The sequence below is a fragment of the Tenebrio molitor genome, chromosome 4 (assembly GCF_963966145.1).
Source record: "Tenebrio molitor chromosome 4, icTenMoli1.1, whole genome shotgun sequence".
In the NCBI taxonomy this organism is placed as follows: Eukaryota; Metazoa; Arthropoda; class Insecta; order Coleoptera; family Tenebrionidae; genus Tenebrio; species Tenebrio molitor.
The window spans coordinates 11234663-11306751 of record NC_091049.1 but is presented as its reverse complement, the minus strand read 5'-3'; the positions used below and the strand labels follow the sequence as shown (position 1 = coordinate 11306751).

At 37.9% G+C, this 72089-nt stretch overlaps 2 protein-coding genes and 5 long non-coding RNA genes across 12 annotated transcripts in view; 3 read left to right on the top strand and 4 right to left on the bottom strand.

Annotated features, from left to right (window-relative positions):
• Positions 1-25210: 25210 nt before the first annotated feature.
• Positions 25211-26433, bottom strand: LOC138128340 (uncharacterized). Its single transcript, XR_011158609.1, has 4 exons — positions 26259-26433; positions 25926-26188; positions 25660-25845; positions 25211-25608 (listed from the first exon to the last, which is right to left on the bottom strand). It is a non-coding gene; the product is annotated as an uncharacterized lncRNA (long non-coding RNA).
• A 900-nt stretch (positions 26434-27333) lies between these two features.
• On the bottom strand, positions 27334-35493 carry LOC138128339 (uncharacterized). The gene is made up of 3 exons (XR_011158608.1): positions 35300-35493; positions 35077-35222; positions 27334-27952 (listed from the first exon to the last, which is right to left on the bottom strand). It is a non-coding gene; the product is annotated as an uncharacterized lncRNA (long non-coding RNA).
• Positions 27946-30199, top strand: LOC138128338 (uncharacterized). Of its 4 annotated transcripts, none has more exons than XR_011158607.1 (3): positions 28294-28728; positions 28789-28998; positions 29054-30199. It is a non-coding gene; the product is annotated as an uncharacterized lncRNA (long non-coding RNA). The 4 variants fall into 4 exon arrangements; XR_011158606.1 differs by having other exon boundaries at positions 28294-28739; XR_011158605.1 differs by having other exon boundaries at positions 28302-28998; positions 29054-29324; positions 29401-30199.
• LOC138128337 (uncharacterized) lies at positions 30108-32519 on the bottom strand. 3 transcript variants are annotated; one of them, XM_069044544.1, is made up of 6 exons: positions 31530-32501; positions 31272-31469; positions 31142-31220; positions 30610-30746; positions 30358-30558; positions 30108-30308 (listed from the first exon to the last, which is right to left on the bottom strand). In XM_069044544.1, the coding sequence occupies exons 1-6, from the start codon at positions 31725-31727 to the stop codon at positions 30117-30119; spliced, it is 1005 nt and encodes a 334-aa protein (XP_068900645.1). In that variant the 5' UTR covers positions 31728-32501; the 3' UTR covers positions 30108-30116. The 3 variants fall into 3 exon arrangements, 1 of the variants encoding a protein (XP_068900645.1); XR_011158603.1 differs by lacking the exon at positions 30108-30308 and adding an exon at positions 30805-31064 and having other exon boundaries at positions 31530-32518; XR_011158602.1 differs by lacking the exon at positions 30108-30308 and having other exon boundaries at positions 30610-31064; positions 31530-32519.
• Positions 35494-44724: 9231 nt separating the features above from the next.
• On the top strand, positions 44725-50474 carry LOC138128840 (uncharacterized). Its single transcript, XR_011158932.1, has 2 exons — positions 44725-49682; positions 49736-50474. It is a non-coding gene; the product is annotated as an uncharacterized lncRNA (long non-coding RNA).
• Positions 50475-57468: 6994 nt separating this feature from the next.
• On the top strand, positions 57469-62577 carry LOC138129294 (putative nuclease HARBI1). The gene has a single exon (XM_069045599.1). It carries the CDS (start codon positions 59360-59362, stop codon positions 60503-60505), a length of 1146 nt encoding a protein of 381 aa, XP_068901700.1. The 5' UTR covers positions 57469-59359; the 3' UTR covers positions 60506-62577.
• A 9197-nt stretch (positions 62578-71774) lies between these two features.
• Positions 71775-72089, bottom strand: part of LOC138129296 (uncharacterized) — a 3529-nt gene continuing 3214 nt past the window's right edge. The window contains exons 2-3 of the long non-coding RNA XR_011159175.1: positions 72064-72089; positions 71775-72010 (exon numbers count right to left, since the gene is read on the bottom strand). The exon at positions 72064-72089 is cut by the window's right edge and continues 2720 nt beyond it. This is a non-coding gene — a long non-coding RNA (uncharacterized lncRNA). The remainder of the gene's footprint in view (positions 72011-72063) is intronic.

The window sequence follows — 72089 nt, the reverse complement described above, 5'->3', positions numbered from 1 at the left end:
ATTTATGCCTTAAATTCCGCTGCAAAATACTCTTGAAGATAGGAAAATACTTACTTATCCAAATCTTTTTTATTTTTGTAAGTGTTTTCAGAGGATTCAGAGGCATTGCCACTACTTTCAGTACTTTCTTTCTGTGTAAACTGATGGGCTCTAACAAGGTGATTAATTAAATTGGAAGTATTACCACTAGTTTTATATCTATTTCCACAATCACAACATATTGCGAATGGTTTATCTGCATCTTTATAGAAATGATTCCACACAAACGAGCGTTTCGATAGTTGGAGTGTCACTCGTCCCGGAGCCATGAGTCCGGGAAGGGGGTTGGTCCTGGCTCCCCGGCCAGAGGTGTCCCCTCGGGCCGGACATACTGGCGGACACGTTTCTTCGTGCGGGTTCGCTTCACCCTCCGGCGTCGGGGCCGCCGGGGACGCGTCCCTCCGGGGACGCGTCCCTCCGGGGCACGGTTGGTCTCCCTGCGGATCGGTCGTCGTTAGCGTGGGCGGAGCGGCGGGCGGGAGACACGCCTGATTCGGCAGCGCCGTGATGCCTGCTACCGTCTTTGCCGTTGGGGCAACGTATCCAGCTATATAATATGTCAATGCTTCCAAATTTACACTTTCTTTTAATTCGAAATTATCTAACAGCTCCCCAAGTGGTTGTGTATGAGCTTCTTCTAAATCACAATAATTCGGTTCAATAAAAGAGTATGTTATAACTTTTTCTTCTTCCAATTCCACTGAAACTGGCTCAGTAACAATGTTGGCAAAGAGTTCTTGTGTAACACAGAACTCAACTAGGTGTCCATCGTCAGCTGCAATACAGTCGTCTATTTTCAAAAAACATTGTTCGGTACTTTGACTGCTTGTGTTTTGATTATTGGTAAAAACTGACGTCCAATTTTTGCCTAAAATAAACCATTATAAACGATAGTGAAAATCTAAGGGCGATGGATGGTCGTTGGATCCTCCCATCCCTCGAATGTACGCAAAAAATTTTTCAAGTACGTCTTGATTTAAACAAAAAGTTAAGATATAGTCGCAGCTACATTTCTGTTGTAGATAGTCGTACATATTTGCTAAAGATCTGTTGCTTAGTAATGTACCTTTTTGGAATGGTATCAGCGATTTATGTTTACCAACTTTTAACTAAGAAATAGCAGCAGATACTTCAGATAAAAGGTTTTTTTTGGTTTTCTAAGTCTATACCAAATGCTTGCTTTCCCGGACAATTTTGACAAAATTTATTTCGTTAATTTAGTAAGTCGAGCCAATCATTCATCAGCTGGACAAAATGAAATGTTTCTTCCCAGCTATTGTTTTTGAAAAACCCTTTTTCTCCACAATAAGCGATAGCTTTTGCTACCGTATTCGAAAATAGTTGTGCAGCAGGCCTAACACGCTGCCTTTCAGAACCTCGTACATCTATATGATATTGACTTAGTTTGTGGGCAAGTGTTAATTCCGTAGTTGATGTTTGCAGGAGTTCTTCAAAATAGGTTTTGCTAATATATTTTCCACTTTTAACAAAACCTTGATCCAACAAATGATTCCTTGCAAGTTTTAGAAGGTGGGGTGCGTCTGCGAAAACATACACATTTAAAGAATCATCGACGGGATGTTGAAATGAACAATTTTTGTCAGTTTAACCGGGGACGTACATACAACGCTGAGTTAATGTGACAAATGGGCTTGTTTATCCTTAGTCAGTTTGTCTATCCGTGGTTCAATTGATGATAGTGCCACACGAAATGGGGGATGAATGTTTATATTGTTCCTATATTTTGTTTTTATCACACTCATCGTTGAAAAGCCAATTTCAAAGAGGTAATTGGTGACGAAAGAAAGAAGTTTTTTTAATGCAATATTGGCGAGATCGCGATATTCTGGTTTCGCTTTGATCTAAAAGATGCGAGTGACATATTTTGGAAGTGAACCTTCAGTCCTTCATCAGCAGCGAGCTCCAACAATTTATTTCTTATAATGACAGGTAAGTCAACTGTAATGGGGACGAATGGATTACGGACCCAAACATTTTCTTTACGCGAATCCTCTTCTTTTGGGAAATATGACTCAAAACGTTCTGTCAAGTTACTCAAGTGTTCGCTGATGATATTTCCGAGAGATGCAATATTAAGCTCTTCTCCTGTATCGTCGATGAATGCCGATAGGTTGTGAAACATATCGTAAGAACTTCTTAATACTCGACTTTTCAATGCTTCTAGTTTTCGTTTCTGTGCATCAATCTTGTCTGCAACAGCGAAACAGTAAGTCATCCTTCTCTGCATCGAGGCATTGAGATCATTGAAGATGGAAAAAATGTCAGCTAAATAGGCAAGCTTGGCCACCCAATTTATGTCGAGGAAAAGTTGCGCCCAATTTGGTTTTTTGCCTTGAAGAAACTCCACGAGTTCGTTCCGAAGCTCGAATGCTCTTGATAAGACTTTCCCCCTTGATAACCAACGTACTCCAGCATGTAATAAGAGCTTCTTATGATCAGCAAAGAGTCGCGAATTTAAAGCATTTGCCTTTACGTAGTTTACAATCTTGACCACCTCACTAAGCACATTGTTTAATTCTGGCGACATTTTTTTCGTTGCCAAATTTTCGCGGTGAATGAAGCAGTGCGTCGACTTGCATTCGGGTGCAAGCTTTTTAATCTGGGTAATCACTCCGAAAAATCGACCTGTCATTGCAGCGGCCCCATCAGAACATATACCTACACAAAATTTAAAGTCCAATCCGCATTTATCAACCACATAGTCTCTCACAGTTTTGAATATTTCCGAACTAGTAGTCTTTGTTCGTAAAGAGGCCGAAAATAAAAACTCTTCTTTTAAGTCGTTGTCCTTTTGAAATGTCACATACACCAAGAGGATTGCCTCATTAGCAACGTCTGTAGATTCATCAAGTTGCACAGCAAAATGCTTTGGTTTTTTTATTTGTTCTATCAACTGATTCTCAATATCATCAGCGATATCGTGAATTCGGCGAGCTATAGTGTCACTTGAGAGTGGCATCTGTGCAACTTTCTTTGCGGCCTGCTCGCCTAGCATTTCCAAACAAACATCTTTAATACAAGCTGACACCAGCGTTTTCCCGATTATATAAGGTTTTTAACCTTGGCAATTCTAAGAGCTACTTTATAAGAAGCTCGGAGAGCAGCAATATTAATAATATGAGATAATTGAAATATTTGCTTCTGGCGCCCCTTTAAATCAGCACGCTTTCTTTCAAAAAATTCAACTGGCTTTGAAGTTAATTCAAAGTGTTTAGTATGCAAGTGTCTTTTTAATTTCGATGGCTTCATAGCGTCATTTGCAAAACGGCAATAGAAACGACGCATTGTGGTTTGGGAACTCCTTCATCATTCAAAACTACGAAACCAAATTGAATATAAGAAGCGTCATATTGGCGCTTGAATGTCGAACGAAATCGTTTTGATGTTGAAGGTTCCTGGCTTGAACTTAAGACACTGTCATCGGAATCTGACATATTTTCATGTTGAGCAGCAATTGTTGTTGCTGTTCTCTTCACAAATAAGTCCAAGGAACCACGTTTTGCCATCTACGAACAATTAGTCTATTGCTTAGTCAATAATAAAAGTAGTTACTTACGGTGTCAAATCGTTAGGTTCACAAATATACCATAAGAACTTTCAATTTCAAACCGTCAAGTATGCAAACGTACGGAAGCTAAGCACTAGAATTTACTGTATTACTGAAATATTATTCTGTATTCATGATTTTGTGCACTCTGCTGCAGGTTCGGACAAATAAGGAACTTGCCAAATCGTGGGCAACCATAAAAAGTTACCAGACAAGGGTGGTTGTGTGAGGACTTTGTCAGTGGCGTATCGTCGACTGTAAAAGACGGAGCGCACTGGTGCATTTACTGCAACATAAAGTACATAAAAAATGCCAACATCTTGTTGCTGGCGTTAAAGGAACGCCACTGGCGCCAATGCGTGCGATACCCGATGGGCGGTTCACGGTCATAAATCTATGGTCATAAAGGGTTGCTGGAGAAGGAACGATTGGCATCACTTTCAATGCACTGACAGCATAGGGCGCCTTCCTTCCTCTCATTTTAACTTCCTTGCGAACAAGTATGGGCGAGCAAACCGCAGTGGCGCAGTGAAAGTTTTTCAGTTCAAATTGACAATACACTTCGCGGACTGGCAACATTTCGCTCACGGACCGGGATCGGTCCGCGGACCAAAACTGTGAGAAGCGCTGCTCTACAGGAACAGCAGCATATCTGGGCAACGATGCAGGTGTTACTACACTGCATGACAAGCTGGTTGACCGTGCTGAAGATTCAATGGGTGTCGCTGGTACTGATATATTTTTATCAACATGAAAGATTCTTTCGTTCTCATTTTCTACATCCCAGACTGCTAAAGCTTCATCATAATGGTGAATTAAGCTCATTATCCTTTGAATTTAGTAATTGAGAAACAAGCTTTTTAACACCATGCACTGAAGATAGGAAAGCAGGGAGGCAAATATCGGAAATGCGGCGAATTCCCAGTCCACCAAATCTAATCGGTAAAGTGGACTGACACCATTGTAAATAAAATTTGTAATTTATTCAAAATAAATAATATACAGGTGTCCCCAAAAAGGAAGACGAGTCTATAACTCCGTTATTTATCGGAAGGTTTTAAATATCTGTACACCAAATTAAATGGTTGTTAAGGCCAGGTTGATATACTAAAATCTGAGGTTAGGATTTATTCAAACTTTAAGTTTACTTCCTGCGTTTAATATCAAACTTTTATTAGGCGATTTTTTGATTAACAGTTAATACAATAGATTAAAAGTGATACTTTTTTTGACGAGCAATTTGTTTGCATAGCGAGCCACTGTAATAATTGCAAGTCAAAAAAAGTCACTTTTAATACGAATGACGTACTATTTTTTCTCCAACCAAGTAAAGGACAAATCGGGTTTGATTAATTTTTTACAAAGTTGTTCGAACTTGTACTTTTCATATTAATATTAAAAACTAGTAATTTTAGTTGGTTCATTTTATAATTTTGAAATAATTTTTAAGTCTAGTATTATAAGTACTTTGAATACTAGGAGGCAAAAGTGTTGCCTTAGTAACACATAACTTTTTTCTACAGTTACGAAAACATCAACTTTAGTGACCGAAAACGGTATTAAAAGTGACCATTTTTAAGACGGTTGGAGAAAAAATATTTATAAATTATCAAGAATTATGTAAATACAAACCATCTGGTGAAGCTCCTAAAAATCCATAATCTAGATCAACAAATAATCCCGACGGCCGTACAGACAGTTTATGTTCCAAAGAAAATTTTTGAGAGCTACCTTTTCATTTATTTGTCCTTACTCTGTACCCTTACTGTAAAAATTGGTTTCATGCAATATGGCTTTAACGTCGTTATGACATGGTGTGTATGCCTTTCTTCTAATAATTTTTCCAAAGAGAGAAGCTGTTAGTCGATTTTGACGCTCTTGCTCATATGCGAAGTTACCAAACTGACCAACAGTATCTCTTTGGATTCTATCCCTCTCCTCTTGGGTCATTTGAAAGTTTGAATATTGTTTGAAACTTCATCAGTGCATTACATGGATCTAATGGTATACCTGCATATTAGGTTTTTTTTTCCGGAGTCCTCTTTTTCTAGTTCAGGCTCCAGAGCATGAACTCCATAATCATTGTTTTTTTCATTATATTTTTTTGTTTTGTTTTTCCAAAGTGACTTTTTACATGAGGGAAAAGAACGGGCGTACGCAATAATCCTGTTTTTTTTCCTACAAACTTTTTTAGTCTTTTAGATGGTGAACGTTTCACTATTTTTCTCCACGAGTTCAAGTGCCAGTTGGGACCTTGATTATATTGCATTGCTGCCAAAGAACATCTGCTCTGGAAAGAACCTTTCATAGTCAGATTCAATCGCTTGCCTGCATTATATTTTGCAACAAGACTCATAAAGAGTTCAGCCCTATTATTCGTCTCATTGTCGAACATCATGTCAGCCTTTTTCACCAAAGTATCTGCAGCACCTGAAGGAATAAGTAAACCCCCTGAATTCCTATAATCAACGAAAAAGAACGAATTCTACCTTATATCCTTTGAAACAATCCACAAGCTTTCATTTCATCCACAACATTTGTTTCCTTCAAATTTTCGTCTGTACAGTAATAATTCCTACATCCATCGTGCTTCCCAAATATATGTAGGGGGCCATTAGCTAGATTTTGCAAGGTCTACTAACTTTTTGATTGATGTTGCAGTGAGCTATTTTTTAGGAGCTACAATTTGTTATCTTTGGTATTGCATAAATGTTTGCTGTAGTTTTTAAACAAATGATTTTTGCATTCCGTCTTCACTATCATGTTTCCATATTCCACCTTCATTTTCAAATTGGCGAATGTGCTCGAATCACCATCTGCTATGAAATATTTGTAGCGCACTCCATGCATTTTTATGCTTTGGTTAAAACCTTCAACAATGATATCTGCTTCCATGGCAGATGATGATCCATCCCAATTTCTGAAGCACCTATGCTTTGGGGGATTTTCCTTCTTATTGTGCGCTGTTGTACAAACATAGCAAAATTTATTTCTTACGCCCATAAATAATGCCTTCTTTGTGGCCTTCCCTATGATGATGTCTTAAAAGAAAAACACATTGTTGCACATTTCCTACAAGTGTTTTAACTTCTCACAGTGCCAGAGGCAGCATCATAGCTATGCCCATAGCTCCTCTTGCTCCATCCACCATCCAAATAAACAGTGATGAAAGGTATTCCATCAGGGTCGATATTGCTAGCTTCTCTAGCAATTCTGGCCTCTTCTTTACCAGCTGCAATGAATTCTTTCACCACATTGTCATGTCATGCCTAATCGCAACAACGCAAAATAATTTTGTACATGAAAAGGAAAGGCTGAGGGAAAGACAAATCAATGGGCTAATACTATTTACTACAAACACTTTTTGTTATAAGTTATAACTGGATATTTGGCATGTCATCAAACATTTCATCTGCACTAAAGCAATTATTCTACTTACATTTTCCCAGCTTTTCCTCAATTTTGTGAAATTTTTTGTAAGACATTGGAGGGATAACCATCAATGTGTAGAGTTGTTCTAGGTGACTGTGACAACCTCCTGTAGATAATGAACCCCCTACTGCTGCAGTATTTATAGGGTACTCACTCTCACAATCTCGTGGCGAATTGTGTAATATTACGGGTAGCCTCTTTGAAAGCCCAGACGAAAGAGAGCGCAACCAAGATGCCGATATCCGAGTACGCGGTTGGGAATGTGTCGTTGGACAGCGCCCCTTATGGGCCGTTTTGTTACACTCCCTCTTTGGATTCCACTAGCTGTCCTCAGGTGGGATCCAACTGGGCACGCTTGGTTTATATTTGGTCTTCTCGTGGTCGAGCAGCACCTCGACGGCCTCGACGAACTCCTCGGGTTTGGTGTGGAGGAGAGCGTGGTTGGTATGACGTTGCTTCGTCTTCCGGGCGGCCATCGGGCTGCGCCATCCGGGGGCGACCTCGTCTTCGGAGAGGTGCAACGGGTTCGGAGTGGGTCTCACCTAAGGATGTCACAAAAGGTCTCAGTGCCGAGACATGGTATTTACCTAGGGGACGGTCCGGGTCATCAACCGCAGCCACCACGTAGGCGACAGGGCCCTTCTTTTCTATGACCACGTAAGGGCGGTCACGTCGTGGTGCGAACTTGCTAGTGTACGAGTGGGAGGCTTTGCTCAAGGCGTGCACGTCGACGAGGACTCGATCACCCACTTCGAAGGGTGGACTAGGTCTTCTTCGCAGGTCGGCGTACTTCTTGACCTTGTTCTGCTGCCGCTCGGACGTTTCACGAACATTGTTCAAGGTATCAGCGATCTTCCTCAGATGCTGCAGTAGACATGCCCTCAATGCATGGGAGCTGGCATCCGTTTTCGAAATGTACGGCAAGTCTTCGATGACACTTTCCTTGACCACTCTCTGGATGTCCTCCTCAAGGAGTGTCCACCGCCGACGGGGCATCCGATACGGGCACCCTACGTTGGGCGTCAGTGTAACAAGTGTAACAATTTGAAGGCGTTTATTGTAAAAACTAATACAACATTTGATACTTTGTAGGTATGTTAAATTACAAATTACGGGTAGCCTCTTTGAAAGCCCAGACCAAAGAGAGCGCAACCAAGATGGCGATATCCGAGCAGGCGGTGGGGAATGTGTCGTTGGACAGCGTCCCCTATGGGCTGTTTTGTTAAATTTCACTATTTTCACTTCCTACCGTGCTGCAAACTTACGTAAGGGTACGCACACATAGAACGCTGGGAAGTCAGCGCTTTTTTCCTGTGCTTACAAGCGCTTATAGCACGAGATCCCACTCATGATTTCTACGTTCATCTGTTTTTTAATCAAAATACAATTTTTATAGATATGTAATTATGAGTAGAGAAATACGTTTCTGCCGGGTTGCCTATCAAAATATGGCCGCAAGTATTTTTTAATTAAAATTAAATTAATTATTTTTTCCAAACAGTTTCGTTCACTTGTTTTTAAGATAAATTATAATTCATTTCAAAGAGAGATGTGTAAAGAACTTGAAGAGTTTTGGTTGCCATTTCTCAGTTGCCAATTTCACGTCATTTTTGCTCAATTAGATAGCGTCATTTTTATTTTAACCACGCACAAGGCATCTTTATCTGATGCACGGTGTGGTGCGCTAACTCTCTTTCGCTCTTATCTCAGTTACCCCTATTTGCGGCCACTTTTCCATAAGCAACCGTATTCCATCGTGTAGAGCAAAAAATTAGCTTTAATTTGATATATAATTTATGAGGATACGTTATGAAGTTATAAATTAAACAGAGAGGTACATGTTTACACCCGGTTGCCAAGGGGTTGCGACCAACTGAGAAATGGCAACCTAAACTTTTCAAGTTCTTTACACATCTCTCTTTGAAATGAATTATAATTTATGTAAAAAACAAGTGAACGAAACTGTTTGGAAAAAATTAATCAATTTAATTTTAATTAGAAAATACTTGCGGCCATATGTTGATAGGCAACCCTGCAGAAGCATATTTCTCTATTCATAATTATCTATAGTAATGGTATTTTGATTAAAAAACAGATGAACGTAGACATCATGCAGTGGGATCTTAGACTATTAGTGTAAACACATAGAAAGCTGGAGACAAGCTCCATTTTACTAAAAACTTTTCATGGTGAATGATGTCTTCTTCAAGTGAGGACGACATGTTTTTGCTAGACAACATTTATTTAAAATCTATCTTTACCTAGAAAAAGTGTATGAGTTCATAAAATTAATCGAGAGCGGTGTAAATTTGGAGAATACCATCACCTTTTCCCACAGTTGAAAATGGACCGCGAAAGATTTTTTGATTACATGAAGATGGACTTAGATACATTTAATTATAATTTGACTAGCATAGAGGACACCATATCAAAGAAATGATGCAATTGGCATCGTCAACCAATCCTTCCAGAAGAACGTCTAGTGATAAGTTTGAGGTAATAAGGTATTATACATTATTAGATATACATTATAAATAAATTATAAATATGTATAATCACTGTCCATTGGCACATTTTGAATTGTCGATGCTGCTGAAGAAGACTGCGGAGAATGCAGCGTTTGCAACCTAAAACTGTTAGTGGAACAAGCAAACTCCTGCACCAGCTCTTGAATCCTGCCACGGAAAGCTAAAATTCTTTCGGGTTGAATTTTTTTTATGTGACGCAGTTAACTTTTGAAAAAAAGCAAATTTTCGTCCTCTTGATCATTTGCTTCCCCCTTTCTGGCTTTTTGCGTCAACAAATCTAAATTTTTTTCTCTATGACCTGATGCATATACGCAGTATAATCATCTGTCCGCACTCTTTTTATTTCCTTCACGAGAAGTTGGCTTTTTCGAACGGATGCTGTTACTTCTCACAAATGAGATATTTTCACGGTTTACTGTGCCAATAAATTTATAAAGCACGCAGTAAAATTTTATGTGGCTATTATATCTATAATTATGCGTTAAATAAATAAAAGTATAAATTAGAAAAAAAGCTGCACTTTCCGTCAATTTTCATCTCGATGCTAATTTCTTTCCAACACTTTTCCACATAATTTCGATTGGAATGTTGTTTTGCTCGCCTATCCCAAATAGCCTGTGTTTCGAAAACCAATGCGATTAACTGATCGCCCTCAATTCCGCTCATACCGTTGAATTAACTAACACAAATTTTAATAAAATATTCTAAATTATGAAAATCGATCAACCCCGAGAGTGGTGTATTTTACGAACTTAGTGTCATACAAAGCGCTTTCCATTTACATCAAATCTCAGTTAATCTCACCATTCTCACTTTATCTCAGCAAAAATGATCGTTCTATTTACCCACCGCTAACCGAGACAAAGTGAGACATTTTACTCCCCCCTTGCCCCATCCATGTTTACCAGCTAACGAAAAGAGGTTCGGTTTTAATTTTCATTTTTTAATTTATTGCTAACCGTTTACTTGTTTAACTTTTATAGATAAACATGTCTAAACATTTTGAGATTGTGTTTAATGGAACACAATGGGTAGTAGACGGTAAAGGAGATGTTCTCCTTAAGGACACTGAAACTGGGGACCATTTATGGATACCTCAAGCAGAAGTTGCTAAACTTTTCAATAATAGTATGATTAGTATGGGAGAAAAACAAGTTGAAGACGAGCTCTTAGATGATAATGAGAACAACATTTTTTTCTAGATTGGACGAAATACTTGGGGATTCCCCCACAAATTCATCACCGCATTCCATTAATGTTGGCAAATTAAGTATTGAAGTATCCTCAACTTCAGGTGCTGCCTCACCCCCCGATTCACCAGAAACATGTGAGGATCTTAGTGAAAAGTTCACCAAACCAAAGAGAAGAAAAAAAAATGCAAATTTTGAGTATATAAAAATGAAGAAACTTCACTATGAACATAAAAATGAAATGTGCAAAGGAATGGAAAAAAAAATTTGCAACATTTTTAAAAGAAACCGTTGAAGTGAAACAAGGAAAACTATCATTTTTAGAGAAGAAGTTAGCTCTCGAGGAAAGTAAAAGCATTAGAAGAATTGGCCAAGAAATAGTTATATTAGTTATAGGTACATATGTTGCGAATAGCAGCTTGAAAGTAATCTCACTTTGGATTCACAAGAAATATATTGATTTTGTTAAACAGTTTACAGATTAACTTTTCTTGATGTATTGTATATTACAAAATATGACAACTATATTATATCAACAACGGTGGTGATAGCAACATAACATGAACAAAAGGTGAGGTAAAACAAAACAAAACAGATCATGCCCATATTTTTTAACAGTATACCTAATAAGTTTATGATTTTTGGTATCTGCCAAAGTGTTGTTTTGTTTAAGTTTTTTTTTTTTTTGTTACAGAAGTTAAACTTTTTTTTATAAACATATATTTTCAAATACAGTATTATATACTATTACAAGCTCTTGTGAACATTTGTCTCAAGACTTCATCCCGTCGTGATGCATTGTTAGTAATTCCACTCACTCTCTGAACGAACTGTTCATCATGATCTTCGTCAATGTCATCACTCATGTAATCCACTTCATCATCAAAACCGATACGTATATTATGTATTACAGCGGTAGCAATTACACATTCGACAATAAAAATTAGATCTAAATTGTCAAAAACATTTAAACGTCGAAAGTGCCCTTTTAATAGTCCGAATGCATTCTCAATGACAATTCTGGTAGAGGAATGTCTATAATTAAACAGTTTCTGATTTCTGGTTAGATGACCATTATCTTCAAAGGGTGATACCAACCAAGATAAACAGGGATATGCAGAATCTCCTAAGAGAAAAATTGTTGCCAAACCAACCATCTAGTCCTTTTATGTATAACCAAGATCGTTTAAGTAGTCTGGCGTCATGCATAGATCCAGGTTCTCCACAAAAAATGTCCATACATTTTTTTTAATGATCACAGACTCCTTGAAGCAAAATACTAAATTCAGACTTTCTGTTATAAATGTTATAATATACTTACATATGCATGTTTGGAATTAGGTTTTCTTATATTAATATGACTTCCATCAATTGCCCCTAACACATTTTTTATTCCTCTTAGTGATTGAAATCCATCTGCAATTTTTTTTATCTCTTTCAGTGGTTGGCCATTTAATGTATTCTTGACTATGCAATACCAGATACCTCACGATTTTCCTTATAATACGAAAAGCTGAGCTTTTAGTAACATCAAATCGATCACTTATTTGTCTAAATGTTTCCGTATTACTCAAATATCAAATGGTAATTAATACAGCCTTCTCTGTAGTAATTTTTTTTCTGCCAAAAACATGGACAGGAAGTACATTGGCAGCTTCTATTACCCCTACAATGGAATTAATTAACAAATTTGTATTTTGTTTTAGATTTGATACCAATCAAATGATAACAGGTTTCCCTTTCTAATCTAAAATTGTTTTTGAATTGTTTGTCGTCATATTTTCGAACTGTTTCCTCCATATAGTTCAAGCATCGCGTTTCCTGTCTTCTCGGTTGCACAAAATGTTCAAATGAATATGTAGACGAATCAACTTCCATTTCAACATGATTTGCAATCACTTCTTCATCTTCACTTGAGGATTGATCTAAATCAGAGTCGCTGCTACTTTCAATTAGTTCCTAAAAATTACATTCACTCCTATTATTTTTAGCGATTATAATTATGATAAAAACTTACTTTTATATACTTAAAATCGTTTAATAGAGGCATGGTAGTATTATGACGAGGATGCCTTACACTCTTACACAAGTAGATAATTCACAAAAAATTACTAAAATGGGTAATAAACATGTGTTAAAATAGGTTAGGTTTTTAACTGACTACATCAAACCGAGTTTGTGCGTTCCTTTTGATGTTAAAAATGGAAGCGAGATTTACTGATTTTAAGTGAGCGTCTCAGTTGACATTGGCTCAGTTGAGCGGGTAAATGGAGAGCGCTTACAGCAATCTGGTATTCAGTACTAAATTTTAAACTGAATCAGCGCGCGCAACAATTGTACTGAATTTAGTGCCGAAATAAGTCTCGTCTCAAACGGCTCTTACTAATTTAGCCGACTAAGGCAAGATCCTGCCGCAGTTGTTCCGCAGCTCACCCGTCGTAGCAATTACGCTTATCATCAGAATATGAATGGTGTGGCGAGATTGGTAGGGACAAACGTCCTCCACATGATTTTACAGTGTGTAGCTAGAACCAATCACAAATGCTACCCGTTTTAAAAATATTTTAATTTCGTATTTTGTTTTACACTGCAATTGACTACAGAATTACAACAATTCTCAAATAGTAGCCCATCCTGTTAAGGCAATTTTGCAGTACATTGTCAATTGTTTGTGGCTCGATTTCACGAATAGCTCGACCAATGTTTTCCTTAAGTGCGTCAGTAGTTGGAATAACAACAGTCCACAACATTTCGCCATAAAAAAAGTCTAACGGCCTTAAACCGCAGCTGCGCGATGGCCAGTGAACGTCTCCAAAACGGCTGACAAGTTGCCAACATGATCACCGCATTAAGTGCGCAATAGATCGGTTATGTGACGTTTCGCTCCAGGCGTTTAGCCTCCACTGTTTGACCCCCGCCGTTTCGTCGCGGGATGTTTCGCCACGGTACCGTTTCACTTCCGTATCGTTTCACTCCCGTAATTTTGAAATTAATATTTATTAATAATACATGAGTATTACAAAATATTTTAAAATTCAAAGTTATGGGCAATGCCTAAAAAATAATCCATAGTATCTCTCCTACCATAACTTTCTGCAATATTTTTAATTCTTGTTGAAATGACACTATATTTTTTGTTTAAAGGTTTTGTTATGTTATACACATTCCACATTTCAATAGAAAATTGTGGACCTCACCTGAGTATTCTGTTTGTTCGTCCTATACAACAGTCGTCTCAAAAGATCAATAATGATTTGGCGGCTGGTGTGGCACGTTGCGCCATCCTCCTCGAACCAAAGCCGGTCCAAGTCCAAATCGTCCAATTGCGGCCAAACAAAATCTGTTATCATGTCTCTAGACTAGGGTTGCCACCTTATTTTGGAGGTAAAATAGTATTTTTTGTTCGACACTGTCAGAATTTGAGAATTTTCTCCTATGTGAACGGATTTTGATAAATGTCACAACTTGTCAAAACGAAACGTCAAACTAATTTTAAAGGTTTTAAGCGATTTGGAGGCTTGAAGGGGCTCGTCGAACAAAAAAACGTTGTATTCAACTCGTTCGTGTGTAAATTGGGCCTTTTTTGGCACGCGTGGGCCATTTTAAAACGCGAGTGAAGCGTTTTAAAGGCTCACGTCAAATAAACTACTATTTTTTCAAAACATTGCAAAAAATATACTACTTTTGGGAAATTCAGAAAAAAAATAGTACAAATTATTTTTAATCATTATTTATTTTTTCAAGTGTATTTGTTGTTACTCTTAGCTTTGGCCAGCAAGGTTTTATTATTTTTATAATAATTATGGGAATCTGAGCAAGTTAGATCCATATTAAAATAAATTAACACTTCATTTTTAATTAAATTAATAGATGCTCTATTTCTTTCTTCTCGCCATTTTATATTCATGACAGAAAAAAATCTTTCCGTAAAAGCAGAAGTTGCAGGAATGGAAAGAAGAAAGGAATTGATTTTGAATATATTTGTTAAATTTGTATCGGTGTTTTTGAAAATCATTTGCCATTTTTCAGCAGTATTTTTAGATTCAAACACTTGTTCTTTGCTAACTTTTGAAATAATTTCATTCAACATAATTATTTCTGAATACAAATTAATGTTTAATTTATTATTTTTTTTTTTTTAGGCAGAATATAGCCTAAGGGAGTCCGTTTCGGCTCAGGGACGTGAGGGTCGCGGGTTCGATTCCGACCCAGGGCGAAAAAAAAAGGCTATATTCTATCTCGTGATTCGGAAGTCACGTTAAGCCATTGGTCCCGGTCTATTGAGTTGGTCATCACGCCCCTCATAGATTTCTAAAACCAGTCCTAGACTGTGTAACAACTTTCTTTACTTTCTTTTACTAAATTTAAAGAATCCAATATGCTTTCGAGTTGTTTAAATTCAATTTTTATGTTTAAATTCAGAAATTGGCATTGGTTAAGCCAATTAGTTGGATTGAAATCAAACCATTTATTTAAATAATATGCTAAATTTTTCTCAATAAATAACAACAGGTTCCTGTTAATCCTACTTGAAAGTTCGGATGATTTTTATACTTAGACGTATTGACATAAACATAAAAACAATAAATGATTAAACATCTATCTACCTAATTAAATTGGGTAGGTACTGTTACGTTATTATTTTCTCCTTAACTACTCCACCAACAAGAGAAAACTTAAATCTCCCAACTTCACCGGGGGAAATTTAAATAACGATTTCTGAGACTGATTGGTTCCGGGTCCGGCACATCAACACACTTACGTCTAGAGAGCGAGGCTGTTGAAGTAGAAATGATGCTACACAAACACGGTGTTGTACCAGGTGTTGGACAGAAACACAGATATAATAATGAGAGTGTTTAATATTCCTTTCCTAACCTTACAGGCGACAAGTAACTATTTAACTTCAACTTAGATGCCGCTGCGGGCGAAACACAGTCGACTATGTAAGGTGATGCTAGGATACAAACCAAGTGTTATTCCAAAAATGAACAAATTAAAGTTTTGAGCCTTGAGACCAAATTGGACTAACCAAAGTTAACAATATAAAGGCGAGGTTATGAGTGAACTGATGGTTCTCAAAATAACACGCTGAAGGCGCTTAAATACTAGTTAAATTCACAAACAGTGCCGGTACTACCAGGCTATCTCTTAAAAGTTACAAATGACCAATCAATGAAAATTAAACCAAAACTTCCCTTACACCGGGCCTGGGGCTTGAAATCCAAAAAGAGTCCTGGGAAGAGCGAGAGCTGGAGGAAGGTCCTCCGAGTCCTTCTTCCGCCGCTGGTCTATCACGCCGTCCGTATCCTCGGAAAGTCCTCGGGGTCCTTCCTCCCCTCGACACTTCCTAGGGATAGGCGTGAATTAGTCAGGTTTAGCCCCGGTGTAAAAAAATATAAAATGATAATGAAGTGATAAAAATTAATTAAAAAAAAAACTTCCGAGAGCCAGCGAGCGCGTCGTTTCTGGCGAGGTCACTCCAGGTCTGATAACGCAATCAACGTAAAAGAAATGAGCCAAGATGGCGGACTGCAAAAGAAAGACCCTGAAGGACCTTGCCAGATATGAGTTGCTCCTGGACTCGGGTTCCTCGGCCGGGGACAGTCCGGTGTGAGGTCCTGTTCTCTGGTGGGATCCTTGGGGATGACGCCGGCCCAACAGGGCGGTGAAATTAATCCGCTGAAGCGTAGGGTCGATGACCCTCGTGAAGGAAGCCTTTATCCGCCGCGACGTTTCGGTTGGAATTCCTCTAGGACGGTTTCCCAGCCGATTCGATCCTCCTCCACGGGTTCGCCAGCACCTGTTGCACACTGAAAACACCTCCTAATCTCCCCCTTTGAACACAACACTCACACACGGATCGGTCGTAACCTCTGACCTGAACTAGTCGAGAACCCCTTGACATGGCGTCTGCTCCACCTTTATATATTTTCCCCTCCTCTCGCCGAATTGACGCGGTCGGCACCGGAAGTCGGGGTCCGAGAGCCCGTTCTGGAATGTTCTAGAACGTTCTCGCCTTTACGATTTACCGCGAAATTTAAATCGTAACAGTACTTATAATATGAAAAAATGTCAAAATCGGGATCTAACCCAATGTCATCGCAATCCATAGATTGATATGTCGCCATGTTTTTTATTTTTCCTAAAATATCTCTAGATATTTTGAAATTATGACAGCATTTTTCTGTCCGATTCATCCCTGACCTTATAAGCTGCATTCTATTTCTTAACTTTGAGTTAATTAGATTCATCTGACTAAATAACCGTTCCACTTCGGCATTTGAATGAGGCAATACCAAAAATAATAAAGCTAGTAACGCTAATTCTTGATCCTTATCACGTTACTAGCTTTATTATTTTCTTTATTGCTGTCTTTAAAGGAAAGAACTTCAGATCAAAAGTCATCTGTACTTGTGGTGTTTTGTTATTCTGTTAAAGTGATATTTTTCCATTGATTATGAATTTTTTCAATAAGATCAGGATTGTAATGGAAATGCTCTAATATTTTAAATAAATGGGGCTTGACTAGGTACTCGTAGAGTATTATTTACAGAAAATACCGAAATTTGTTTTAAAACGTCCACGTTATCAGGTAATCTTTGTGTAATTTCTTTTATTAATTTAATTAAAAATTGAATACAGCGATTGCGCAAAAGGACATCATCCTTAAATCTAGACTGTTTCATTTCATTAATTTTAGTTTCAAACAAGTATCCAAGATAGCTATCGTGTACTACAAACGATTCAATATAATCATGAAATAATCTTAACATTGAATTTGGGGTTGTAATCTTTTGAATTAGGCTGTCAACAATTTAGTAAGATGTTCTAACAATTTTGCAGAATCAGGTTTTTTTTTGCTTCAAAAGCTTTATTAACCCTCTGAATATCACCTAAAATTGGTTTGAGAAATCAAATGTACGGTAATTCACATCGTCGTTGTACATTTCAAACAAAATTTGGGCGGTATAAAATTTTTCTTTGTCTCTAACAATCATAAAATGAGCTTTCAGCTCAAGCCATTGATTATGAATTCTATTAACCGCTGATTCGATGGACAGCACAAACCGAAGTGATTTTAAGAGGATCTAGTCCTTCATTTATTAAATTGAATAATTAGTTATAAGCAGATTGTCTTAAGCTTGAATGTGAGAACCAATTATAGGTTTCTCTTTATAAAATTCCAAATTTTTCGGTAAAAATTCTTTAGCGGCCGCTGATACAGCGAGCTGCAGTGAATGGCACACGCATCTAATTAAAGTTAAATTGGGGGGTGCAACTTTAATTTATTGTAAACGCCATTATTGATTTCCACCATTGTTCCAATACATTTTAAATTTTTTATTTTCAAATTATATTTTTGTAGTATGTATTGCGAGTTAGGCATCAGCAATTGCGTCGGCGTTAGCGTTTTCAAGCTTAACTAAATCTAAAAAAGAATTAATAATTTTTTTTCTCTTTAAACTAAAATATATGACAGTACACCCTAAGTATTTATCGGTCGTTATATCAGTAGATTCATCTAATAAAATGCTAAAAGGCGTTTCACCCACATCTTCATATAGTTCCTTCATAAAATGTGGTGCCCATACATTTTTAACAATATCACTGCATTTTGTTCAATGCATTTGCAAATATCTTGAGGAGTCGCATTTTTTAAAGCAATTTTTGCAAAAGTCAGTTAAGTGATCTACAATATTAATCGATGTGTGTTGTGCTACAAATAGTGCTAACCTTCCTTCAGTTGGTTTGACTTCGTCCAAACTGTCTTCCTTAACGAAGGGAATTTTTGTTTGAACCCTCCCCTCTGAAGGTTTTCCCAAGAAACTAATAGCATTAGTCTTGTGCTTTTTTTTAATCGGCGTGGTTCTTCAGATCTCCATACCGACCGGTGAGGTTTGTCGAGCAAAACTTACATTTTGCTTGAGTGCCTGCTGTACTTTCGAAGGCTACCAACCAATCTTTGAAGATGGGATCCTTCAACCAAACCTGACGTAACTTTTGACTGTACTGCGGCTTTGGCATAATTTTTCTTTTATCTTGCAACTGTAAATAAATCTTTCCTGGATAGTATCAGGATGCTCTGGCGCTGCAACGACCCCATTCATTATTTGAGTGCAATTTTTAAAATAATGAAAAAGTAAGAATTTAATTGAAAAGATTTTAATTTTTTTTGTATATTTTCTTTATGTGGACAGTCTACAAAGAAAAGGAAAAAGCCTATCTGATCAGCACAATGATATAATATATCAGAAATATTAAAACAAGCTGAGTATTGCGGAATGATATATTCAATATTATTTGTAAATCGTGCAATTTCTGTCACAAAATTAACATTGCAATAATTCAGTGTGTTGCCAATATCTCTGGATACTATTATAGCATGTTGCTGATCTGGAGTATACCTGTATGTGTAATATATTACTTGCACATACGAGTATATCGCAAGATCTTGTCTCTTTCATGACAAATTTTGCGATATATCCTGCAAAGTAATTCACTACATAATTCTGTAGGGGCCTGAAACTATCATGTCGTGAATCAATCAAGTGCTGTGGTACAACAGACAAGTTAATTTCGAGAGGATTCCCTTGTGGTGAAGGCACTTGGGAAACAAATTGTTTCAAAGTGACAAGGAGGCCTGTGGACTCATCAGCCTCACAGTTGGCATATTTGGAGTGGAACCTATTGAAATTATTAATTAGAAGACTTTTATAATAGGGCCCAAACAAGGCTCGCTCCAGCTTACAGGCCAAGCTGCAGCGGGAGTGACGTCACCACAGAAGACGGAATCCCATCAACGCTCCGTACAATATTCTTACGGCTCGCCAGTGAAATGTTGACGTTTTTAAGAAATAATGTCTAAACCATACGTTTTATAGCAAAATGTTACTTGAAAGAATCGTTTCTAATTCTAGTGTTTAGCTTCAACAAACAAAAGTTAGAAGGTGGTTTAATATGAGTTTATTATTAAACAGAGACAGAATTAAAACATAAATCATAACATAATATAAAATAATTTGTTTTTAACTTTCGAAATAATACATAATAGATAAGTAATAAGTAAGTACCAAATACGATCAAATACGAATAAAAAAAGATAATAGTAATTATACACCAAGGTAGAGAGAGACATTTTTTTAAGCCGAGGTAGTTTATTATTATATTATTTATGAAGAAGCGAGGCTTAAAATTGTCTTTTCTACCGTGGTGTATATATTATTTTTTCACTACTAGATACGTTAAAACCCTTTCTAATAATAATTATTAATTAAATTATTTTTTCTTCAAACGTCCGTAAATTATGACATTATCCTGCTGCATTGATAATGCTAAAGTGTCACTTCATTGTCATGGCATCTAACGAGCTGACGAGCGGCAGATAAAGTTATTATCTCCGCTGAGAGCGGCAGATAAAGTTATTATCTCCGCTGAGGGCGTCCGTGAAGTTATTATCTCCGCTGATGAGCGGCAGTAAAGTAAACTAGCTAAATCATTTGAAATTCCTACCTGGTTTCTTAACATTTCTTAAATAATTTGTTATGAACGTTTGAAGAAAAAATAGTATATGTTATTCGGAGCAAAAATGGCTTCATCTTGCAAAATTGCCTCATCTTCTGCTATTATTAATGCATCTTCAAACTTTTCGACCAATTCATTTTCATCTTCACTTGATTCTTGTTCACAAGAATCAAGAAACTCTTTTAACGAAAATTCACCTTTATTCGATGACTTTAGTTTTAAAACAGAAAGCATTTTCAACTTTCTTTCAGATTCCAAGACCTGCATGACTGAAATATGATAATTTCCGCCACTCATTTGTCTATATTTGTCAAAACGGTCTTCTAGGGCATCTGTTTGCAATTTGGAATTGTAGGTCGTCAATTAAATATCTGCAAAGTGCAATTATGGTTTTCAATGAGTGGGTTAAAGATTACTGAGTCTGTAAAGTTCCAAATTGTTCCACAATTCCCACCATCTCAAAAAATTTCTAGGAAGATTAAATTTTCATCATCGACACTTTGGATTAGTACACACCGTGGATCGCGTGAACGAATGTCTTTGTAGAAAGAATTACAGTAAATTATTCCTATTCATTTAAAAAATGCAATTGTTCCTTCAACACAAGAAATATCATTGGCATACTTCATTTTTAAAGCAGCAACATTCTTCTCATCAAAAAGGCGCAAACATAATGATACATTTTGGCGTTCAATAGGTACTTGTGGGATATAGAACTTTCCTGTCTAAGGAAGGTGCTAACTTTATAATATTATTATGTTCTTCCCTGTAGACATTTTTCAAATCCCCAACGCAAGCAAATAATTTCGTGTCAGTATCGAAACTACAATTTTTTTCATGTAAATTTTCAGGAATTTTTGGAATCACAAACGTTTGTTTAGGATCTTTTTGATTAAGCCGTATATTCCTAATAGTTATCAATATATGAACACCATCAAAGAGCGTGAAAGTCTTAATGTCTGGATTGACAGGATTTAAAAAACTCACCCTTAAACCGCCGCCACAAATTTCTTCGCACATTTTCCTATTAACACCGTTATTGTCACTTATCATACACCGCACATGATAACCCGCCTCAGTTAGTAATTTCAAAACTTGAAGCACTAGCATATACAGGGTGTTTCTGAAATACGTGTGTTAATTTTAACCAGTGAAAGAACTCGCCAATTTATGAAACTTTTCTTTATAACATTTTGTAAAATTCCTAAAAGTATTGCAAAATTTTTTGCCCCACAATTTTTACCAAACGAGTCATTTTGTACGATTAACTAGTTTCTATTTTTTGTAACCATGAGAATCTAAATTTTGATTATTTATTTTTTTCTATAACAATGGAACTTTTTTCAAAACTCTGTTTCTATCGCAACAGAAAATTTTCGTCCTTATTCATAGGCGGGTATACACTTTGATGGTTAATTTATTCCAAGTTTTAAATCAATTTGTATTGCTTTTTCGTAAAAATGTTATAGAGAAAAGTTCCATGATTTGGCGCGTTCTTCCACTGGTTAAAATTTACACACGTATTTCAGAAACACCCTGTATAAAAAGTCACATTTTAAATTTGTCACTGGAAAAAGGCCGACGACGTCTTTGTTGGCAATATATAGAACTAATCATGAAGGTCTGAATTGTTGAAGCCGCTGTTATAGATGAATTAGTATCAACTGACTGAATATCAGCACGTACAATTTTACCATCCTTGTAGGAAATGTTTTTCTTGACATAAATCTCATCTAACATCAGTGTTACAAACTTGGCGTTTTCGTCTAACTTTTTCAATTTTTCTGTGAAGTATTTAATATGACTACTACTCAAGTTAGAATTTTCAGTATCCAGCCTAATTAAAACAGTTTTTAAGTGTCTTGGATGTGGCAGCTTCAATAATTTCGAATTTTCCATCAATGGAAATGAAAAATAAATGGTGGTAGCCCAAATTAATGTATCTGCAGAATACCTAATCTGTTTCATTTTAAGCAACTTGATTTGTTCTTTCATAAAGTGTAGGATTCGTGTATTTTCTGCAGACATACTTTCACTCGTGGATACTTCTAGTAATTTGCAAACAATACGTAAGTTTTCGTCATCCCGATCTATCTCTGTAAGAAGTACCGGGTGGGGCATCGTATACGCGCACGCGAGAAATCGCGACTTCTAATTAAATAAAATTGTCGAAATTTTATATACCTGACTAATTATTGATAAGGTATATTTGAGAATTTTTTAATTTTTTTTTTGTTAATAAATAAGGCCGTAACAGTTTTATTAGTTTTCTGAAATCAACCGTTGGGTTGATGTTTCGAAATCCATGCTGACGAACCTGTCCAAAAAAATTTTCTTATGCATCCTGATTAAAAACTCGTGCGGAAAATTTGGAAAAACCAAATTTAGTCAAATGCAATCGCAGGAGTTTAAATCCGTTCAAAGTAAGCTGCCAATTTTGTAGTCCCTCAGGGCGAGATCGATCTGCGGCTTTGACTTTAATAAAAGACATGCTTCGTATTACGGTCAAAGCCCGATCCCAATAACGTTCCTGCCTTAATATTTTCTTTATTTTCTCTCCAATGCCCCCATTGACACTGTCAAACAATTTGTCAAAGAACTACAATAATACTGCAGTGTCTTCGCCCTCTCGAGACATTTGTCTTCGACCACAAACACTGATAGAACCACTGCGACTCATCAGTGACATTATGGATGCCACAGAAGTACTAAAAACCTGTGAAGCCTTGGCCACACTCATTTTTTTAATTTTGTTGAGAACTACGTGGGGATCTGTGAGTTTAGGCATAGCTCGCAGGTTTCCACTACTTCTGTCTATAAAATATGCATCCTCTATGTGTGACCATTTTGCCACTCGTTGTTGACTATCAAGCACAAATTTTAGATTTTTTGTGAGTAAGTTATTTCGAATGCATTTTAAAAGGTGAGGTGGATCGAATAATGGAATAACGATGGATTTCCCAATCTTTATAACATCATGACGTTCCACTTCACCTTTTCTTAAAGCCACTTCTTTTGTTTCTAAAATTAATTGCTTATGGCCTTTGAATTTTTGACTGCTTGATCACACACAGATGCCACAATATGGAGACCAATTGCTTCACATTCTCTCACTAAATTTTTATAAATTTTCATAAAACTTGGCCATGATTCTGGGCCTTTGGAAAATGTGTAAGTAATTGGTTGTTTCCATGATGGTGACGTGGTTACACTTTTAAGCATCTATACTGCCACATGATCGGCCACTTTGCAGTTCCTATTAATGCCGTTCTCTACAAATCCTTCAACAATATCTTCATATTTATTAAACTGTAAATTTGGTTTTATTGCCATTTCATCAAACAATAAAATGCAACATTTTTCTCTTGTATTTTCCATTTTGTTGACTTTAATTTTTATAATATTGAGCATGAATTTGCAAATGCCCGTTTTAATAGGAATGTGCCTGACTACTTTCCTGGGAAGAGTAAACAAGTTCTTAGAGCTTTTTTTGAAAATGGCTAAGGCTAAAATGTTGTCGTCTAAAGAAAATGTTCGTTTATATTTGTTTTTTCTAAATTCCGCAATTGAGATTTAAAAAAATTTACAGTTACAGGATCTAACTTACGGCCAATTTCATAATCAATTTAAAGGAACCTTAAAATTTAAAGGTTACTTTAATCCGCAAAACGCATTTCATAACACAACTTTAAACTTTAAAGTCGACTTTAACTTAAAGACCCATTTTCTTATCTTTAACGTATAAAGTCGCTTTAGTGAGAAAACATAACTCAAGTTTTGGTATTTAATTTACGAGATCGGTGTTCAGTGGTGGTGTAGGTGTTTATATAAAAAATGTATCATTTCAACAATTTTACTTCGTCAAGTAGCTTGTCGGAAGATGAAGAAGAAATTGTGTTGCGGCGTCCAAAAATTTATAGAAAAAGAAAAAATTATTTTCAGTTATATGATGAACTGGATTTTTTCGACAGATTTCGGTTAAGAAAAGCCACGACTCAATTCTTGCTACAGCAAATTGAACACATGATTCAGTTGCCAACGAATAGGTAAAATAAAACATTATGTATTTATAGCTATTGCCAATTATGTTTAAAACACTTGCAGGGGTGGATGCATACAGCCTGAAATTCAATTATTATTAACACTTCGATTCTATGCAACTGGAAACATGCTGATAACAGCTGGAGATTTTGTTGGAGTTTCAAGATCGTCAGCGTGTAGAATTGTTAAAAGGGTGTCAGCAGCTATAGCATCACTTCGACCTCAATATATAAAAATGTATGAGACGAATGGAGCAATGGAAAGAGCAGCGGAAAGGTTTTATGAAATAGCCAGTTTTCCATGGGTGATTGGTGCTATTGATTGTACTTTGGTAAAAATCGATTCACCTGGGGGATTTGATGCAGAAATTTATAGATCAAGGAAGTCATATTTTGCTTTAAATGTCTAAAGCATTTCTGACGGGAACTTGAAATTTCTAGATGTTGTGGCAAGGTGGCCTGGTTCAGTGCATGATCAAACTATTTTTAACAATAGTAGCATAAAAGAACAATTTGAAAATCGCAGATTCGGGCGTTATATTTTATTAGGGGACAGCGGATACACATTAGTACCCTATCTGATGACAAAACTACATGCAACACACAGTCGCGCTGAAAATTTATATAATGAATCCCTAATTCGCACTAGAAACGTTGTAGAAAGACAATACAGTGTTTGGAAACGTCGATTTCCAATTTTGAGAAACGGTCTACGACTTCAGCTGGACACCATAATGGCAGTGATTGTTGCCACTGCTGTGCTACACAACATCGCAATCGACATGAACGAAGACATCCCCGAAGAATGGCTAGATGTGCTTGAAGAGGATCAAGAGGACCTAGGAGAAATTGTTGCTGAAAATAATAATCACAATGGGGCACGCCACGTTAGGCAATTATTAATTAATGAACACTTTGCTAGATTATAAGTTTATTTACACATTTGAACTAATGACATATTATTTTATTCCCTACTAATTTAATTGTTTTTTTTCTAAATCTAGTAACAACATTTTTTTTTTGTGTTCTTCCCCCCTTTTGGCTTTGTTTAACTGCTCACATGATTCCCTGGCCTCCGCTGCTTCTAGCAGTTCCAATTTCCTTTTATAGTAGGCTTCCTTTGCCACAACAACTGGATTGAGCATGGTGGGCCGGAGCTTTGAACTTGTCTTGGTTTTTAATTTCCGAGGCACATAAGTGCTCCAACTGCTTCTTGCACCACTTAAGGGTCCTGGTTCAGTTGGAGACAGCAGGGACCCTGGTTGCATTTCTGTTTCGCGCAATACCTGTAATATATGCCATGTCATAGGTGAATCAACAAAGAGTCATGCACTTACGTTTTCGGCAGAGGTATTTATTGTTTTGGACGTAGAGGGCACTATTTCATCAAATGATAACTGGAATGGTACCGATGAATCCAATGCCTATAAAATAATTATTATATTCAAATTTATTAAAACTGTGCATACTGTTTCATTTTTATCGATCTCATTTACCACTGGTAAATCCTCGGAGGGGATAACCTATAAAATAGATCATAATAAATATCATTATAAAGTCATTTTTAATATGAAATATAATAGGTATTTCTATAAGTACATACGTCCAAAACTATTGCATCAGAGTCAAAATCTGACTGCAACCCCACCACTGTCTTAAAATTGATAATGTTAACAACAGCCTCAATAATAGGGTTTCCATTTTTGCCTCTGTATTCTCCACCACCAGTGCCTTTCATATAAGACTTTTCAGCCGCTACAACCTTCCTGGCTTTTGTTTTAAGATTGTCGACTTCATCTGCTCGACTGTTCGCAATCGAGCAGATTTTGCGTTAAACGCTTGGGACACACGTCGCCATGCTTCCTCCTACAATAAATAAATAGCAGGTAAAATTGTAAAATAACTTTCTGTAGCAAAAATTTGATATAAAACTTACTTTTTCTTCATTGGAGACTTTATTAGTTGTCTTGCACTCTATTACATGTTTTTCTTTATAAATCTCGTCCAGTAATAGTAATTCTTCCTCCGTTGTAAAATTTGAGCCTCGACAACGTTTTGGTGTGGTCATTTTTGTTGTTTTGTGAAAACGTGACAACCATGTGACAACTAACTTCGCCTTAACCTCACAAATCCAAGAGAAAGTAACACTTCAGGTTCACCAACCTGACTCCGCACCAAGAAATTGCACTTTAACTAAAGTTGATGTCCGATTCGATTTTGAAACCGGTCTAAGTTAAAGAGGCATTTAAAGCCCACTTTTGCTAAAGTTCACTTTTATTAAATTGGTTTTAAGACGTTGATTATGAAATTGGCTCGTTTCACTCGCGTTTTAAAATGGCCCACGCGTGCCAAAAAAGGCCCAATTTACACACAAACTCGTCAAATAAACTACTATTTATCCCACTAATTATGTAATAGTTATTTATTTAACGAGTTCGTGTGTAATTTTGGCTTTTTTTGGCATGAGTGGACCAGTTTAAAACTCGAGTGAAACGAGAGTTTTAAAGGTCCACGAGTGCCAAAAAAAGCCCAAATTACACAAGAACGAGTTGAATACAACGTTTTTTTGTTCGACGAGCCCCTTAAAGGCTCCAAATCGCTAAAAATCTTTGTTTGACGTTTCGTTTTGACAAGTTGTCAAATTTATCAAAATCCGCTCACACAGGAGAAAATTCTCAAATTCTGACAGTGTCGAACAAAAAATAACTATTATTTTCTGGAAAATAATCAATACCATGGGCCAGTTTACAGAAGTGAAATTAAGTTAATCCTAATTAAATGCGTGATTAACTGAACAATTAATTGAACCAATGGAAGTTTCGGAGTTGTATCGTCTCGGCGATACAAAGTCGCTGGCGTTTCCAAACGACTTAGTTCAATTTGAAGTGTGATTGTGAATGAAACAAATTCGTGTGATTTTCTGATTTTTACTTAGATGTTACTTCGTACAACAACACCAACCAACTCTTACACTCAGGGGACGCCCACCCTTATATACAAGTGGGTGGGGATGCTAATCCCCTGAGGTGCAGAGAGAAAGAGAGGTACATAACAAGGTACATAAGAACAAAAATAGACGGTATTGAACATCCTCCCGCCCCTTGAAAGGCGTGCCTTTCAAGTGACGATAAGAGATAACATTAATGATGATACATAAGATGATGTGAACAAAAAAAAAAAGAAAAACAAACAACAAAAAAAAAACAAGAACAATCGAAAAGAAAGAACATAAAATGAACTCTCGACATAAATGAGAATTTAGCAAGTTGTGTAGCGTTACATAATGTGACTATTTTGTACATTCTGGCATAGGCACAACACACACTTTGTTTATTGGTCGCTTAAACACACCGCGGGCACTTTTGACGGAAACCACTCGAATCACACCATCAGGACCGGGATGCACTGCGTGGATACGTCCTAGTGGCCACTGAAGTGGTGGCACGTTGTCTTCTCGGAGGACCACGAGCGTGTTCTCCTGGGGATGGTCGATGGTGGAGGTCCATTTCGTCCTTTGTTGGAGTTGATGGAGATATTCCTTGGACCACCGGCTCCAGAAGTGCTGTCGAAGCTTCATCAGCAGTTGGTACCTGTTTAGCCGATTGCAGGGTATCTCCGCTAAATCGGGTTCTGCGGGGGACGTTAGTGCATCACCAATAAGGAAGTGGCCGGGCGTGAGGGCGGAAAAGTCAGCAGGATCGTTGGATACGGGTGTGAGAGGACGAGAATTTAAGCAAGCCTCGATCATTGTGAGCAGCGTACTTAACTCCTCATAATTTAAAATTACATTTCCGATCACTCTTTTGAGATGGCCTTTGGTTGATTTTACCGCTGCCTCCCATAGTCCACCCATGTGTGGGGAGCGAGGGGGTATAAAGTGCCAACTAATTTGTTCATTTGCAAGATGGTTTTCTATGGCAGTATTAAATTTTGCTTGTTTGAATAAATTTCTCAATTCGCGATTGGCTCCTATGAAATTAGTGGTATTATCGGAATAGCGATGAGATGGTTTTCCTCTGCGGGAAATAAAACGTTTTAACGCATTCAGGAACGTTGAGGTGCTACAATCGCACACTAATTCAATGTGTACTGCTCTGGTGGCGAAACAAACAAAGATGGCGATATAACTTTTCACTGTTCGGGTCGTACGGCCGTACCCGTTTTTGATAACAATGGGCCCAGCGTAATCAATGCCGGTAACAGTAAAGGGTCGAGAAGGTGTAACTCTCGGTGCAGGTAAATCTCCCATCAATTGCGGATACGATTTTGGATTAGCTCGAAAACATTTTATGCACCGAAAAATGATCTTTCGAACCGCGTTTCGGCAGGACAATCAGGGTTATTACGGTGACTCTTGGATATTGTTTATTAACGGATAAACAGAAAATAACTAAGAAAATTCGGAAGTCTGTTTATGGTGGCATATTGGTTATCTGTTCTTGATTCGTTATGTTGGAAGTTTTCAGATTATTGGAAAATAACCAATTTTACGTGTTTTCCGTATTACCGTGACAAAAGAGGTTACGACATCCAATGTTTGATATTGGAAAATTTAAGAACGATCTGGGGTGGTCTTATTACTGTTGGATATTGGTTATTTCGTAGTATTGTAGTGAAGTGAAAATGAATGTAAATTTTGTTTTATTGCTACAAGCTATAAGAAATGAGGAAGAAAGGTATTTACCTATCTGAGTCATGATTTTTCGTACGTTGTACGGTTTTATATTGCAGGCAGCAGTATAAGATAAAAAAACGTACATTGAGAGATCAATCAAATCCCCTTACTCTTCCTGCTGCAATTTTTAAGTCTATTTATCGACTGACAAGGGAAACTGCCCATCATCTAATAGAAGACATCAGCCCCCATTTGCCTGCTCGAGTGCGACAAGAAATATCTTTGCCTGATAACCTACTTGTTCTGTGCGCCCTTCATTTTTATGCCCAAGGGAGTTACCAAAAATCTGTATCTCAAGATATTAATTTCCCCATGTGTCAATCTTCTGTGAGTAACTGCATTAATGCCATAACAACTACTTTAAATGATCATTTTGCTCATTTAATAAAATTCCCAATAACAGAAGCAGCAAGACATAATGAAAAACAAAAATTTATGAATCTGCCGAATGGATTTCCAGGAATTATAGGTGCTATAGATTGCACACATATCAGAATTCACCCTCCTCCCATAGATGGTGAGAATCCTGGGATTCTGTACTTGAATCGTAAAGGATTTCATAGCATTAATACACAATGTATTGTTGGTGCAGATTTAATGCTCCTTGCAATAAATGCACGATACCCTGGGTCGGTACATGATTCTGCAATTTGGGCAACAAGTCAGGTTAGAAATTTTTTAAGTACTGCTTATGAAAATGATGAGCTACAAAGCTCATGGCTTATAGGTGACTCAGGTTACCCACTGGAACCTTGGCTTATGACACCAGTAGGTGGGAGAAATCACAATAATCATGAAAGAAATTATAATAATGCACATAAGAGTAGTCGCAATGTAATAGAGAGATTGAATGGGGTGTTAAAAGCTAGATTTAGGTGTTGTTTTGGTGAAAGAGCTTTACATTATACTCCTGAAAAAGCAGCCAAAATTATCAATGCTTGCGCGATTTTACATAACATATGCATGGGAAGAGCAGATTTAATCGAGGAAGATCTGGATAGAGAGAATGGTGCGGTAGAGGATGACAATAATGACGAATTTGTCAATTACAATGGCAACAACGTTTTAAATGCAGGTCGGAGAAAACGCCAACAAATAATTACCCAATACTTTTAAAGGCTACAATAACTTTATTAATCTTATAACAGCATGTTTAAATTCCAACAAAGCTTCAATAAAATTAAACAATCCAGTTGCATACATTTTAGAATTTTTTACAAAACACTGTGTTACATTCTTTTCCATTTTTGTGTACCGTATCCTCTTCATTTTCTTGTATATTGGATATCGTATGTTTTTGTTAATTTTTTTCTAGAAATTGCTTATAAAGTTATGAAACTTCCTGTGTGAATTTTGTTACCTGGATTTTTGGTGAATGTATTTTCAATCCCAGTTCGTGGACTTTCAAACCATTGACTGTCAGTTGACCAATAATTTGTAACAACCTTTCTTCTAAATGAGTTAGAATAATACAAATTGGACTTCCTCCTCCTGTTACGTAGCGGTGCACAAACATTTTCCTTGCTTTACGTTTTGTACTGTATATCCAATTCCAGAATGTCTAAATAAACACCATAAGTGTCTTATTCTTTTTATACATTGATTAAATTACCTTTTGCCACTGGGATACCGTCTTCTTGGACCCTTCCATGTTATTAAGTTTTGAACACAGTACTTGAAAACTTTCTTTTTGTTCAGATAAATAATTCAAGTATGATTCGAACTGCATATTTGATACATGCTGAGAATCTAAAATGAAAATCTTTTCAGAAATGTTAAAATATATCTCTAATAGAAAAATAATTGCCTTGCAACACTATACTAACTCTAGTAGAAAATGTTTATAAAACTCAAAACAAAAAAAAAACTCAAAAACAATTCTGCAAATAAAAATATAAATTTTTTTTGTTTAATTTTCTTTTTGGGATTCTGCTATATCACAGAATCTGTGTATTGCTTTAGCAATATCTCTTAAGGCTTCACTTATGTTATCTAATCCTTCTTTTTGTGCATTTGTCGAGTGCTTGTATGCATCAGTCAAAATATCACCAGTTGTTTTTCTATCACCTACAATTACCATAATATTTTCTACTTTATAATTCCTATCATACAGTCTTGCACAATACGTTATACTTATTACTTACGTTTTCTTTTAATTCCTGTAGGTTCTTGCACTACATTTTCATCATTATCATCCACAACTGTCAAGATTATATTCTCCTCCTGTAAATAGAAATGAATATGATCATACTGTTCAAAATAATAAAAACTCACATTATCTGAAATGTGTTCTTCATCTGCAATTTGAGCAGAGCCGCCGGGTTCCTGAAATTCGACCCCAATTTCTGCAATATTTGAGTGTCCATCTACTGCAGCAGGCCCTGTGAGTTCAATTAATTTTCTTTCACACTCATTCAATTCTTTTTTCTCACGACATTTTCTACGTGTAGCGGACTTCCATTCAGTAAATACCTACAAGATTATAATGTGCACAATCTCACCATTTATTAAGTATGTGGTTTTAGAACTTACTTTTTTCCATTCTGTTTGCTGACGTATTGGTCCATCTCCACAACTGTTCAGGGTCGTTGTTAACTGTTTCCAAATCTGGTCTAGCATCTCAGGTCCGTCTTTGGGCTCCATTCTGCCAGTACGTAGCACATTATGTACTTGTAAATGCTGAATGTAGATGCTGAATTGAGTTTTCGTGGTTCGCTTCTTTGTTGCCATGGTACATAAACGATTAAACGGACACGCACAAACCACAGAACAGCACAAACTTTTCAACACAACGCATCCAGCACCCAGCCACTTAGCAATTACCGATTTACCGCCAAAACCTATTCTGTCATTTCTGCCTCTTAACTGTCATCCATGTCAAAAAAAACCGCAAATCCCTAGAAACTATTGCCTGATTCTTTAGGTTGGAGATACTGGAGAAGTCAACTTCGTGTCGTGTTTCTATCCAATATCTGAAATTTACCAAGGTCACTTAAGCCTTACCAATGTGGACACCATAATAGGGAATATTTTAATTATTGAAATATTTCAATATCCAATGTCGCTTTCTTTTCAATATTGGTAAATAACCAATGGTCACCATAATAAGCCTGAATATCCAGTATTGTCGGCGAAGTGCTGCTATGGTGGTTTGGCAACCGCCATGAAGTTGTTGTTTGTGAATTGACTCTATCAGTAAATTTGTGACCGAATGATTTTTGGGCAGGAGTAATGGATGTTTTTGATCGTATTTAAGAGGAGCATTTTTGAGGCGACCTCCAACGCGAAGTAGTCCGGTATCATCAATAAATGGACTCAGTGATATGAGTTTGCTATTCTGTGGTACTTTGCCGTGTTTCTCTAAAAAATGAATGTCTTCGCGAAATGCTTGCTTTTGTGTTACTTTAATAATGCAGTTATGTGCCTGCTTCAATTCTTCACATGACAAATGACGAGACATATTTCTTTTACCCGTTCTAATATTATTTACAAAGCGGAGAATGTACGCTACCACTCGTACTAATTTCGAAAACGAGGAGAATCTTTCGAATAATGAATTGTCGATGTCTGCAGCATTAACTAGAAGACAGCATGAAGGTTTGATTTCCGGTATAGTACTATTTTCAACGCTTATCGGATTCCATTTATTTTTGATAGAAAAATGTTCAGGTCCATTAAGAAATTGCGGGCCGTGCCACCATAATGACAACTGATTTAATTGATGTAGGGTCCGTCCGCGAGATAAAATATCGGCAGGATTTTGTTCTGATGGAACATGGCACCATTCTTTTGGATCTGTTAATGATTGAATTTGGGACACGCGGTTTGCCACAAATGTTTTTGTATTTTGCGTATCTAACGCGATGGTTTGATTTGCATTTGCTTGGTCTGTTAACGGAAGTATGTCCGGGTGATTAGACGTAAATTTGCGTAAATCGAAACCCGAAGATGTTAAAAGTGTTGTGATCTGGTCACGCATTTTAACAGCTGCATCGACAGTGTCTGCATTTTTGGAAACCCCCAAATTCGGTGGGTCGTGTTTGAGCGGAAGTTTCACAATAAACCTCCCGCTGTGATCCCGTCTGGTACTTGCTTGAAAGTACTTCTTGCAATATTCGTCGTCGGCCGACAAAGAGGTTTTATGATCAAATTCCTCAATTTGCCAAAATTTTTGAATTTGTTGTTCGACCGTTTGCGAGACATGGCAAACAGATGTGGGTGCTGTCGCCATCGGTAAAGTACCCCCAATTATCCAACCGAGCTGGGTTTTTTGACAGATCGGTCCGTTCGGGGTTTTGGAGCTGATTTGACCGACACTTAAAAGACGCATGAATAATTCGTTTCCTATTAGTAAATCGATTGGCCGTGAAATGTGAAACTGCGGATCCGCTAATTTTAGATTTTTTGGAATCTCGAATGATGTGGCACTAAATGAAACTAGCGGTATATTTTGCGTAATTTTTGGAATTACTAAACATTGTAACGAAGATTTAAATCCCGTATGTTTAGACTGCAACTGAATGACGGTACGACGGTTGATTGTGGTGACCGCTTCATTTATTCCTACTACGGGTAATCTGATCGATTCAGTTTTACATCCCAATTTTTCGACCGCGTGTTGAGTTATGAAGTTAGATTCGGAACCACCATCTAATAAAGCGCGCAACTCTTGTATGCGACCCCTTTGATCTAACACCTTTATGACGGCGGTGGACAAAATAACTCTTTTAAACAACGTCTGAGTGCAATAACTGGTTGTTGGCACGGAATCTGATTGACTGATTTCGTTTGTCTCGATCGGATGTAAGAGCGAATTATGTTTTAATGCGCACTTCTTGCATGAGCCTGACCGACATTGTGCTGCTTTATGTCCTGAACCAAAACAATTGTTGCATAAGTTGTGTTTCCGAATTTCGGACGAACGTTGATTTGTCGTGAGAGACAGAAAAGTTGGACACTGGTATAGCCAGTGAGATTGCTTGCAGATCACACATGTTGATACCTGCCCCTTAGCTTGTGAGCTCACATGAGTACTACTGCGTTGCTGAATTTGTGATTGCTTGTTGATTTTGTTGATTTCCAACGATTCTAATATTTGACATCGTTGGTTCAGAAAATCTGTTAAATGTTTCATTACCGGTATCGCGGTTGACAATGTGGATTCCCATGCGACGGTCGTTTGGTAGTCGAATTTTGAGGAAATTAAATAAATCAGCAGGTCATCCCAGTGATCTACCGGACGCTTGATCGCTTCCAATGCTTTTAAATGTGATGTTGCCGTTTGTAAGATCTGCCGCAAGATTTTGGGATCTTTTGGAGTCGCGGTTGGTAGTGAAAATAGGGCTCTAACATGATGTTGAACGAGTAACCGATTATTTTCATACCTATTTTGGATTAACTCCCATGCTGCCTGATAATTATCATTGGATAACGTTAAATGCTCTATTGTTGAAAGCGCGTCACTTTTAAGGCTGCTGCGTAAGTAATGAAATTTCTGAATGTCGCTCAAGTCTCTGTTATCATTGATTAGTGCATTGTAACTATCCCGAAATGTGATCCACTCGGTGAAAACACCGCTGAACGTGGGCAAATGAATATTTGGCAATTTAACTGCTGGGTTTTCGCGCCCGATCGTGGGAGATTGACCCGTACCGGATGGGCCATTCGTCGGCTGTTGTGTTGTATTTTCAATTGTTTTTACAATCGCGTCGGCTGAGGAGATTGTATCAAAAAATTCGTCCTCAAATTTGAACAATTCTTCCTCCTTTGCTTGATTCGCATCCAGGGCCTGAATTTGCAAATGAATTGATTCAAATTCACGAAAATATGACTGTAATTCCTGAATGCGTCTCTGTATTTCTAATGATTTGACCCTATTTTCCGGCACGTCCAAAAATGATTTAAACCTCGTGACTCGACCTTTAATAATGCCACGCTTATTTATTAAAGATTTGAGATCTGTAATTTCTGGCATGATGGTAAGAATCAAATATTTTCCTGAACTACTAAATTCGATGCTCACGACGATCGAGTGGGAAAAGATGGATGGGTTCGATAGGAAGTACAGTGATGCACTAACCTTTTAAGCTCTGTTGCTGGGGCTGCTGGACCTGGATGTCTGTGGACGCGTGACGTTGTTGCTGATTCGTGGGGCTGTTGCCTCGATGATGTTTGCGGACTCGTGCTGTCGTTTCTTTCTGCCGTTGCAGAACGAGGGGCTGTTGCCTGTTGCCTCGATGTCGATGCTGATTGCGGACTCGTGCTGTTGATTCTTCTGCCGTTGCAGAACCTGGGGCTGTTGCCTCGTGAAGTTGGGTGTTGATGCGGGAATTTGCTCACTCACACTCACTGATTTTACGTATTTTTTGTTGGACACCGATGTATCCTGCTCGAAGGACCACTTTTATGTATCGTCTCGGCAATACAAAGTCGCTGGCGTTTCCAAACGACTTAGTTCAATTTGAAGTGTGATTGTGAATGAAACAAATTCGTGTGATTTTCTGATTTTTACTTAGATGTTACTTCGTACAACAACACTGACCAACTCTTACACTCAGGGGACGCCCACCCTTATATACAAGTGGGTGGGGATGCTAATCCCCTGAGGTGCAGAGAGAAAGAGAGGTACATAACAAGGTACATAAGAACAAAAATAGACGGTATTGAACAGGAGTCATGGGTTAATTGAATGAAATATTTAATTATCTTTCTATAAACTGGTAAACTGGCCCCAACAGTTGGATCCATACACGTATGTAGGTACAGGGTGAGTTAAGTTTTACTGTCCGAGCGAAAACACCCACTTCTAATCGATTTAAATTCCTCAAACATGATTGTGTATCGCTATAGAACATTCTGTAACGAACGAGTAAATATTTCGTTTTAATTCAATAACCGCTACATTAATTTACATCATTTTTCACTGAGATTCCTTTCAAACATTTAGGAAAAATTTGATGTCATTGAAATCATGAAAGTGTTACCGGTTTTTGAAATAAATGGAATTTGATATTAAAGTGCAAAATTTAGCTATGATTTTTTGTTATTATTTTTTGCTCAAAATCATTTTTTTTTTAAATTTTATGGCTCTGAATGAAGTGATACGGGAAAATTGATTACACACGTTTGAAGCCTTATATGAAGGGAATGTAATTTTTACAAATTTTTTAATAGGGTTAGTCGTGCGGGCGGTAAAACTTGAATCACCTTGTACAGTACTCTCAACGGAAACCAAATCTAAAGAAATCAAAAGCAACACGTCGAAGTTGACCGTATATTCTCAATATTATTACCTGGCAAATTAATTGTTGGTTAGCTGCCAAGGCAAATTATTTTCCCCAACAGATATTTAGTTTCAAAATGTTTCGAGCAGATACTTTTTTCATTAATTTGGGTCGCCGATAAAACTAACAGGCTTTCATCTTTTATAGCAGCCACCCACTTAATTTGCCGTTCTCTGTCTTGGAAATCTGTGTAAGTTTTCCTTCTGTTCACAACCCAAAACAATACATTTTCTCTTGCCCATTTCTGAAAATTACTTCAACGTTTAGTGTCTACATTTGTATTTGAAATAAACATTTAATTAAGAATACAGCATGAGTCAGCTAAAACATGTCAGTCGTATGAAACAGAAACTAAAGAATAATTTGAAAGTTTTTTGTGGTCAATTTAATGTGTGGTACCCTCATTGTATGCACGTTTTTTTTAGGAATCTGTGATATTGACTATTTTGTGACAACAATGACCCACATGGGGTCCAAGTGGACCCCATGCTTAAAATAATGTTTTTCCAAGTAATTTTTATTTATTGCAATTTATGCTACATGCATATTGTTCGGTACTAAAAAATTGTAAGGTAACAACAGGGGTACTTAACGTTTGAAGCCCAATAAAACTAACAATGTTATTCTTTTATAGGCTTTTTTATTTTAATAATTATCTTTGCTAATCAGTCTTTGATGATTAACACTTATTAGGACCTCTTATTTGATAATTAAATTTAAAAAAATGAAAATACACATAAAGTCCTATCTCCCCATCTTGCCCCCTGGATAGGGTAAGATGGGGTACCTCTAAGGGGCAAGATGGGGAGATGGGACATTATGCATTTTTGAGAATTTTACAAGTAGCAATACGTGAAAAGCCGTCAACCTATGGTTGTTGGGAAAATTCACATGTGAATGCCGTTTCGTCGTCTTCATCCTCGACACCAGCACAGCTGCAATGTGCCCATTTTTTGCATACAGCACATGCCACCCCGTCTTCTGTAGACTAAATAGCGACCTTTAAAATATAAACACGGAGAATTTTCGGAATCACTATCACTATTTTCTGACGATGACGATTTAGCTTTGGTAACTTTTTCTTTTTGGTCACTTTATTTTTTTTAACATCTTTTTTTGCGTTTTCTTCAGTTCTTTTATTGCTTTTTTTTTCTGTTTAGCATCATCCACCAGCTTCTTTTTTTTAATTGTTTCTTCTAACTCGTTTTTGTAGGGTGATGCGGTAATAATAGCGGTTTTCCCCCTCTTTTTCGTTACTCTTAGAGTTTTTCATGTTACCGGAAATAATTTGTTGGGGACTAAAAACAGTAAAAATCGATTCCCGTGGCGTACATGATCTTCTATCAATTTCTGGAATATTGAATGAAGTAGAACATCCAGGTTCTGGCGTCGACAGTATTGGTGAAATTGCTGGATCCCGAGTTACACCCAAAACGTTGACCGATTCGGTTTGAGATTCCATAGGTGATGACGGAAATACACACAAAGCTTCAGATGTGGATGACGTGACATTAGTAGTCGGTATCTCAATATTAGATACTGATGCAGTGGTTGTAGACGTCAAAGTCGTTGAACTAACCGGCATTAATGTCTCGGTTGTCATTTCGTTGTTTGGTGCTGTAGAAACTGTAATTTGTGCTTCAGTGACCGGCAATTGCTCAGGTTGTGGAATATCCTTAGTTAAGGAAGGAGCAAATTCAGTTTCGGTAAAAACTGTGGGGTCAAATGGCCAAATTCCGCAATTTTTGAAGCCATTAACTGCTGTAGACATCGATGATACTTGTATAAAAGCCTTCCCAAAAATCTCAGCGACTTGGCGTACCGTGACGATCATTCCTGGATGCGAGATTTCGAAACCTAATGGACTTTCTTATGGACTTGTATTGTGGTGCTACAATTGGTCAGCTTGCGTGGCGCACTAATATGAAATCAGAAACATCATTTTTAAACGCACTGACGTGTTTAGGTAAATTCAATGTTTTTCTTTAGTTCTTAATTACTGCTGTTTAAAAAGTTAATGACACATTTTCTGAACTTGAATATTGTTTCGTGATGACTTGGACCACAATGGATGATCCAATTTTTGGGGAATGCTCGAAGGACCAATCTCGATAGATGAAGATGTTTGCGGTCACAATGGATGACCAGTTTGTTGTTGAGGATCACAATGGATGACCAATTAAATATGTAGTTTGCTTGAACTTTGTTTATTTAAAACTAAACACTTAATCTACTTGAATTACACAATTGTTAACGAGAATTTGAGACAGTAATTACAAGAGTCTAGACAAGAATCTAAGACAAGAATCTCAGAATTTTTACTATTCTTAGAATTTATAATGTTGGGGTAGGTACCGTCCAACCCCTGAGTGGGCGTTGCTTCCCCACCCCGCTGAGGCCCATCGGCTGTAACATCCGCAACAAATATAATGATTCTTTGAGAAATCTGCACGAGGAATAATTGAATTCTAAAAAAAATTCTAAAAAATATAGACTTACGGTTTATTACACAGAACTGGGACATATCTATAGGTACATCTAAAGATAAAATAAATTCACAAAACAGAACATATTATTTTGCAAGACTAATATTATTTTCCACGCAAATACTTATGGAATGTGGAGCTGATTAAATTCTTTTCTTTCCAGTTTCATTTGCATAATTATGATCATAGGGCGACAAGAGTAGCATTATGTTTGGAAGCTGAAGGCAGACATTTCGAACATTTCCTCTAGTCGTAAATACGGTTGGAGCTCCTCCTGATTCTTTTACAACCGACAGGTCACACATAATGCACCCCTTTATGAAAATCAAAATCTCAACGTTCTCAAAATCACTAACCTAACTTTTAAGACTGATATCTGATAATTGAAATTTTAACGAATTGCCAACTGAAATTTTTGGTCACAGCCAACTCTAATTTTTTTTTTCGATCTCACGGTAGAATACCTACGTGGATTCCTGATTTAATTTTTAAATACCAAAACGCAATGAATGCTTTGTAAAGTGTATTTTGTGTTGCATTTTTACCTGGTCAGGCTCGTCATCTTACGTTAATAACCCTGTACATAAACAATTGTCATTTACTTTCACTTGCCACTCACTGAGTTAAACTTTGTCTGTAAGGTTTCTTATCAGTCTTAAAATCTGAAATAATATCTTCATTCAAAAATTTTTCAACAGCTTCTAAATGTCTGTTGATAATCCTTTCCCTACGTTGATCTGGACATGAATCTTTGGTTTGGTTTCCACTCATAAATAATGTGGTAAATTCGGAAAAATACAGTGTGCAATGTTTCCCGCTTTATTAAAAAAGATTGATTTTCTGAATCGATTAATTTTGGCGCCTCCGAATCTCTAGAATTAATGAATCGCCATAAAAAGAATCGATTTTATTAAAATCACATTTAAAAAATTGAGGTACTCTTATTGGTTATTTTTTCAGTCTTATACTATTTGAATAATCCTAATTTATAAAGTAAAAATAAACTAAATAAAGTAATGCAATAAATCAAACTATCAACTTATAAACTTTTGAAATGTAACCACTAATAATATAATATATGAAAAACGAATTAAGTATATCTAAATATAAATAATAACAAATGAAATACTTTGCTCAGATGATTAAATTACTTTTTATTTTTGTCTTCTAATATTCTCATTAGAGGCAAACATTTCTTTTGTTTCACTATGATGTTTTTCGGCCAATGCAATTCTTCTGTTCTCACGTTCTTCTACTTCTGTTTTGTAGTCCTTCAAAACTTTCAACATTTCTGTCCGTGGTGAATTTCTTTGTCGTTTCAGTTTGTTTCTCGTTCGTTCTGGGCTGGCGCCTGCTTCAGTTATATTTTGCTTGATATTCGCAGCTAAATTGGAGCACACAGCCACAGGATTCACGCTAGGTCTATCCTGCCCTATAAAAGGTTCCATTACGTCATAATCCTCCCAGGATTTAGGAGCATTTCTAGTTCGGTTATTGTTAGAGAGCGGATTTATATGCGGCCATTTTTGATGAAATGTGCGCATATACAGACTTTCGAGCGTAATATTTCTGCCATTTTTGAATATCCTAGGATTCAACACAAAAATTATAGAAGCATTTGAAAAAAAGTATGTCATTTTAGGACAGTTTCCCCTAGTCTCCTCTCTGAACAGCTTGATATCAGATACCAGTGGAATCAATAGTGGCTTGTTCCATTTCTTCTCATGTAGATCCTTGTTTGCCAAAGAGGCCGTTTCAATGTTCCACCTGGAGACTATGGACTATGGCTTCATATTCTTGACATCCTTGAGATAAATTGTTTTATCACTGTGGGTTCTCGACTTAAATCCTTTCGTATCTTTTAAAGCTAAATGATACAGCTCATGACAAAGCAGTTTCAGATTGCCTTCGAAATGCAATGCCAAGCTAGGTGCAGAGAAGTTTTTTTTTGGAAGCATGGTAACCAGCTAAATTTCTCGCTGCAGTTACAATAGTGTCAAAATAACAAGGACGAAGTAAGTTTTGCATCTCGATTTTTAGATTGTTCACAAGCTTACGGCATTCTGTTAGTAACCTTCCAAATTCCGTCATTTTGTTGCTACACATATAGACACTCTTTTCCTTCTTGTGTTTCTTCAGATACGAGTTTCCAAAATAGGTCATCAACAAATCTTTTTTCGCAGCAAATGCAATATCATCCCCTCTCAGCATATCAAATACTTTTTCCTTCACTTCCAATTGAGCTACGGCATCTGTTCGGTCCAGCTCGTACGCAGTGAATGTTTGTGATTTCGAAACAGCCCTAGCGGTAGAAACAGTTTCCTTGTGTATTTCGCGAGTGCATAATTTTACATGCCTCCTCAGATAAGATTTTTTATACAAACCCTTGCACCGTGTGCATGGATAAAACAGGGGGTTCTGGTCCTGGCTTTTGTTGTCGTCATTCAAATTCCTGCATGCAGGCCTAGTATCACCACCGAGATAATTTTCGAAGTGAGTCTCTTTTCTTAATGCTGCCTTTTTCCTTCCCTTGCTATTTAAAGGTTCTCTCAAAATTTTTGTTACCTCCTTTTCACTGGAATGCCGTAAAATGTACATTTTACGAAGCGTGTTTTCAAAACCTTTGCTTCCTTGATTCGACTGGATAAGAACTTGGCACCTTGCGACTCACTTACATTTGGTTTGTTAACTTGGATGTTTTGCAAAATGATATTTGAATTTTTCTCAACTTCCGTTTCCACCCAAATAAACTCTTTATCATCTATTTCCTTTTCTACAGCGACGTCATAATCATCAGTATCACTGTCAGTTTCGCTTATGACTAACTCATCGCTGTCAATTTGAAAATCTTTATCGTTTATGTCGTCATCAAAAAACGTTGAAGAAGCATCTGACTGATACAATATGAAATATCGTATCATCAGTCGGATCAATTATCTCCCTAATTGGAGTTCTATTCTTAGTATTTATCATATGGGAAAGATTGCTTCTGCATGGTTTTGCTGTGTTATCAAGAAGGCGTTTGAATCTTCCGCATCATGCATCTGGAAACGAGGCATTGCAATTTATTTTCTATAGATTTCAACTTTTATTTGAAACAGTCAATTTTTTTCTGGAAATTCTGACTTTTTTCTACTCTGTACAATTTCGATTAAGAGTTTACATAAGAATTTAACTGCTATTTACTTCAATAGTAGGTCATGGCAGTTTGCTATTTATATGACAAAGGGCCAATGTGGCTTAAAAATCAATTTTTTCACTACTAGTAATAAAGTCTAGCGTTATCGGTTGTCATAGAACACTGAGAAGTTTCGTTTTTCTACGTTGGCCCAGTGACAGGTAAATAATTGTTCATTATTAACCAGTGGTGAATAATGGACAACCGTCACCTAGCAACGAAAGATTGTCGTCTATTTCATTGGTTAACGTAGACGATTTTCGTACCAACTGTCCAGAAATGACAACTCGGACCCGTCGCATCCGACAAAATAATTTGATTAATAATTATTATCAAAAAGGGTTTTAACGTATCTAGTAGTGAAAAAAATAGTATATAAACCACGGTGAAGAAGTCCCTTATAGCCTTCGCGCCTTACAACCCTCGGCGCGCGACTCGTGTTCTAATCTTGGCGCTCTGGCTATAATCATGAACTTCTCCACCTTGGTATATAATATACTATTATGTGTTCCCTACTTGTAAACATCAGTTTATCAAGTCATTGTATTCACCTTGAAAATATCTCTTAACTGGCTAGCATGTAAAATTATACTAGCAAGCATGTAAAATTTTACTGACTAAATTAAACATTTTTGTTTAAAAACGGCTTAAAAAGGGCAAATTACAAGAAATAGTATAAAAAACTCGTTTCATAAGACCTTGAAGCAACGATTAATGACACAGGTTATTTCGAAAAGGTGATTTCGATTTACTTTTTTTGTTATAATTTTCAGATTGTAGTGCAGATATAATAAAAAATAGCGTATAATACTCGTGTATAAGGGCCTTTAAAGCACTTGCGACGTTAAAAACACTCCGCTACGCGTCGTGCTCTTAAACTCGTCGCGCGTAAGTACTTTAAAGGCTTCCTCATATCCTTGTATTATAATATATTACACTTGTGCTCGTATATTTTATACTGTTATAATTTGAAATGACAGCCAAAGCTCATACGATTTTCACTCTGACAGCTGGATTTTATTTCGAAGAATGCCATCATCTGACGTGCAGTCTGTTTAACTAACGTCATTGGTTTTTGCGCATTGACGTCAACACCTATTTTTTTAAATGACAACCCCCACTTTTTTCTTCTCTTTCTAACAGACCTTCCTACTGCCTAAGCGATGAATGAAAAAAATTGATACTGTGATGAACGCGGTATTTATACATTTTATTTATTACCATCGCGGAAATTATCCACCTTCAACGCAACAAATTCAGATTTGTCTTAACGACCTCCAAATTGTTTCTGTGCAATTTATGAATTCCATTTATTTCCATTTTTAAATACACATGTCTTGTAAATGTCAGAATGTTGAGAAAAACAGAGCCGTTCCCACGAAGGGTTTCCTGGAATTTAAGACCGTTGCCAAATCGCAAAATTAACTTCTTTAGTTTCTTTCAAAAGGCCATGTGGTATTTCTCTAAGTTATCAGGGTAGCGAGACGCCCGCCACACTCGACCAGTCGACCAAGCAAGGCATTCATTTGCATACGAAAATATAAATAATTTAATTGTTGTTTAAAATTGAATGAAAATAGAGATATAACGCTAAATAAATCAATACATCCGTTTAGAAAGGAGTAACCGTGTATCTTGAGTGATAAAGACAAAATTTAACTAAAATTAACAATCTTGATAATAATTCAATTGGTCTGAGTTTGGTCGTAAATGATGTTTCATTTAAATTTCTCATAAGATGTTTACATTAAATAGGAAGCTTTGTTCGGGGTTGTTAAATTCATATAGTAAAATTTGTTAATTAGTTTAAATCCTTGTAAATCGGTCGAATCGTTTAAAATATTCACAAATAAATTGGTCCATTAGAATTTGGTGTCTGCGTTTTAGATTTTAAACACAGCGTCGCCAGCCAAGGTGGTCCGTTTTGTTAAGGTGGCGAGAGACGCGTTACAGATCGAGACTTTTAAGTAAGATATCAGATTACACTTGCACGTGTGGTCAGTCGGGGGAAAATTTAGCGAAATTAATAAATTCTTGTTTAAACAAAGTCAAGTTACAAACCCACTATTTTAGGAAGACGCGCTGTATTTTTCTGAACATTTTGATATCCAATTTAACCCTAATTTAAGCTGGAGTAATCGTACAAACCAATTTGCTTTATTTAATCATTGTAAGCAAATCTTGCACCGTACGATTACTGCCCATTTACTAACATAGTTTTACAAGGGAAGTAGGGAGAAATTTCTGTAGGAAAAACGTAGAAAATAGTGAAAATGTAAAAATAGTACCGCTGTAGTACTGTGGGCGACATCTAACAAGGGGTAGTACTACGAAATTTACAGTTTTCTTACGTCTTTCTTCCATATGCTTTCCGTAAATTTAAACAAACAAAATTTGTTGTTACATTCATTAACCACCTTCAGTTCAACAATTAGTTGCAGACAGAACAACAACAAATTTTGGAGTTTAATTTCTCTTTCAGCGTAATTGGGGTGATGCGCTATCGTTACTGTGTTGTATTATATTGTCCAATGGACTAACAAATTGTATGTTTAATAATGTGGATATTGCGAATCGAAAAACCACCCTAACTAGGAAATAATAATATTTTTAAGCGAGTTAAACGAGGTTTGATCGAATGCCAATGCGTCGTAAGAGTCAAATTTGCATAATTCCACACATGTGGAAAATGAGTAACAAGGGAAGGGGGGTAGGCGAGTTAGCGTCCCCTATTTAAGGGTGACCGATACTGGCGAAGTATTTCAGTTTTACCACCTTTATAACGCAGCCACTAATACACAGTAGAGTATATAGATAAGTATGGAAACCAAACTAAATTTTTACCTGAAATAATAAGCCCTGAGGCCCTGGCCGGTTCCATGCCCTTACCGAAAGGTTCTGGGAGCTTTATGGTTTAATCTGGTTTATCAGACAAACAATAAATACATTTCTTATTTTGTCTAAAAATGTAAGACATAATTTTCTTCTGGAAAATTGTCGAATAATAAAATTATTAATACTATAATAGATTAAAATGGTCCAATAATATGAAGTCCCAAAATTCACGGCCATAAATAAATGTCTTTTTCGCATTAGACACATTAGACGTCGTATGCGAAAAAGACATGTTTTTGCAACGAATTACATACAAGATTTTTTCTAATTCCGTAAAGTATTAGGCCAAAAACAAGAAAAAAGAAATACAGATTTTAATTTTTTTAATTCACTAATTTATTACTCTTATCATTCTATCACTCTCTATCTACTCCAATTCATTTATTACAAAAGTGTTATTTATTGTTACAATTTTGTAGCGATTTTCTTGCCAAATGAGTGATTTTGATCTGCGGTATAGCTGCTATATGTATATCCAGTTTTTTATCTGCGAAGTCGCAGCCAGTTTATGAATTGTGTTATCAACGATTTGAGCAATGGCTTGCGTTTTTTAAAAGTTTCTTTTACATGACGAACTGATGAGATCAATTCAATACTTTGATTGCTTTAGTAAAAGAAAAGAAAGATTCTTCTTGTAATTTTATACTTCTCACTCTTTTTGGCACTAATGCGAAAAAGTGACAGTTAAACGCATTAGTGCGAAAAAGAACGTCATTGTGACATTCAAATGACCACCAAAAAAACACCTATTTTGGAACTACTGGTCTGGCGAAGGAGTAGATAATTACCAATTCGCGATTTCTTTTTGTGATCTATACATATACCTACCTGCATACTCCACAACGCACAAAACTTTTCATACGATCATACTTTAATTTATAAATCAATATTTCTGTACTTAATTTGTTATACCGGGTGTATTATGAAAAACCTTTGGTGCTATAACTTCCTTATTTTTTATCCGATTTTAATAAATGATACGTCAAACAAAATTCGTTTTAGAAACACTATAGCTATAGCAAAAATTAATTAGCTCTGTACGGTCATAGTTTATATTAGAATTTCTGAAGAAATTCGAATAATACCAGGACAGGGTATTATCTGTAAAGTCATAAAATTTCCTGGTTGAAAACTGATCAGCGGCCCAAACTAACCCCCGAATTTGTCCCGTTCCTAAACAGGTAGGTAGTTTTGAAATCGGAGAAAAGATGTGCCTCTACTGCCTCTGGTGGCAAAAGCGGTGAACTAAAACCGTTTTTATTCGCAAATTTATAAATGAATAACTTCCACAACTTCTGTTTTTTTTAATTATTATTTAATGTAGTAGGTAAAGGTAAATATATTGTATAAGATTACAAAATATTCTAACGAAATGTTCGCCTGGAAGACGAAAAATTTAACTTTTACATTAAGCTCAATATAAAAAAAAACAAATGTTTCATCCACAATTTCACAACGCAGCGGACTCAGTAAACTTATTTAGATTCATTCTACAAAATCTGGAAGCATAATATTGAAATTTAGGTAATAAAAAATCGAATTAAAGCGGCGCACTTTAGGTTTTTATCATATCATCAGACAATCTTTTTCTCTTATAACAAAAGTATAACGCCGCGGTCTGGAGAATTAAAAAACCTTTAATTTGATGTATGATACTTGACGAATGATTGCGTATTAACTGAGTTCTTTGCAATTAATGAAATACACTCTAGTCAACGCTGGTATCGGTCACCCTTAAAGTTTTGGCACATTTGTCTTGAGGAATTCGGTTTTTGACTGTCTTTCTAGCTAGTCGATATACGTGTGTCTACCTTTGCGATTTTGTTTAAATTTTCCAAATTGAAACTCATTGTTTTTTTAAATCACTTTAACTTCGTTAAGAGTGCCCAGTGCTAATAAATAAGTTAGTGCCAGTTCAAACAACAGGTGCCGACGATCAACCAGGGTGTTAAACTTTCTAGGTAAGCCCGAGAAAGGGTTATATTATTTTGATTAATCAACTCTATGTCAAAATTTACTTGTTTTTCGTTGAAATTATTTTATCAGTCATTCACCCTGTACTATGTATGTGTGGGCTACCACGAGGACAAACGAGACAAAATAACCATCCCGGTTACCCGTAATAAACTGGTGTCGCGTACGACAAAGTTCTGTACAAGTCTCTGTCGAAGCTCGTGGACGAAAATTTGTGAGAGAAATGACGCCTACAGTCATTCAGATTAATTTGCGAGGATTGGTGTATCCGGGTTTTGTTCGGAAGTTGTGATTTGTGTTTAAGCACCGGACTTTTACCGGAAGAGGTATTTCGGCACCAGGGCGTAATAGTTAAATGCGATTCTGTATTAAATGCCGCGAGCATGTTACCTTCCGACTCTGGTAAAAGTCTAACTTAGTAAACGCGATATTAAATGTGGCTTGGGTGATATAAGTTCGAACAAGTTACCTGAAGGTTAGGGTAGATTTGCCGTACGTAAATAGGGTTGCATAAAAATGGGGGTTACAGCAAAATCAAACTTTTTAAAATCTAAATTGGATAACATAAAATATCATCAGGTGAAGACGGACGCCTTAATCATCTGTCTAAATTCATGATCACAATTACAACGAAAGTCTCTTACGAATTTGATTACAAACATAACCTCAACAATAATTTCAACACAGGGCAAAATTTGATCAAACCCGCAGAACTCATCCATTTTTGTAAACAAGGCTTCGAAATATTTTGTAATAAAGTAATTGTGGGGAAACTTGTGTTTAAATCCCTTCCTCCATGCGTTTTGACACTACTTTGTCTCCGAATTTGTGTTACGACTACTGAGTATTGCCTAATAGGCCTTAAGATAGAACATCACCATCACTATAAAGGTGACTATCGACGAAAAATAAACACAACGTAGGTAAGTGAAAATAATAAGTATAAAGGGTTACTAGACGAGCCAAATAGATTAGTATATCAAATTGAGAGTTTAAAAGATAGATTAACAGTTAAAAATGCAAAAATTTACGACATCATCACGATCAAAATGGACGGTCTCACTACAATACCTTACATAACAATTTTTTTGAGAAAAAGATAAATTTCTATTAACCTTAGATGTTTGTTTCTTTAGGGTTCAATTAAAATGTTTACGTTAAAAATTAAATTTGAAGTGAAATTTGTCGTTTTCTCACAAAAATTATTTATTATGTAAGGTACCAATTTGTTTCATTCATCGGTTAGGTAGTAGGAAGACCCATTAGAAAGAGAAGAAAAAAGTGAGGGTTGTCATTAAAAAAACTGGTGATGCGCAGAAACCAATGATGTTATTTAAATAAATTTCACGTCAGAGGATGGCATTTTTCGAAATAAATTCGATCTGTCAGACCGATTTTCTTAAAAACATCACATAACGCTATTAGGAATTTTGTGCGTTATTATCATAACCTGTATAGCAAATTACATTGTTTTAGGAGTATACACACTTCCTCAGTCTTTTTTCTTACAATAAACGACACTGGAACACGCTGGAAGGTAAATCATGATCATTTGAACTTGTCGCGCAAAAGGCAAGAGACCATTTCTCCACTTACAGGAGCAAATTTGCAACTTTACTGTCAGGCACTACCCCATTGCGAGAAAAAATTCAGAAGTAATTTTTTTCTATAGCAGATGTTAAAGTTCATCTTCTACACACTAATACGCCGTAAAGACCTAATTTTATTAGGAGTAATATTCGATATAATAATTCACTGTCACACCGATTTTCTTTTTTTCTCCTGTCAATAAACCCATGGCAACAAAAAATCACACTCAGCGACTCGACAATCATAGGTGATTAGTGACACAAGCTTCGGACTTCATTAAAAAAAAAATACACTCAAATTGGAGAGGTGGAAAATTGGATAAACAGTTGAATTATACTCGCGGGCTAAATGAATGTTAACTTGGGATGTTAAACGCATCACTCGTTAAACATTCATTTAGCCCGCTTGTATAATAAAAAAATTCTGTGTGCCTCACCCAGCCACAAAAGCGAAAAATCGTGCTCTAAAACTTTTAGAGAACGATTCCGTCAGTTTCTCTAAACGTCAACTTTGACAACGATTTTTAGTGCAAAAAGTGCCCACTTTTTACGCGATCGTAGATAATAGTTATTTATGCATTAAGAGCATAATTTTGCATTTTGCTGCTCGCATCGTCATATTGATGCCAGAGGCGCTAGCCGAGGGCATTAAGACGATAAGAGCAGCAAAATGCAATTTATGCTCGTAATGCATACAAAATTTTATGTGCTGCCCTCAAAAACTGAAAAAACCAACACAAAAATTTCCTTGGTATTAATTTAAACAAAGTAGCCAAAGATTGATAATTTTTCCAAACTACCGTAACTACGAAATTTTGTAAACAAGTGGCAGACATTTGCTTTTGTGTGCAAAAGATTTTTCAATTTAGCTGAAAATGGAAGAAAATGGTCTTTCCATTGAAATTCAAGAAGCTGCGAAAGCTGCAACTTCGAGATTATTACCAGCAAAATCAAAAGAAAAATATGAGAAAGAGTATAATGTTTTTATTGAGTGGTGTAAAAGTAAGAAGACTACACAGTACACTGAAGATGTTTGTCTCGCTTACTTTTTTGAAAAATCCAACAACTACAAGTCTTCGAGTTTGTGGAGTTTTTACTCTATGTTAAGAAGCACCTTGCTAGTAAGAAATGGAATAGACATCAGCAAATACTTAAAACTTCAAGCATATTTAAAGCGACAATGTGATACTTACAAACCTAAAAAGTCAAAAGTCCTTTCAAAAAGCGAAATTGACAAATTTATTACGGAAGCACCAGATGATACGTATTTAATGATCAAGGTAAATTACTTTGTTGCTTTTATATTTCAATAGTTAATTTGTAATTATTCTAGGTTGCTGTAATCGTAGGAATTGCCGGTGCTTGCAGATCGCAAGAGTTGTGCTTTTTAACAACAAAAGAAATTGAGGATTTGGGCTCTGCGATACTGATAAGACTAACTGAAACGAAAACAAAAGTATCAAGACGGTTTACTATAATACAAAATGAGCAAAATTTCTTAGGACTTTTCCGCAAGTACTTTGTTTTGCGGCCTCCACATACTAAACATAATCGATTCTTCATTTTTTACAAAAATGGGAAATGTTCCACGCAACCCGTAGGCAGAAATACGTTTGGAAACATTCCATCAAAAGTAGCAACATATTTGAACCTTCCCGACCCCAAATCTTATACCGGACATTGTTTGCGTCGCAGTTCCGCTACTTTACTTGCAGATTCTGGTGGAGATATTACAGACTTAAAACGTCACGGAGGTTGGCGTTCTGGTACAATCGCAGAAGGATATATAGAAGATAATATTCAAAACAAGCTCAAGATAGCCGAAAAAATTCAAGGGAAACGTCAACATGAAAAAACAGTAGTCCCATCAACATCCAGTGCTTTTTCAAATGACTACACTGAAGAACCGGAGGATAAGAAAAGTAAAGGAGTTTCCATTCTTCAGACAAATGCGGAGTTGAACATTCAAAATCGACAGAATCAAATATTTTCAGAAAAAATCAATTTACCTTCGATTGTAATTAATAGTTGTAACAATGCTAAAGTAGAAGTAAATTTTTCGTTTAATTAAATTGTTACTTTATTAAGAAATACGCAATTTCATGTAATAGAATTTTCTTTAGAGCATAAAAATTACGCCAATGCTTTAGAGCAATAAATTACCCTTTTATGCACTCTAATGAGGTAAATAAAACGGCCAAAATTGCTTGGCAGCGCATAAACATATTTTCGTGCCTCCGGCCGGAATTTGGTAAATTACAGATCTCGAAATCGTCCAGAAACACAAACAGCCGGCCTAGTCTGGCTAAAAGTAGGGATTTCGAGTTGTCATCGGTTTCGGTTGGCATTTGTTATCAGAATTCTATCAAACGTCAATGTTTGTTCTGTGGATGGCTCGTTAAAAATATTTTTCTATTTATAACAACGTACAAACTACAAAAAAGCAATATTTAACTAAAATTAATTAATTAAAATTACGTTTCGAGCCACTTTTTGAATATGGGCTGGTGTATTTATTACAACAAATGTTTCAGGAAAATGTCAAAAACAAAACAAATTAATTAAATTTAATAAATGTCAGGAAACAAGAGCGATGTTGATTTTAAAATTTAAATGTTTAAATGTAAGTGTTGCCAACACAAAAAAAATCCCTAATACCAATTATTAAAACAAGTGCTTTAACTTCCATTTAACAAAAATCCGCAGAAGTCGGCACGAAAAATTTTGTGTATCACACGTCCAGAAACTGTTTTGCGAGCATTCGTATTTGCAATACTCGTCTATCGACTCGTAGTGCAAACCGTACTCATGCTCGCAAACGTGCAGTTTCTGGCCCTGTGATACAAATAACTATTAGTCGGAATAATTTTTTCAATAATGACTTTTTACATGTCAAACATACAATGGCACTATTTGAACGTATGTATAAACATTTGGTAATATAGTATCGATAATATCAATGTACCTAATCAAGAGATACATTCTTAAACCATAAGCGGTTGCAAATGTGCAAGGAATTGTCAGTAAATTTTTTGAGCACCTTCATGACGGATTATACCGGGACATTTTTTTAACTCTGAACATAGTCCATACTTATTCCCTATGTTCAATTTTAAAAAACACAGATCAATGCATTGTGAGTTGCTATGTAACCAACTATACTGAACACCAGAGATTTTGAAATAATGTTAAAAATTGTTCCGATTGATGGAATCGGAATCATGTGTTGCATTGGAAATGTCACGCACATTTCTAATGCTCTGATTGGCATACAATAACTGCATTATGTGTATTTTTTCTTCAAACAACTTGACCATTTTGTTAAACTGTCAAGTACTTATTTTCGTTACCTTGGTTACGTGATTACATACATGCATTGACCTGTGTTTTTTAAAACTGAACATAGGGAATAAGTATGGGCTATGTTCAATGTTAAAAAAATGTCCCGGTATAATTTGTGTGTCGTAAAATAGCCTCGTTAGGTTGCTCACAAATCAACGAATTAACAATTTTTGACACAAATTGTTACTAGTAGAAGATGATGAAGTTGATGGATTATTTATATTCGAGGGTTCTTCTACTTCCATTCAATTCCTTTAACCTACAAAAATAACTTGTAAGATTATAATAACAATAAAAAGACGTTTACGGTTTTCATTAACATATTAATTGCGATTAGCTGTAGTTCTTGAGCCCCTGGGTCAACCAGCACCTTATCTTTTACCTTCATGTTGACCTTAAAGTTTACATGTGTAATTTAAATTAAATCAATACTACTATTAAGGCCCCTTCAGAACACTTTGTTTTTTTACTCATTTTGCCCTGTTTTTAAGGTATATATTAAAATTAACATTTTTCAAAGATTTTGACCTAATTTTAAAGGATATTTCAATTTCAATGAGTCTGTCCTGTTTTTTAAGGTAGGAGGTATGCTATAGAAAGTCATGTTGGTAGGTCTATTTAGCACAACAGTTCAAATTTTAAGGATTTTTGAAATCAATCCATTGAACAAAATTTTAATAAAAAAATTAAACATATAAGGCCCCTTCAGCACACACCATTTTTTTTATCAAATCTACCCGTTTTTCAAAATACCTACCTTTGTTAAAAGTTAAAATTTGCTTTTTTGTCGTTTTTTTATTGGGGCCATTTCAGCACACATATAAATACGATTTCGGCCTAACAAATTCGAACAAGGTCCTCATGAGCGAAGCGAATTCACCCTTCAAAAACACTTAAAATTCGCCTTTTTGTCCGGTTTTTCTGTTGGGCCACTTCAGCACACATATGAATACGTCCAAATACGTTTCAAAGATATATTTAAAAAAAACCCAAATATTTATGAAATGTATACATGACAGTTTATTCTAATAGAACTAAGATGTATCGGATCTGGCAGAGTCGGTAGTGACAGAGCCTGATGTTGTCTCAGAACTGTAAAAACCACCTAAATAATTAGATTAATTAGGTTAGAATGTTATGTACCTGGTAAGTATTTTTATGCATTTCAATGCTCGATTCATCTGTTGCTTTGTCCGTAAATGTAACACATAATGTCCTTTATTGTAGAGGTTCATCCTAATGGCTCTGCCCCCCACTTCATGATAACCCTTCAAATGCACGGAGCGAAAATGAGTCGCAAATTGTTACATCGTAAGGAGCAATTACAATTGCTTTGCTCGAGATACTGACCTTAGCGTAGTATTGTCAGTCACAAGTTACCACATGTACGCTGGCAAGTTTCATGGTGATTTGGTTGTCTTGTCGAGGTTCTTGTACTTCGACAAGAGATTTTCTCAATGCATTTATGTCTGCAAAAAAAGTTTTTTTCACTATTCTACAGTTTTCGGCATGGGTACTGTTGCGTTATTATTTACCCTTACTGGAGTAAAATTAAACTTCCCGACTTACTCTGGGGAAAATTTAAAATAACGCTTTTTTGTGACTGATTGTCTCCTAGTCCGGCACACACTCACACACTAACGTCTCGAGAGCAAGACGATTAAAGAAAACAATGATGAATTACAAGCACGGTGGTATACCAGGTGTTACAGAGAAACACGGATATAGGTTACACAGTTTAATCCTCGACTACTGGACATACAGCGTGACACTTTAAAATAAAGATAAGGATAACCTAGATGCCACTTCGGGCGATACAGTGTAGCCTAATGAATTGAAGAGAAAAAAACTTAATCTCAAAACGATACAATTAATTAAAGTTAACTTAAATGACTCTAAGGTAAAATAAACAAATTCAAAGTCCTTAAAAGTGAAATAGGTGATGAGACAAGGTGAAAATCAAAAAGGTAAAACGCAGAAGGCGCTTAAATCACTAATTTAAATTCACAAAAAGTACCGGTTCTACCAGGCAATACTTAAAAAAATATAAAATGAAGGAAAGTGAAATTGAACAATTCCTTACACCGGGTCTGGGGCTTGGAATCCAATAGGGTGGCGAAGTGAGATATGCTGACGCGTGAAGGAAGCCTAGATCCGCCGCAGCGTATGGTTGGAGCTCCTCCTGGACGATTTTCCAGCCGCTTCGGTCTTCCTCCACGGGTTCGCCAACACCTGTTGCACTGAGAAAACACCCCCTAATCTCCCCCTTTGAGCACAAACACGCACAGACGGATTCGGTCGTAAATGTAAACCGAGAACCTTGTCGAGCACCTCTAAAAATGGCGTCCGTTCCACCTTTTTTTCTTTTGCCCTTCCTCTCGCAAATTTGTCGCGGCCGGCACCAGAAGACGGGGTCCGAGAGCCCGTTCTGGAACGTTCACGAACCTTCTAGCATTTACGATTTACCGCGAAATTTAAACCGTAACAGTACCTTTCGCCATGTTGATAACGATAAACCAGAATAAACTACGGATAAACTCCTTCTTGATTTGCACAGGTTGTTTACAGAAGAAGCAAATTCGAGGAGGCGGTAAATGCAGGCACACAATCCATTGCTTGCGCATGCGCAACACTGTAAGCGGATAATTATCTGTGCAATTAGTTATCGTCAATAACAATAATTAAAGTTAGTTCTTTACTTTGTGTAAAACGACTCAAAATGAGTGTGTACTGTTTTCACTGCACTAATATTTTTTTGAATCAAAGCGATCTCAATAGTTATTTATGGTATAAGTGGGTTATTTAAGATATTACCCAGGAAAGGTATTTGTAACCTACGAGGGCAAGCCCTCGTAGGTTATTACCTCGAGTGGCTCGAGTGGGTAATACTTATGCCCGTATGCACAAACGTTATAGTCGAGTCAATGAAGGTTTTTACTTCTTAATCCTCAGAAACAGCTCCGATTTTGATGATTTTTTTTTTAAATGTGTGTATTTATATATTATTTGAAATCAGAAACATTTTGTTTAAACAATAATTTGCTATTTATGGAAAAAAATCCGTTTTTCACGATATTTATTTCAAAGATTTTTTTTATATGGAAACTGAAGTATAAAGAGTAGTTGTTAAGTTAAAATTTCTAGTAAAAAAAAACAATTTTTGCAACAAAAAACATAATAAAAATGCAACATAAAGCCAAATGCAGAGAACATTTTTTACCCATTCGTGTCTTTCTGAACAGCTTAAACAATGACATAGTTGAATCAAACAGTGTAGTTGTTTTTAAAAATAAATTACAAAAATATCCTCTGGCCCAGCCACGACTCGAACGGAGCAAATACATCTGTTGGAAATCCTACACTAAAGCTTGCTAAGTTAATTTCTGGGAATAAAACAGGCTAATGCCTTTATTCCTCCAATTAATAATAAAAATAATAATTATTATACTCATGTCACATCGTGAGGAAGTTCCTTAACATTGACACAGAACATAAAACACAAAAAAGTCAAAATGTGGAGGCGAGACGCCGGTAATTATGTTGATAAGCACTGCACTATTAGAGGCCGATTTCAAGTTGAGTTGCAACTTGTATTGTCATGGTAACGGCACAAAATTGCAAGTTTGAGAAAGATGACGCATATTAGTAATTAATGTGTAGGACAAAGATAGGTACACATTTGCGCTGCACCACCTATTTGTTACCCTGACTTGAAATCGGGCTCTTACTTGATAGTATTATCCGTAATAGTGTATGTACTCCGGCAAAATTGCCGTGCCGCCGGGTGGTGGCGGGTTAAGATGTAATACTAATAATGTTGAAAATGTTGTTACACAGTCTAGGACTAGTTTACAAATCTATGAGGGGCGTGATGACCAACTCAATGGCTTAACGTGACTTCCGAATCACGAGATAGAATATAGCCCTTTTTTTAAATAATAATAATAATTATTATTATTAATTGGAGGAATAGAGGCATTAGCCTGTTTTATTCCCAGAAATTAACTTAGCAAGCTTTAGTGTAGGATTTCCAACAACTATTTCACTGTTTGCTCCGTTCGAGTCGCGGCCGGGCAGCCTATAAGCACTACTTAATTGTAATTATGGCTATGAAGTTCTAGAGGATATTTTTGTAATTTATTTTTAAAAACAACTACACTGTTTGATTCAACTATGTCACTGTTTAAGCTGTTCAGAAAGACACGAATGGGTAAAAAATGTTCTCTGTATTTGGCTTTATGTTGCATTTTTATTATGTTTTTTGTTGTAAATTGTAGAAATTTTAACTTAACAACTATTCTTTATACTTCAGTTTCCATATAAAAAAATCTTTGAAATAAATATCGTGGAAAACGGATTTTTTTCCATAAATAGCAAATTATAGTTTAAACAATATAAATATTTACGTGCCCTAAACAAATGTTTCTGATTTCAAATAATATATAAATACACACATTAAAAAAAAAAATCATCAAAATCGGAGCTGTTTCTGAGGATTTTTCGGCTTTATGGAGTCGACTATTAACGAATTGTTAAATTAAATCCTCCGTTGACGAATCGTTAAATTTTTGACAGAGACAATTCGTCAAGTTAACAGTCTGTCAAGCCTTAATTAACCTTATTTTCGTATGCACAAACGAGTTTTCGGTCTTAACAAGTTGTCAAAAACCCTTCGACGGAGAATTAACTTAATGGGTGAAGCTTGACCAATTTAATAATTTGACATTTTGTGTTTTTGTTAAATTTTCAAAGAAAACAAGTGTTTTAGTATCGTTTATATTTTTTCTACAGGTAAGTCGTAAATAAAAATATAACAAATAGGTAATTATCGCTGACTCATCTTAAAAAACAGCTAAAATGGATTCGGATTTGTCGAGTTTAAGCGATTTTTTGGCCTCCTGTGATGGAAACTTTGCAAACACGCACTGTTCGCGTCACATGAAAGTTTGTTTTTACAGCGACTGTGCGACGGTGAATTTTTCCCACATACTATGCGGCAAAGTAAATAATCCTTGTTTTTAACCTTCAAGAAACGTAGAAGAAATACACAATTTTAACTTAATGAAGCTAAGTTTCAACAATATGTATACATTTTGAATTCAATTAGTTTAGAAAATAAAATCCAAAAGAAATGCATAGACAACACAGTAAACCTGTGTTGTCTATGAAGAAATGAAAATAGCAGCGCCATCTGTCGGTTCTGCCTTACATCTGACAATTCTTGGGTGCGTTCCATTAAAATTCGAAAAGTAGTAATTGTTTTTAACATTTTAAATTAAAAAACGTCGGCCAAAAAGCATTCTCGTACATACCTTGCTTGTGAAACATTTTGCAGCGCTTAGTTTATGAAACACTCCGCTGCGCGTCGTGCTTCAAATTAAACTTCGCGCTGCAAAATGTAACTTCCCACACTCGATTGTAAATAGCTATTGAAGAAGCATCTCCAAGGATGCGTCGTCGTGTTCAGAGAAGGGTTCGCATTCGCTTCATTAGAAATAAAGAGGACCCATTTGAATTGTTAGATGACCGGGAATTTAAGCAAAGATTTCGGCTTAGTAAAATGACAGTGGCAAACCTACTCGAAGAAATAGCTCCGGCAATTGAACCTAAAACAAATCGCAACAAATCGATTAATGCCCGCTTACAATTGATAACTCTGCGATTTTATGCGACAGGTGCATTTCAACAGCTCACTGGTGATTATATTCACATAAACCAATCTAATGTATCCCGAATTATAAAACGGGTTACACTGCAATTAGGAAGATTGTCTAGCCAATATATTAAAATGCCAACCACAAATGAAGAAATGTCAAAAACAATGTTTGGATTCTATGCAATTTGTCAATTTCCTCGAGTTTTAGGGGCCGTTGATTGCAGCCATGTAAAAATTCAATCACCAGGTGGTGCAAACGCCGAGTTGTTTCGGAATCGAAAAGGTTACTTTTCTATCAACGTGGAAGCAATTTGTAATGCAAAGCTGAAACTTCTTCATATTATAGCCCGATGGCCAGGATCAGTACATGATAGTACGATATTTAACAATTCGCCTTTGCCAGTTGAATTTCGCATTGGTCAATATGGAAATAGTTTTTTGTTGGGTGATAGTGGGTATCCCTGCAAACCATTTCTATTAACTCCGTTGCTACACCCTGCAAATGCCAGTAAGAGGCATACAATCGAGCCCACATTCTAACACGGAACACCATAGAACGATTTTTTGGTGTATTAAAGCGCAGGTTTCCTTGTCTTGCGTTGTCAACTAAATACAGTTCTCCAAATTATTGTTGCCTGTGGAGTATTGCAGAATATTTGTAAATGATATTGGCATGAGTTTTGGTATTGATAAGTGTAAAACGCAATCAATATGTCGCGGTCGTTACGAAAATTTAGAATATATAACTAAAGAAGGAGAAATCATTAAAAATGTAAATAAAGGAGGATTTTATAGATGTTTAGGTATTAATCAATCAAATCATATTCAACATTCAATTATAAAAGAAAATTTAGAAAAACTATTTTATTTAAGAATTAAATCTATTTTAAAATCAAAATTAAACGGTAATAATTTAATTAAAGCAGTTAATACATATGCTGTTCCATTGTTGGCCTATTCTTTTGGTGTTATAAAATGGTCCAAAACTAATATACAGAATATAAATATTCAAACTAGAGTTCTCTTTACAAAATTTTGTAAACATCACCCCAAATCTGCTATTGAAAGATTTAATTTACCACGCGAAAATGGTGGTAGGGGTTTTTCAAATCTAGAAATTCTACAACACAATCAAATTGCTTCACTAAAAAATTATTTCCTCAATAGAGCTCGTGATAACACTTTTTTTAATGCTTTGGTTTCAGCGGATAAAGGTTACACACCTTTAAATTTAAGTGATAATATAATTTCAGATATTGTTGAGCCAAATATACCTGACACTATAGCAAATATAAAACAAAAGTCAAAAGTAAAAATGGGAGATATTTTAAAGAACTAGAACAACCAGAAATTAATATTCAAGCTTCTCATGCATGGCTTAAAAAATCAAATATTCATCCTGAGACTGAGGGTTTTATATTTGCAATACAAGATCGTGTTATAAATACAAGAAATTATAAAAAACTCATATGCGGTTTACAATCGATCATTGATAAATGTAGGATTTGCGGAACTGAAGGGGAAACCATTGAACACATCATTTCTTCTTGCACATCAATTTAGCAGTTAAATTCAATTTATTAAAGGATACACAACCACATTACATTTATAAACCAGAAAGTTGTTTAGAAAATGACAATTACAAATTATATTTTGATCGGACAGTTTTAACTGACATTCACATTCAGCATAACAGACCAGGAGACCAATTCTTGACCCCTCGTTAGTTTGCATATCGTTCGAATTTTAGCGATTATTATAAAAATCAATTCTTGATCACTCGCAAATCTGCATAATCGCTAAATAATGCTCGCTATTCAACGAGCACACTTTTATTAGTATTTTCATTACAATGACAGTTTAATGTAGAAGTATATTTTGTGAAAGATGCATCGATGTAATATCATCCTCCATTAGGACTGTTCAAAAGTTGCATGGTATAAAATATTTACAATCATCATGGATGAATTAATGAATATTCCATTGCGTGAAAATTTGGAAGTGGCAGAAATTAATAATGAAAACTGTCGTGTTCCGCGTACTCCACATAACCCCTTTCATGGATTGTCGGAAGCAAATTTTATTAAGAATTTTCGTTTATCAAAAAATCTGTGCATGTTTCTTATAGAAACATTAGAACCTTTTATGAGACCAAAACGAAGAGCAACAGATCTCGACATTCAAACAAGAGTTTTAGTTGCCCTAAATTTTTATGCATGTGGAAGCTATCAACCAATTATTGGATGTAGCAAATACTTAGATGTTTCCCAACCATCTGTTTGTCGTGCAATCAAAGAAGTTACGAATGCTTTAAATAATCCAGAGATATTTAACCGCTGGGTACATTTCCCGAATAACTTCGAACAATTGAATAATGTTAGATTAAATTTTTCACAAAAACATGGATTTCCTGGAGTAATTGGGTGTATCGACTGCACCCACGTTGCTATAGTATGTCCACCGGGCCATGATCCCGAACATCCTGAACATCTGTACGTGAATAGAAAAAATTACCACTCAATTAACGTCCAATTAATCTGTGACGCAAATTTGGAAATTATTAACCTAAATGCAAGATTTCCAGGAAGCACACACGATGCCTATATTTGGGGAAGATCTAATGTACAACCGTTTTTAAGAAATTTGCATGCAGCGGGTCACAGGGATTACTTCTTATTGGGAGATTCTGACTACCCTCTTAGGACATGGTTACTGATTCTACTCGAAGAGAACTATGATCCAGGCACTCCGGAATACAACTATAATACGGCTCATAAAAACACGAGATGCAAAATTGGATGTTGTAATGGCGTCCTCAAAAATAGGTTTAGATATTTATTGAAGCACAGAGTTCTGCATGTAAAACCCGCTAAAGCCTGTAAAATAATAAATGCTTGTATAGTTCTACATAACATGTGCATTCAGTATAATATTCCTGTACCAGATGACAATGACATGAGAGACGTTGACTTTGGTATGATGGCTGGAAATGCAGATGAAAATGATAATGAAAATGAAGGAAATGCCTATAGAAGAATTAATCCAGAACTTGCAGAGGGACGAAGAGCAAGAAGACATTTAATTCTCAACAATTTTGTAAACTAAAGTTTATTACAAAAATTCCTTATGTACTCGAATAATTATAAACAAATAGGTATAGGAACAAGTAATATTATAAACTCCTTTATTTAACTAATAAATATACAACAAAACATGTAAGAAGAACGCTCCAATCTATATTAGGTAGGTAACTACAACAACAATCGCTGATCAACAACATGTTCCAATGAATTGCTGATACGTTCCAGCGCTGTAGTCTGCCTTTCTTTTGCCTCTACGCTTCTCCGCAGTAACTCCAACTTTGTTTCATAGTACTTTTCTTTGGACTCAAATTTTATTTTCAAATAATTTTTGTATTCTAAGCTAGCATCGGCCGAATTTGATAAATAGCTAACTTTTCTAGTTTTCTTATGTCTCTCTTGTATCTAACTTTGGTTTTTTTGAGTTTTTGTTGCCTTCCTCTAGAGTTTCTACCACCGAAGTTTCTACAGCTACAGGCGACAAACTAACCGATTCCTCCTCCAAACCAATATTTCCTTCAAATTCGACAATTGATTCCGCGTTATTGTGGCCACCTACCGACACTTTTTTAATTACATCTAGGACATCGTTCTCTATACTGGAGATCGGTATTTCCTCAGAAGAACCTCCTCCAGTTTTCCTTGCATTTTTTTTATTTTGACCCAATTTAGATTTGGTCCTACATCTTAAGTCCTGCCACGCCTGTAATAAGATATTAAACTGTTCAATTCAAATTTCTAATCAATACAAATCAACTGTCCAGAGAAGTTTTTCAAACTAAAATCATTATTTATTTACCATTGAGTAATGTACCTACCTTCCTCCAACCTTTCCAGTCTTTACTACCTCCTGGAATACTATTTAATATGTTGGCAATTTCTTTCCACTGGTCCATTGCCGTCTGGTGGGTAAATGCATTTGAAAATTTTCCACTTAACAATTCCGGCCGCAATTTCATCCCTTCAAGAAGCATCTGCTTCTGTTTTTCAGAAGCCTTTGCCCAACCCCCCCCCCCCCCTTTTGATGCCTTTGAATCCATTTTACCTCTAACGTCAAAATTTCAAACATAACTTTGCTTGTCATTTCCTTGGTGATATCAATTTGAACCCTGTTGCCACTTCTATTGAACGCTCGTTAACGCCCATCGTTAATTAGATTGCGAATGCTCGTCAAGAATTGACCAAAAATTAATCATTCGTTAAAGTGTGATCGCAATTTATAGTATACGCATTTTAGCGATTGAAGTCAAGAATTGGCCTCCTGACATTATTATTTTAAATAAACAACAAAAGCAAGCATATCTTTTAGATATAGCTGTTCCAAATTCACACAATATAACACAGACATACAGGGTGACTGACGAAAAACCTTTGATGCTGTATCTTGCTTTATTTTTTATCCGATTTGAATAAATGACACTTTTAAAAACACTTCAATACCAACCAAATAAAAAAAATATATTTCGTTCAGTTCTTGACAGATGAACATCAGCTTCTTTTTTTCAAATAGCACTGTACATTTTTTTTTTATTGAGTATTGTAGAAATTTGTCTTCTGAATATAAAAATGCAAAAAACTATACTAAAGTCAAGAAATTAAAGAGTAAATGTACAAAATTTAAAAATCAAGTGACCAAAATAAACAAGAGAGAAGTTTGTTCTAAATGCTCCAAATGTCTAAGTAAGCTCTGAGTATTCATTTGTCAAAACAGTTTGATAATATAATGTTGCTGTGGAAGAAAATTTTCAAAGACAATTTAGTGTTAACCTGTGGTGTGGCATTTTTGGAGATTTGAATCTATTGGATTTCTTTATATTCATTTGAAACTTTCGAGACAATGTTTATTTGACCCCACCAGGTACCCAAAAAGAGTTAAGAAAAAAGATAGTGCGAGTATGTCAAAAAAAAAAACGAAATTTTTTACTGAATGCAAAGGTGGGCATTTCTAGAAGGTATCGATAGTGTCTGCAACAGCATTGAGGAAATTTTGAGCAACTAGAATAGATTTTGTAGTGTTTACAAATTTGATTACTTGATTTTTGATTTTCAATTTTTTCCATTTACAATACATTTTTTGTTTTTCTTTTAATGTAAGAATATTCAGAAGAAGATTCTTTATAAGAACGAATAAAAAAATATATAGAGTGTAATTTGAAAAAAAAAAAGTTGGCTATCGTCTGTCAAAAAATAGATGTCGAAAAAAATATCGAATAGGATAATAATGAAGTGTTTTTCGAACTATTTCATTTGATGTGTCATTTATTCAAATCGGATAAAGAATAAGTAAGATACAGCGTCAAAGGTTTTTCGTCAGTCACCCTGTATAATACAAAAATTAATAAATATTTAGAACTCTCCGTTGCTATGAGAAATCTTTGGTGTTCAGAAAAAAATTCGATTTTACCATTTATAATTTCAGCAACAGGAATAGTACCGCAATCTCTTTTTAAAAATTTAAAAATTTTGGACTTAGAGAACACATTGGTGGTTGAAATTCAAAAAGGTATATTATTATACTCATGTCACATCGTGAGGAAATTCCTTAACATTGACACAGAACATAAAACACAAAAAAGTCAAAATGTGGAGGCGAAACGCCGGTAATTATGTTGATAAGCACTGCACTATTACTTGATAATAACTATTATCCGTAATAGTGTTTGTACTCCGGCAAAATTGCCGTGCCGCCGGGTGGAGGTGGGATACGAAGTAAATTACAAAACGATATTTTAGACATTGAGGAAAACATAGAATTGGATGAAGAGAACGAGGACGAGGATGTTGCAGAAAACAACGCTAGACAAGAAAACGAACAAAATCCGAATTACGCTGTTAGAAATGCATTAATTGCCACTGTATTTGCTCGTTAATTAAAAAAAAAATTAATAAATGTTAAACTCTATTTAACAATCGGTCATATTCGATTTTTATTTTTTTTTTAATTCAATTTGTTTTATTTTGCGATCTAATATTGCCGTTTTTAATTTCTCCTGTTAAAATTGTCATTTCAGTTGGCTCAATTTTATTCGCGGCCGTTTTATGAGTCGTTTGGGATGAGGAGGTCTGGTAGCAGGTCCAGGTTCGGGATTAGGCGTTGGTTTTGTTCCAGGAAAAGTTTTCTCTGGAGGTGCTGGCTCTGCTTCAGAAACTTAACAAAACGGGGGGGGCACAATGCTGTCCAAACTAAAACAATTATTAGATTAAATGATGCGAATAACAGATAAATTCTTGGGTTGTCGTCTGGTCTGTGTTAGCCACGGTGACGGCGGCGTTGTCGTCGGCGGTGGCCGCACAGCGGGCACGGCGCTGGCTCCGGGGTCGCTGGACATTCCGGGGAGTTTGGGGTGTTCCGGCGTGGGGGGGGCCGGCGACTCGCGTTAGGGGGGCGGCCGGGGGTTGCGGACAGGGGCAGTCTCGGAACAGCAGCCCCATCGTCCCACTACGCGAACAGAATAGCAGCATGAGGGTCCGGCAGTCGCCGCGGAAGTGTCCGGGGACGCCGCACCTCCAGCATAAGGACTCGGGCCGAGGGAGCCATCCACTCCTCGTGCTCCACTCCGTCGCAGACTTCCTCGGACGTGTCTTTGACATCGGTTCGGTCCGGGGCTGGAGTTTGGGCCCGGGCGGTGTCGTCGGCTGCATTGCGGCTGCTGGCGGTGGTTCCCCGGGGCTCTTCGTGGGGACTCCGGGCTGGGGTGTTCCTGGCGGGGGCTGCTCTATCGGTATGACCGGTCGGGGGACGGACGGCTGGGCTGTCGGGCTGGGGTCCGGACTGTCCACTCCGGCGAGGGCGGCGTCCATCTCGTCCACCACCGTCCACTCTAAGTCCAGGAGGTGGTCCATGGTGTGGACTCTGTTGGGCGGCGGAGGTACCTGCGGATAGACGAGTGTAGTCGTGCTGTCGGTCTGGGGGTTTCATTGTGGAGGGGGCGGGGGGGTCCGGCGGATGTGTTCCCGGGATTGAATGGCACACACCTGGTAAAGTCCGGGGGGGATCGGTCACGGCGCACTGGAGCGGGGTTTGGCGGTCGGACAACTAAAAGAAAATTTTTCGATACCACGTCTCGAGTCGAGCACTGCACCTTCCGTCGTCCTGCGGGAGTGTTACTCGTCCCGGAGCCATGAATGAGTCCGGGGAGGGGGTTGGTCTTGGCTTCCAGGCCAGAGGTGTCCCTTCGGGCCGGACATATTGGCGGATACGTTTCCCCGTGCGGGTTCGCTTCACCTTCCGGCGTCGGGGCCGTCGGGGACGCGTCCCTCCTGGGCACGGTCGGTCTCCCTGCGAATTGGTCGTCGATTGCGTGCGCGGAGGGGCGGGCGGGACACACGCCTGATGCGGCAGCGCTGTTATGCCTGCTACCGTCGTTGCCGTTGGGGCGGTGGTCGTTCTCGGGGGGTGGTCCGCCGGCTGCAGGGTGTGTTTGGACGGGCTGCCCGTGGGCGGCTCTTCCGGCGGGCCGGTCGGTGGCGTGTTGTTGTTGTTGGGGGCGTGGCTCCTGTCGGGAACACGGGGCGGCGGCAGCGGCGGCGTTGGACCACGTGGTCGGTTGCGGACGGTGAGGTCTAGCGGAGTCCCAGGCCCCCGAGGGAGGGCCCGCCTGTCCGAGCCGTCGATCCGGTATTGAGGCGGCTGGTCGGGTCTGCGGGAGCGAGGGGGTTTCCCCGCTGGCAGTTGGGCCCACTGGCGTCGGGCTCGTCCGTGGGGGAGCCGGTGCGTTCCGGACATTCTTGCGGGTCCGCGTCCTCCTCTTCCCCTCCTGGGGGGTCTGCGGCGCCCTTCGGAACCGTTGCTGCAGCTGTTGGGCAGCCCGTCGGGCTGCTTGGGCCAGCTCACCCTGGCCGGCCTGTCGTCGACGCAGCTGCTGGTTGGCACTGGGCAAGTCCGCTGGCGCCGGTGGGGCTCGTGGGTTCGGCATCCTGTAAATGTTGGCACAGTCAATCGGGGGTTCGGCCACTCGGTATGGTTTCAGATCTTTGATGTGTGCTCTGAGGATCCTCTGTCCGGAAGGGGATTGGAGGTTGTACACCACTGGAGAGGGGACTTTCGTGACGGTGTACGGGCCGGAGTATTTAGGGGCTAGCTTCGCCGCGAAACCTTTCGGCACCGGATGACAGAGGGTGGTTCCGTTTGAGAACGCGGTCTCCCGGGTGACAACGCGACTCCCGGTGACGAAGGTCTCGGAGTGGTGAACGGCGTCGTCAGCTTCTTTGACCTCTTCGGCGGTCGGCATTTTCGGGTGTCGGGCGTTGGGTGCCACTAGTTCGCGGCCAAAGTTCACCATGATCTTGAGTGTTTTGTTCGTCGTTTCCACGGGGTTAGCCTGGGGCGTATATGGCGGTGTCAGCCGATGTACAATCCCAAGTTCCTGGAGGAGGGTGCGAAAGGTTCCGCCTGAGTATTGTGTCCCATTCCCGAGATCACCGTCACTGGACATCCGAATCGGGTGATGACCTCCTCGTAGAGCGCCTGAGTGACCGCACGGGCGGTGGCTTTTCGGACGGCACGGCACTGCACCCACTTGGTGAACCGGTCCTGCATGACGACGACGTAGCAGTTGCCTCGGCTGGAGCGGGGGAGAGGGCTCACCAGGTCGGTGCGGACTGTCTCCCATGGCTGCCGGTTTGGTGTCGGGTACATTTTCCCCGGCAGTTGCTGCTGCGGCGTCTTGTACCGTAGGCAGGACGGGCAGTTCCGGACGTACTGGGCGGTCTCTCGGAACATGCCGGGCCAATAGTACCGGAGCGCCAGACGGGCGGTTGTCTTCGCGATCCCCAGATGACCAGCAGTGGGGTTGTCGTGACATTCCCTCAGAACGGCGGCTCGAGCTGGCTTGGGGACACATAGCTTCCATGGGTCGCTTAGCTCGGGCTCGGTGGAATCGGACATGTCCCAGAAGTGGCGGTGTAGGTGTAGGTGTGGAGTAGGCCTGTTCGGGTTTGGTCAGGCTCCGGCTGGTGTAGGCGATCCGTCCACGTACTGCGTCAGCGCTAGTCCCAGCCCTGTGTCGGCTGCGTCGGTCTGTAGGACAAAGGGCTTACCGAAATCCGGACAGGCGAGGACCGGAGCGGCAGAGAGGCTATCCTTGAGGGTGTTGAAGGCAGCGTCCTGTTCCGGGGTCCATTCCCATCGGTCACCTTTCTTCAGGAGTCGGTTCAGCGGGGCGGCGATGCGGGAGGGGAATAAAGCGACGGTACCATGAGGCCATCATCAGGAAGCTCCTCAGCTGGCGAAGTGTCTTGGGGGTGGCCAACTGTTGGATGGCGGCTACCTTATCCGGATCGGTCCGGATGCCGGCTGCCGTGACGACGTGGCCCAGGTAGGTTAGGCTGCGCCGTCCAAATTGGCACTTGTCGGGATTCAGTCGGAGGTTGGCGGCTCGTAGGCGGCGAAACACTTCTTGGAGTACCTCCAGGTGCTGCTCGAAGGTCTCACCGAGTACGACGATGTCATCTAGATAGGCAAAGCAGTACGGATCCAACTCTGGCCCCATGACCCGATCCATTAGGCGCTGGAACGTGGCTGGCGCCGAATGTAATCCGAACGGCATGACTCGGAATTGGTACAGCCCCCGGGACGGAACCATAAAGGCGGTGATGGGTTTGCTGGCCGGAGTCAGGGGGACTTGCCAGTAGCCACTCTTGACGTCGATGGTGGAGATGTACCGAGCTCGTCGTAACTTGTCGAGGATCACGTTGATGAACGGCAGTGGGTAGGCATCTTTACGGGTCACCTCATTCACCTTCCGGAAGTCGATGCAGAAGCGGTGCTTGCCATCCTTCTTCTTGGCCAGGACAATCGGCGAGCTGCAGGGGCTGTCCGACGGCTCGATTACACCCTCAGCAAGCATCTTATCCACCTCCTCATCAATGATACCCTGCATAAATGGGTTCCGTGGTCGATACCGCTGCTTCACAGGTTCCGGATGCAGAAGACGGATCTCGTGTTGGGCCAGTGGTGTCAGTCCTCGGACGGTATCAAACAGGGGAAGTTTTTCTGCGAGGAACTGCCGAAGGCGCTGCTCCTCATCTGTGGAAAGAGTTAGTGGCGGACTGTCACTGACCTGTAAAGCTGGCTCAACGGGAGCAGAAAATCTTGACGGGCCCGGTGCACTCGTGGCGGAAGTATCCCGCCTGTCCACACCGCCAACACAGTGGGGTGGAAGACTGCTGTCCTGGGGTTGGTGCAGTGGCGGAAGTCTTCGGTGCGGTGGCTCGTTCTGGTGGGGTTGGTCGGGTGGTTGGCCGGCTGGTCGACACCGCTGCGGGGGCGGTCTGCTTGTCTGTCTTTCCGGTGGGCCGCCACACGGCCGGGGTAGCTTCGCGGAGCGTACGGTGTCCGGGGGTAGGCTGTCAGGGCGCGAGAAGGGGGGTAGCAAACAAACAATATGTACCAAAAAGGAGGTGTTGGTACCTGGTGGCGCCGGAGCTCTTCGGGGACGGTGTCCGTGACCTGGGGGAGTGTTCCGGGCGGGGGTTGAAGAAGAGCGTGGCTCGTACTTACGGTTATTCCGGTCGGACCTGGACGCCGCTGATTCTCCCTCTTCGGGGCGGAGGAGGTGTGGAGAGGAAAGTGGGATGGCCGGGGTTCCCTTATAATGGGAAGGAACGGGCCGGCACAAAGGGGAAAAGCGGGATGGCCGGGGTTCCCTCACAATGGAAAGGAACGGGCCGGGACAAGGGGAGAGAAGCGGGATGCAAGCGAGGTCGGAAGCGGAGTCGGAGCTTGCATTGGGAGCGCGGCTGGAATCGGAATGAGCTCTGGACAGTGCTGCCGCGGCCGATTTTCGTCGTGTACTGAAATTCTCACTAAAAATGTACTGAATCCCTAGAAAATGTACTGAGGGCGGGAAATTCAAATAAATGCAATTTTTTTGTTGAACGTATATTGTAGAACATTTTTTATTATAATACAGTAAAATAACTATAAACATAAATAACTACCTATAGATATACATATCTATGATGTATTAATAAGGACTTACACTACTTATTTCTTAAAATTAATTAGATCTTTAGTTGGCTGCCAGGTATAACAAGTATCTTTTTTTAATAATTGTTTGCAAAACAATACATTTTCCACAGTTTCAATATTTAATGAATTTCTGTATCGTGTCTTTATCATTGCCAACTGTGAAAAAATTCGTTCGGTCGCAGCACTACCGTGCGGAAACGATATGACGGCCTCAAAAAACTTAATAAGATTGGTGAATAATAATACCCCCCTGGGATCTTTTTGTTTCCGAAAAACAGTGATAAATGCTTCTATGCTAGTAAATACTTCATCAGTCCTGGGGCCTGTTTCATAAAAATAATAGAACTTGTCCGACAAGTACTTTACTACTCAAAAATTACAAATGTGACAAGTTATAGTTTCATAAAACTATAAGTGACTAGTGATTAGTGACAAGCGACAAGTACAGAACTGACAAGCAAATTTCCCTTAAATTACTAGCGTTTTGTTTCATAAAATGACAAGTCTCATAAAATTAGTTAGTTTTATTAGTAAAAACTGACAAGTCAAGGGAGCACCGTGCATTTATATAAATACGTACTTAAAAAATGTATTTTACAGTGAGAGTGATGACGATGAACAAGTCGAAATTGTAAGACGTCCCAGGGTATTTCGAAAAAGAATAAATTTTCGTTTTCAATCTTTTTTTGAATTTAATGAACTAAGTTCTGTGAAAATGGAAGTACTATCTAATGCGATTGGACATAGGTTACAACACGAAACGCAAAGAAATTATGCTTTGAGTGTACAGCAACAAATTCAAATAGCTCTGCATTGGTTTGGTACTGGTTGCCAATACCATAGTGTTGGCGACATGCATGGGGTATCAAAAGCCACTGTGCATAGGTGCATTAAACGCGTTACGATGTCGATTAATCGCGTACTTGGATCACAACTCATACGTTGGCCAAACAATATGATGGAAGTAGTAAGAGGATTTAACCGAATTGGAGGTTTGCCATTGGTAACTGGTGCGGTAGATGGGGTCCTAATACCCATAGATGGGCCTAATGTAGGTGAGGAAGCTTTTGTTGATCGGTACGGAGACCACTCTATTAACGTCATGGCTGTATGTGGACCAGATTCGAAGTTTTACTTTATAAATTCAAATTGGCCGGGAAGTGTACATGATGCAAGGGTTTTACGAAATTCTAGCTTGTATAGAAGAATGGAAACAGGATGGAGACCTATTGAAAACGGATATATTGTAACCTACCTGAAGGGATGGTCCACTGCCTCGGCATCAGTCGTAGAGCAATTCTTGTATTGGGGGGTTCCTTCTCGACAAAAATAGGGCGCCACGGATTTGGTTGAAAAAAAGATTTAAAATTTTGACTCTGGGTCCAAATCCGAAAGCCTCAGAGGAAAATTCCGGCAACTCAATGATACAAACGCATTAAAAAAAAAGTGTATTGATAAAAAATGGAAAAATGAACATGAAAAAAGTAATTGGAGTTGTAAAAAATAAAATTGAGTTAATTTAGCAAGCCGCTACCATTAAAAAGTAAAAATTAAATTTAATTCGGTTTTTGACTTGAGAAATTGCGCGTGGCCACGTGTCGTACAGGGCGTTGATTTACTTGCAAAATATTTGACTGGTCCGAGCGAACAATCGCGCGTAGTAGCTAGCCCTTCACAATTTTTTTCGCAAGTTGTTTTATAAAAATGCAGCGCACTTGCGCGTCAACTAGGTAGCAGATTAACGGAACAAAGCGTCCGTTCCTGATGGTAATTGTCCGCAAAGAATGAAAAGCTCTGACCGTAGTTGCTGCGGTGGTGGTCGCTGCCGGAAGCTGGACTCCGGGACTCCGGTAAGGGTGGCTTTTGGCGGGGGTGGATGCGCCTGCGCGGAGCGTTGTGAGTTGCTCGCCTCAAGAATCCGGCGGTAGCTCCTGTGGGACACGGACTTGCCTCTGGAGAGTCCGGGACACGAAGACGTTATTTTGCGGTAGGTCGAAGATAATTTGCGAGAATGACGAGATAAGAAAAAAAGGCCTGGGGAAGACAATAGAAAGTTACCCAGCTGAAGAAAAAAAGACGGAAGGTCGACGATAAGAAGGTTGGAGGTCTCACCTGAGCTTTTACTCTGGCCTTTCGGGAATTTGTTCTGCGAGATGTCCAGTCGAGGATTTCTCGACTGCGGCAGCGAGATTATAGCAGCTTCTTCCCTTTTGCGGCACTTGACGGTAATTCGACGGTACGTTCACCACGTAAACAAGCTTGGTGTACACGCAAAACGGGAAGAAAGCAAAAATCTCTTATCTCTCCCTTTTATTAACTCGATGTTTTTGTTAATTCCACGTGAAATTGAGTGGGCCAATGGTGTACTGCCGTATGCTGCGGTCGCAGGAAAAGTGGGGTGTTGGATTTTTATGAGAGAAGACAGTTGACAGACCAAAATAAACAAAGAAGTGAGGTTTAGTTTAATGAAATTGATGGAAAGTGGAGAAATCAGCAAACCTTTGCTCGCTGAGTCACACGTGGAGGACAATGGGCATTTAAATTGAACTAGTTTCGCCCACGGACTAGTTCGCGGCACGAAGGAACGAAGGCACTCAAATTGAGGCTCACGGTGCCCGAGCGTGGGCCCCCAGGGTAAAGTTGAAAGGAACAAGGTGGCTATACCACCCTGCTAGTAAAGCTGTTTCCGTAGGTGACTGTGGAATTTGGTTCTGACTTTCGGAAGACTCTTACTTCCCCTAAATCACGAAGGGTGGCGATATTCTTCAGCCCTTCACCACAGGGCGATGAAGATGAAGAACTTTATGAAAAAAATGCGGGAATGAAAGAGGTTGATGGTGTGATTATATCAAGTATCCATCGAATTACCGGAAATGAGTATTTTAAACAATTGTTTCTGAGGCAGAGTCAAAACTGTTTTTCAGCACGTAGCGCAAAGGAACCCTCAACACAAAAATCACGACTTTGGAATTTTTTTGCCAAAAATGGGCGCTTTAGCCCGTTACAATATTATTAGTGATAGCGCTTATCCTTTGAAAAACTGACTTATAACACCAATAGTCATAAATCCCAATGATCCTGCACAAATTCAGTTCAGACACAGGCAGACTCGAAGTGTAATAGAGCAAGCATTTGGAATTTTGAAAGAAAAGTTTCCGTGTTTAAATCATCTGCGAGTACAACCTGAATTTGCAGCAAATATAATCAAGTGTTGTGCTGCACTTTGTAATTATGCTCGAGATGGGGATAATTTAGAAATACAACACGAAAATTTTCCAAATTTTCGCAGAAACGACAAACCACTTCCGAACGATAATGTTGATGTTGCTGGTAGACAACGTTTAAAAGAAATTATACAACATTTTCGATAAATTTTTATTTCAACTAACAAAACACTTTAATTAATAAAAATAAATAAATTAACTACGAGTACTAATGCCTAATTCTTTTTCTAGTTTTAAAATTTCTAATTCAGTTTTTCTAAATAATCTATTTCTAATTGTAACTTTCTTTTTTTTAGATTTGGTACTTCCATATCTGTTGGTGGTTCGGATTTTTCTGAAAAAAAAACGCATCAGTTTCAGTGATGAATCTTACTAAATTAAACTTACTTTTTTTGTTTGCCCTTTGATTTTCT

Bases quoted from the DNA above. Each gene is read 5' to 3' on its own strand.
- LOC138129294 (XM_069045599.1), top strand. From the start codon at position 59,360: ATGGATGAATTAATGAATATTCCATTGCGTGAAAATTTGGAAGTGGCA.
- LOC138128337 (XM_069044544.1), bottom strand. From the start codon at position 31,727: ATGGCAACAAAGAAGCGAACCACGAAAACTCAATTCAGCATCTACATT. The intron at 31,470-31,529 runs GTAAGTTCTAAA...ATAATCTTGTAG, and splicing joins AGCAAACAGAATGGAAAAAA to GTATTTACTGAATGGAAGTC. The intron at 30,747-31,141 runs GTAAGTAATAAG...TTTTCATTTTAG, and splicing joins TACAGGAATTAAAAGAAAAC to ATTCTCAGCATGTATCAAAT.